Genomic DNA, 72,089 nt, shown 5'->3' with positions numbered 1-72,089 from the left:
TCGGCATTATGCATTTTGTATTAAATTCGGATGCAATTTCTGTGTTTCATCGTCAATAAGAAGGTCCAAGGGATACAGTAAACCTGAAGTGAAGCATCGGAATCCAAAACTAGACTCACAGGAGAGGTTCAACTCATAGAAAGTTAGAGTGTCAGTCCTCTTGTACTTAAGTCGGCATTGTGCCTTTTGTATTAAAGACAAAAAGAAGGTCCATGGTATAGAGTAAACCTAAAGTGAAACATCGGAATCTAAAACTGGACTCACTGGAGAGTTTCAAATCATAGAAAATTAGTGTGTCAGTCCTCTTGTACTTAAGTCGGCATTGTGCCTTTTGTATTAAATTCGGATACAATTTCTGTGTTTCATCGTCAATAAGAAGGTATAAGAGATACAGTAAACCTGAAGTGAACGATCGGAATCTAAAAGTGGACTCACAGGAGAGGTTCAACTCATACAAAGTTAGAGAGTCAGTCCCCTTGTACTTAAGTCAGCATTGTGCCTTTTGTATTAAAGACAATAAGAAGGTCCAAGGTATACAGTAAACCTGAAGTGAAGCATCGGAACCGAAAACTGGACTCACAGGAGAGGTTCAACTCATAGAAAGTTAGAGTGTCACTCCTCTTGTACTTATGTCGGCATTGTGCCTTTTCTATTAAATTTGGATGCAATTTCTGTGTTTCATCGTCAATAAGAAGGTCCAAGGGATACAGTAAACCTGAAGTGAAGCATCGAAATCTAAAACTAGACCCACAGGAGAGATTCAACTCATTGAATGTTAGAGTGTCAGTCCTCTTGTACTTAGGTCGGCATTGTGCCTTTTGTATTCAATTCGGATGCAATTTCTCTGTTTCATCGTTAGTAAGAAGGTCCAAGGTATACAGGAAACCTGAAGAAAAGCATCGAAATCTAAAACTGGACTCACAGGAGAGGTTCAAATCATAGAAAGATAGACTCTCAGTCCTCTTGTACTTAAGTCGGCATTGTCCCTTTTGTATTGAATTCGGATCCAATTTCTGTGTTTCATCGTCAGTAAGAAGGTCCAAGGTATACAGTAAACCTGAAGTGAAGCATCGGAATCTAAAACTGGACTCACAAGAGCGGTTCAAATCATAGAAAGGTACAGTGTCAGTCCTCTTGTACTTATGTTGGCATTGTGCCTTTTGTATTAAATTTGGATGCAATTTCTGTGTTTCATCGTCAATAGGAAGGTCCAAGGTATACAGTAAACCTGAAGTATAGCATTGGAATCTAGAACTGGACTCACAGGAGGATTTAAAATCATGGAAAGTTAGGGTGACAGTTCTCTTGTACTTAAGTCGGCATTGTGCCTTTTGTATTAAGTTCGGAATCAATTTCTGTGTTTCATCGTCAATACGAAGGTCCAAGGTATACAGTAAACGTGAAGTGAAGCATCGGAATCTAAAACTGGACTCACAGGAGAGGTTCAACTCATAGAAAGTTAGAGTGTCAGTCCTCTTGTACTTAAGTCGGCATTGTGCCTTTTGTATTAAAGACAAAAAGAAGGTCCATGGTATAGAGTAAACCTAAAGTGAAGCATCGGAATCTAAAACTGGACTGACTGGAGAGTTTCAAATCATAGAAAATTAGTGTTTCAGTCCTCTTGTGCTTAAGTCGGCATTGTGCCTTTTGTATTAAATTCGGATGCAATTTCTGTGTTTCATCGTCAATAAGAAGGTATAAGAGATACAGTAAACCTGAAGTGAAGGATCGGAGTCTAAAACTGGAATCACAGGAGAGGTTCAACTCATACAAAGTTAGAGTGTCAGTCCCCTTGTACTTAAGTCAGCATTGTGCCTTTTGTATTAAAGACAAAAAGAAGGTCCAAGGTATACAGTAAACCTGAAGTGAAGCATCGGAACCGAAAACTGGACTCACAGGAGAGGTTCGACTCATTGAAAGTTAGAGTGTCAGTCCTCTTGCACTTAAGTCGGCATTGTGCCTTTTCTATTAATTTTGGATGCAATTTCTGTGTTTCATCGTCAGTAAGATGGTCCAAGGGATACAGTAAACCTGAAGTGAAGCATCGGAATCTAAAACTGGACTCACTGGAGAGGTTCATATCATAGAAAGTTAAAGTGTCTGTCCTCTTGTACTTAAGTCGGCATTTTACCTTTCGTATTAAATTCGGATGCAATTTCTGTGTTTAATCGTCAATAAGAAGGTCCAAGGAATACAGTAAACCTGAAGTAAAGCATCGGAATCTAAAACTCAACTCACGTGAGAGGTTCAAATCATAGAAAGTGAAAGTGTCAGTCCTCTTGTACCTAAGTCGGCATTGTGCCTTTTGTATTAAATTCGGATGCAATTACTGTGTCTCATCGTCAATAAGAAGGTATAAGAGATACAGTAAACCTGATGTGAAGGATCGGAATCTAAAACTGGACTCACAAGAGAGGTTCAAATCATAGAATGTTAGAGTGTCAGTCCTCTTGTACTTAAGTCGGCATTGTGACATTTGTATTAATTTGGGATGCAATTTCTGTGTTTCTTTGTCAATAAGATGGTCCAAGGGATACAGTAAACCTGACGTGAAGCATCGGAATCTGAAACTGGACTCACTGGTGAGGTTCAAATCATAGAAATTTAGAGTGTCAGTCCTCTTGTACTTAAGTCGGCATTATGCCTTTTTTATTAAATTCGGATGCAATTTCTGTGTTTCATCGTCAGTAAGAAGGTCCAAGGGATACAGTAAACCTGAAGTGAAGCATCGAAATCTAAAACTAGACTCACAGGAGAGGTTCAACTCATAGAAAGTTAGAGTGTCAGTCCTCCTGTACTTAATTCGGCATTGTGTCTTTTGTATTCAATTCGGGTGCTATTTCTGTGTTTCATCGTCAATAAGAAGGTCCAAGGGATACAGTAAACCTGACGTAAAGCATCGGAATCTAAAACTGGACTCAAAGGAGAGGTTCAAATCATAGAAAGTTAGAGTGTCAGTCCTCTTGTACTTAAGTCGGCATTGTGCATTTTGTATTAAATTCGGATGAATTTTCTGTGTTTCATCGTGAATAAGAAGGTCCAAGGTACACAGTAAACCTAAGGTGAACGATCGGAATATAAACTGGACTCACAGGAGAGGTTCAACTCATTGAATGTTAGAGTGTCAGTCCTCTTGTACTTAAGTCGGCATTGTGCCTTTTGTATTAAATTCGGATGCAAATTCTCTGTTTCATCGTCAGTAAGAAGGTCCAAGGTATACAGTAAACCTGAAGTAATGCATCGGAATCTAAAACTGGACTCACTGGAGAAGTTCAAATCTTAGAAAGATAGAGTCTCAGTCCTCTTGTACTTAAGTCGGCATTGTGACTTTTGTATTGATTCGGATGCAATTTCTGTGTTTCATCGTCAGTAAGAAGGTCCAAGGTATACAGTAAACCTGAAGTGAAGCATCGGAATCTAAAACTGGACTCACCGTAGCGGTTGAAATCATAGAATGTTACAGTGTCAGTCCTCTTGTACTTATGTCGGCTTTGTGCCTTTTGTATTAAATTCGGATGCAATTTCTGTGTTTCATCGTCAATAAGAAGGTCCAAGGGATCCAGTAAACCAAGGTTGAAGCATCACAATATAGAATTGGACTCACAGGAGTGGTTCTAATCATAGAAAATTTGAGTGTCAGTCCGCTTGTACTTAAGTCGGCATTGTGCCTCTTGTATTAAATACGGACGCAATTTCTGTGTTTCATCGGCAATAAGAAGGTCCAAGGTATACAGTAAACCTGAAGTGAAGCATCGGAACCGAAAACTGGACTCACAGGAGAGGTTCGACTCATTGAAAGTTAGAGTGTCAGTCCTCTTGCACTTAAGTCGGCATTGTGCCTTTTCTATTAATTTTGGATGCAATTTCTGTGTTTCATCGTCAGTAAGATGGTCCAAGGGATACAGTAAACCTGAAGTGAAGCATCGGAATCTAAAACTGGACTCACTGGAGAGGTTCATATCATAGAAAGTTAAAGTGTCTGTCCTCTTGTACTTAAGTCGGCATTTTACCTTTCGTATTAAATTCGGATGCAATTTCTGTGTTTAATCGTCAATAAGAAGGTCCAAGGAATACAGTAAACCTGAAGTAAAGCATCGGAATCTAAAACTCAACTCACGTGAGAGGTTCAAATCATAGAAAGTGAAAGTGTCAGTCCTCTTGTACCTAAGTCGGCATTGTGCCTTTTGTATTAAATTCGGATGCAATTACTGTGTCTCATCGTCAATAAGAAGGTATAAGAGATACAGTAAACCTGATGTGAAGGATCGGAATCTAAAACTGGACTCACAAGAGTGGTTCAAATCATAGAAAGTTAGAGTGTCAGTCCTCTTGTACTTAAGTCGGCATTGTGACATTTGTATTAATTTGGGATGCAATTTCTGTGTTTCATTGTCAATAAGATGGTCCAAGGGATACAGTAAACCTGACGTGAAGCATCGGAATCTAAAACTGGACTCACTGGTGAGGTTCAAATCATAGAAATTTAGAGTGTCAGTCCTCTTGTACTTAAGTCGGCATTATGCCTTTTGTATTAAATTCGGATGCAATTTCTGTGTTTCATCGTCAGTAAGAAGCTCCAAGGGATACAGTAAACCTGAAGTGAAGCATCGAAATCTAAAACTAGACTCACAGGAGAGGTTCAACTCATAGAAAGTTAGAGTGTCAGTCCTCCTGTACTTAATTCGGCATTGTGTCTTTTGTATTCAATTCGGATGCTATTTCTGTGTTTCATCGTCAATAAGAAGGTCCAAGGGATACAGTAAACCTGACGTAAAGCATCGGAATCTAAAACTGGACTCAAAGGAGAGGTTCAAATCATAGAAAGTTAGAGTGTGAGTCCTCTTGTACTTAAGTCGGCATTGTGCCTTTTGTATTAAATTCGGATGAATTTTCTGTGTTTCATCGTGAATAAGAAGGTCCAAGGTACACAGTAAACCTAAGGTGAACGATCGGAATATAAACTGGACTCACAGGAGAGGTTCAACTCATTGAATGTTAGAGTGTCAGTCCTCTTGTACTTAAGTCGGCATTGTGCCTTTTGTATTAAATTCGGATGCAAATTCTCTGTTTCATCGTCAGTAAGAAGGTCCAAGGTATACAGTAAACCTGAAGTAATGCATCGGAATCTAAAACTGGACTCACTGGAGAGGTTCAAATCTTAGAAAGATAGAGTCTCAGTCCTCTTGTACTTAAGTCGGCATTGTGACTTTTGTATTGATTCGGATGCAATTTCTGTGTTTCATCGTCAGTAAGAAGGTCCAAGGTATACAGTAAACCTGAAGTGAAGCATCGGAATCTAAAACTGGACTCACCGGAGCGGTTGAAATCATAGAATGTTACAGTGTCAGTCCTCTTGTACTTATGTCGGCTTTGTGCCTTTTGTATTAAATTCGGATGCAATTTCTGTGTTTCATCGTCAATAAGAAGGTCCAAGGGATCCAGTAAACCAAGGTTGAAGCATCACAATATAGAATTGGACTCACAGGAGTGGTTCTAATCATAGAAAGTTTGAGTGTCAGTCCGCTTGTACTTAAGTCGGCATTGTGCCTTTTGTATTAAATACGGACGCAATTTCTGTGTTTCATCGGCAATAAGAAGGACCAAGGTATAAGGTAAATCTGAAGTGAAGCATCGGAATCTAAAACTGGACTCACAGGAGATGTTCAACTCATAGAAAGTTAGAGTGTCAGTCCTCTTGTACTTAAGTCGGCATTAAGCCTTTTGTATTAAATTCGAATGCCATTTCTGTGTTTCATCGTCAATAAGAAGGTCCAAGGGATACAGTAAACCTGAAGTGAAGCATCGGAATCTAAAACTGGACTCACAGGAGAGATTCAACTCATAGAAGGTTAGAGTGTCAGTCCTCTTGTACTTAAGTCGGCATTGTGCCTTTTGTATTAAATTCGGATGCATTTTCTGTGTTTCATCGTCAATAAGAAGGTCCAAGGCATACAGTAAACCTGAAGTAAAGCATCGGAATCTAAAACTGGGCTCAAAGGTGAGGTTCAAATCATAGAAAGTAAGAGTGTCAGTCCTCTTGTACTTAAGTCGACATTGTGCCTTTTGTATTAAATTCGGATGCAAATTCTCTGTTTCATCGTCAGTAAGAAGGTCCAAGGTATACAGTAAACCTGAAGTAAAGCATCGGATTCTAAAACTGGACTCACAGGAGAGTTTCAAATCTTAGAAAGATAGAGTCTCAGTCCTTTTGTACTTAAGTCGGCATTGTGACTTTTGTATTGAATTCGGATGCAATTTCTGTGTTTCATCGTCAGTAAGAAGGTGCAAGGTATATAGTAAACCTGAAGTGAAGCATCGGAATGTAAAACTGGACTCGCAGGAGCGGTTCAAATCATAGAAAGTTACAGTGTCAGTAATCTAGTACTTATGTCGGCTTTGTGCCTTTTGTATTAAATTCGGATGCAATATCTGTGTTTCATCGTCAATAAGAAGGTCCAAGGGATCCAGTAAACCAAGGTTGAAGCATCAGAATATAATATTGGACTCACAGGAGTGGGTCTAATCATAGAAAGTTTGAGTGTCAGTCCGCTTGTACTTAAGTCGGCATTGTGCCTTTTGTATTAAATACGGATGCAATTTCTGTGTTTCATCGTCAATAAGAAGGACCAAGGTATACAGTAAACCTAAAGTGAAGCATCGGAATCTAAAACTGGACTCACAGGAGATGTTCAACTCATAGAAAGTTAGAGTGTCAGTCCTCTTGTACTTAAGTCGGCATTAAGCCTTTTGTATTAAATTCGAATGCAATTTCTGTGTTCCATCGTCAGTAAGAAGGTCCAAGGGATACAGTAAACCTGAAGTGAAGCATCGGAATCTAAAACTGGACTCACAAGAGAGATTCAACTCATAGAAGGTTAGGGTGTCAGTCCTCTTGTACTTAAGTCGGCATTGTGCCTTTTCTATTAAATTCGGATGCAATTTCTGTGTTTCATCGTCAATAAGAAGGTCCAAGGGATACAGTAAACCTGAAGTAAAGCATCGGAATCTAAAACTGGACTCAAAGGAGAGGTTCAAATCATAGAAAGTTAGAGTGTCAGTCCTCTTGTACTTAAGTCGGCATTGTGCCTTTTGTATTGAATTCGGATGCATTTTCTGTGTTTCATCGTCAATAAGAAGGTCAAAGGTTCACAGTAAACCTTAGGTGAAAGATCGGAATCTAAAACTGGACTCACAGGAGAGATTCAACTCATTGAATGTTAGAGTGTCAGTCCTCTTGTACTTAAGTCGGCATTGTGCCTTTTGTATTAAATTCGAATGCAATTTCTCTGTTTCATCGTCAGTAAGAAGGTCCAAGGTATACAGTAAACCTGAAGTAAAGCATCGGAATCTAAAACTGAACTCACAGGAGAGGTTCAAATCATAGAAAGCTAGAGTCTCAGTCCTCTTGTAATTTAAGTCGGCATTGTGCCTTTTGTATTGAATTCGGATGCAATTTCTGTGTTTCATCGTCAGTAAGAAGGTCCAAGGTATACAGTAAACCTGAAGTATAGCATTGGAATGCAAAACTGGACACACAGGAGAGTTTAAAATCATAGAAAGTTAGGGTGTCAGTTCTCTTGTACTTAAGTCGGCATTGTGCCTTTTGTATTATATTCGGAATCAATTTCTGTGTTTTATCGTCAATAAGAAGGTCCAAGGTATACAGTAAACGTGAAGTGAAGCATCGGAATCTAAAACTGGACTCACAGGAGAGGTTCAACTCATAGAATGTTAGAGTGTCAGTCCTCTTGTACTTAAGTCGGCATTGTGCCTCTTGTATTAAAGACAAAAAGAAGGTCCAAGGTATTGAGTAAACCTGAAGTGAAGCATCGGAATCTAAAACTGGACTCACTGGAGAGTTTCAAATCATAGAAAATTAGTGTGTCAGTCCTCTTGTACTTAGGTCGGCATTGTACCTTTTGTATTAAATTCGGATGCAATTTCTGTGTTTCATCGCCAATAAGAAGGTATAAGAGATACAGTAAACCTGAAGTGAAGGATCGGAATCTAAAACTGGACTCACAGGAAGGGTTCAGCTCATACAAAGTTAGAGTGTCAGTCCCCTTGTACTTAAGTCAGCATTGTGCCTTTTGTAATAAAGACAATAAGAAGGTCTAAGGTATACAGTAAACCTGAAGTGAAGCATTGGAATCTAAAACTGGACTCGCTGGAGAGGTTCAAATCATAGAAAGTTAGAGTGTCAGTCCTCTTGTACTTAAGTCGGCATTGTGCCTATTGTATTAAATTCGGATGCATTTTCTGTGTTTCATCGTCAATAAGAAGGTCCAAGGTACACAGTAAACCTAAGGTGAAAGATCAGAATCTAAAACTGGACTCACAGGAGAGATTCAACTCATTGAATGTTAGAGAGTCAGTCCTCTTGTACTTAAGTCGGCATCGTGCCTTTTGTATTAAATTCGGATGCAATTTCTCTGTTTCATCGTCAGTAAGAAGGTCCAAGGTATACAGTAAACCTGAAGTAAAGCATCGGAATCTAAAACTGTACTCACAGGAGAGTTTCAAATCATAGAAAATTAGTGTGTCAGTCCTCTTGTACTTAAGTCGGCATTGTGCCATTTGTATTAAATTCGGATGCAATTTCTGTCTTTCATCATCAATAAGAAGGTATAAGAGATACAGTAAACCTGAAGTGAAGGATCGGAATCTAAAACTGGACTCACAGGAGAGGTTCAACTCATACATAGTTAGAGTGTCAGTCCCCTTGTACTTAAGTCAGCATTGTGCCTTTTGTATTAAAGGCAATAAGAAGGTCCAAGGTATACAGTAAACCTGAAGTGAAACATCGGAACCTAAAACTGGACTCACAGGAGAGGTTCAAGTCATAGAAAGTGAGAGTGTCAGTCCTCTTTTACCTAAGTCTGCATTGTGCCTTTTGTATTAAATTCGAATGAAATTACTGTGTTTCATCGTCAATAAGAAGGTGTAAGAGATACAGTAAACCTGAAGTGAAGGTTCGGAGTCTAAAACTGGACTCACAAGAGAGGTTCAAATCATAGAAAGTTAGAGTGTCAGTCCTCTTGTACTGAAGTCGGCATTGTGCCTTTTGTATTAAATTTGGATGCAATTTCTGTGTTTCATTGTCAATAAGAAGGTCCAAGGGATACAGTAAACCTGAAGTGAAGCATCGGAATCTAAAACTGGACTCACTGGTGAGGTTCAAATCATAGAAAGTTAGAGTGCCAGTCCTCTTGTACTTAAGTCGGCATTATGCCTTTCGTATTAAATTTGGATGCAATTTCTGTGTTTCATTGTCAATAAGAAGGTCCAAGGGATACAGTTAACCTGAAGTGAAGCATCGGAATCTAAAACTGGTCTCACTGGTGAGGTTCATATCATAGAAAGTTAGAGTGTCAGTCCTCTTGTACTTATGTCGGCATTATGCCTTTTGTATTAAATTCGGATGCAATTTCTGTGTTTCATCGTTAATAAGGAGGTCCAAGGGATACAGTAAACAAGAAGTGAGGCATCGGAATCTTAAACTGGACTCACAGGAGAGGTTCAACTCATAGAAAGTTAGAGTGTCAGTCCTCTTGTACTTAAGTCAGCATTGTGCCTTTTGTATTAAATTTGGATGCAATTTCTGTGTTTCATTGTCAATAAGAAGGTCCAAGGGATACAGTAAACCTGAAGTGAAGCATCGGAATCTAAAACTGGACTCACTGGTGAGGTTCAAATAATAGAAAGTTAGAGTGCCAGTCCTCCTGTACTTAAGTCGGCATTATGCCTTTCATATTAAATTTGGATACAATTTCTGTGTTTCATTGTCAATAAGAAGGTCCAAGGGATACAGTTAACCTAAAGTGAAGCATCGGAATCTAAAACTGGTCTCACTGGTGAGGTTCATATCATAGAAAGTTAAGAGTGTCAGTCCTCTTGTACTTATGTCGGCATTATACCTTTTGTATTAAATTCGGATGCAATTTCTGTGTTTCATCGTTAATAAGAAGGTCCAAGGGATACAGTAAACATGAAGTGAGGCATCGGAATCTTAAACTGGACTCACAGGAGAGGTTCAACTCATAGAAAGTTAGAGTGTCAGTCCTCTTGTACTTAAGTCGGCATTGTGCCTTTTGTATTGAATTCGGATGCAATTTCTGGGTTTCATCGTCAGTAAGAAGGTCCAAGGTATACAGTAAACCTGAAGTATAGCATTGGAATGCAAAACTGGACTCACAGGAGAGTTTAAAATCATAGAAAGTTAGGGTGTCAGTTCTCTTGTACTTAAGTCGGCATTGTGCCTTTTGTATTAAATTCGGAATCAATTTCTGTGTTTCATCGTCAATAAGAAGGTCCAAGGTATACAGTAAACGTGAAGTGAAGGATCGGAATCTAAAACTGGACTCACAGGAGAGGTTCAGCTCATACAAAGTTAGAGTGTCAGTCCCCTTGTACTTAAGTCAGCATTGTGCCTTTTGTAATAAAGACAATAAGAAGGTCTAAAATATACAGTAAACCTGAAGTGAAGCATTGGAATCTAAAACTGGACTCGCTGGAGAGGTTCAAATCATAGAAAGTTAGAGTGTCAGTCCTCTTGTACTTAGGTCGGCATTGTGCCTCTTGTATTAAAGACAAAAAGAAGGTCCAAGGTATTGAGTAAACCTGAAGTGAAGCATCGGAATCTAAAACTGGACTCACTGGAGAGTTTCAAATCATAGAAAATTAGTGTGTCAGTCCTCTTGTACTTAGGTCGGCATTGTACCTTTTGTATTAAATTCGGATGCAATTTCTGTGTTTCATCGTCAATAAGAAGGTATAAGAGATACAGTAAACCTGAAGTGAAGGATCGGAATCTAAAACTGGACTCACAGGAGAGGTTCAGCTCATACAAAGTTAGAGTGTCAGTCCCCTTGTACTTAAGTCAGCATTGTGCCTTTTGTAATAAAGACAACAAGAAGGTCTAAGGTATACAGTAAACCTGAAGAGAAGCATTTGAATCTAAAACTGGACTCGCTGGAGAGGTTCAAATCATAGAAAGTCAGAGTGTCAGACCTCTTGTACTTAAGTCGTCATTGTGCCTATTGTATTAAATTCGGATGCAATTTCTGTGTTTAGTCGTCAATAAGAAGGTCCAAGGTATACAGTAAACCTCAGGTAAACATCGGAAACTAAAACTCAACTCACGTGAGCGGTTCAAATAATAGATAGTGAGAGCGTCAGTCCTCTTGTACCTAAGTCGGCATTGTGCCTTTTGTATTAAATTCGGATGCAGTTACTGTGTTTCATCGTCAATAATAAGGTATAAGAGATACAGTAAACCTGAAGTGAAGGATCGGAATCTAAAACTGGACTCACAAGAGAGGTTCAAATCATAGAAAGTTATTGAGTGTCAGTCCTCTTGTACTTATTCGGCAGTATGCCTTTTGTATTAAATTCGGATGCAATTTCTGTGTTTCATCGTCAATAAGAAGGTCCAAGGGATACAGTAAACCTGAAGTGAAGCATCGGAATCTAAAACTGGACTCACACGAGAGGTTCAACTCATAGAAAGTTAGAGTGTCAGTCCCCTTGTACTTAAGTCGGCATTGTGCCTTTTGTATTAACTTCGGATGCAATTTCTGTGTTTCATCGTCAATAGGAAGGTCCAAGGGATACAGTAAACCTGAAGTAAAGCATCGGAATCTAAAACTGGACTCAAAGGAGAGGTTCAAATCATAGAAAGTTAGAGTGTCAGTCCTCTTGTACTTAAGTCGGCATTGTGCCTTTTGTATTAAATTCGGATGCATTTTCTGTGTTTCATCGTCAATAAGAAGGTCCAAGGTACACAGTAAACCTAAGGTGAAAGATCAGAAACTAAAACTGGACTCACAGGAGAGATTCAACTCATTGAATGTTAGAGTGTCAGTCCTCTTGTACTTAAGTCGGCATCGTGCCTTTTGTATTACATTCGGATGCAATTTCTCTGTTTCATCGTCAGTAAGAAGGTCCAAGGTATACAGTAAACCTGAAGTAAAGCATCGGAATCTAAAACTGTACTCACAGGAGAGTTTCAAATCATAGAAAACTAGTGTGTCAGTCCTCTTGTACTTAAGTCGGCATTGTGCCTTTTGTATTAAATTCGGATGCAATTTCTGTCTTTCATCGTCAATAAGAAGGTATAAGAGATACAGTAAACCTGAAGTGAAGGATCGGAACCTAAAACTGGACTCACAGGAGAGGTTCAACTCATACAAAGTTAGAGTGTCAGTCCCCTTGTACTTAAGTCAGCATTGTGCCTTTTGTATTAAAGGCAATAAGAAGGTCAAAGGTATACAGTAAACCTGAAGTGAAGCATCGGAACCTAAAACTGGACTCACAGGAGAGGTTCAACTCATAGAAAGTTAGAGTGTCAGTCCTCTTGTACTTAAGTCGGCATTGTGCCTTTTCTATTAAATTTGGATGCATTTTCTGTGTTTCATCGTCATTAAGAAGGTCCAAGGGATACAGTTAACCTGAAGTGAAGCATCGGAATCTAAAACTGGACTCACTGGAGAGGTTCAAATCATACAAAGTTAGAGTGTCAGTCCTTATGTACTTAAGTCGGCATTGTGCCTTTTGTATTAAATTCAGATGCAATTTCTGTGTTTAATCGTCAATAAGAAGGTCCAAGGTATACAGTAAACCAAGGTTGAAGCATCACAATATAAAATTGGACTCACAGGAGTGGTTCCAATCATAGAAAGTTTGAGTGTCAGTCCGCTTGTACTTAAGTCGGCATTGTGCCTTTTGTATTAAATACGGACGCAATTTCTGTGTTTCATCGTCAGTAAGAAGGTCCAAGGGATACAGTAAACCTGAAGTGAAGCATCGAAATCTAAAACTAGACTCACAGGAGAGGTTCAACTCATAGAAAGTTAGAGTGTCAGTCCTCCTGTACTTAATTCGGCATTGTGTCTTTTGTATTCAATTCGGATGCTATTTCTGTGTTTCATCGTCAATAAGAAGGTCCAAGGGATACAGTAAACCTGACGTAAAGCATCGGAATCTAAAACTGGACTCAAAGGGGAGGTTCAAATCATAGAAAGTTAGAGTGTCAGTCCTCTTGTACTTAAGTCGGCATTGTGCCTTTTGTATTATATTCGGATGAATTTTCTGTGTTTCATCGTGAATAAGAAGGTCCAAGGTACACAGTAAACCTAAGGTGAAAGATCGGAATATAAACTGGACTCACAGGAGAGGTTCAACTCTTTGAATGTTAGAGTGTCAGTCCTCTTGTACTTAAGTCGGCATCGTGCCTTTTGTATTGAATTCGGATGCAATTTCTGTGTTTCATCGTCAGTAAGAAGGTGCAAGGTATATAGTAAACCTGAAGTGAAGCATCGGAATCTAAAACTGGACTCGCAGGAGCGGTTCAAATCATAGAAAGTTACAGTGTCAGTAATCTTGTACTTATGTCGGCTTTGTGCCTTTTGTATTAAATTCGGATGCAATATCTGTGTTTCATCGTCAATAAGAAGGTCCAAGGGATCCAGTAAACCAAGGTTGAAGCATCAAAATATAATATTGGACTCACAGGAGTGGGTCTAATCATAGAAAGTTTGAGTGTCAGCCCGCTTGTACTTAAGTCGGCATTGTGCCTTTTGTATTAAATACGGATGCAATTAATGTGTTTCATCGTCAATAAGAAGGACCAAGGTATACAGTAAACCTAAAGTGAAGCATTGGAATCTAAAACTGGACTCACAGGAGATGTTCAACTCATAGAAAGTTAGAGTGTCAGTCCTCTTGTACTTAAGTCGGCATTAAGCCTTTTGTATTAAATTCGAATGCAATTTTTGTGTTTCATCGTCAGTAAGAAGGTCCAAGGGATACAGTAAACCTGAAGTGAAGCATCGGAATCTAAAACTGGACTCACAAGAGAGATTCAACTCATAGAAGGTTAGAGTGTCAGTCCTCTTGTACTTAAGTCGGCATTGTGCCTTTTCTATTAAATTCGGATGCAATTTCTGTGTTTCATCGTCAATAAGAAGGTCCAAGGGATACAGTAAACCTGAAGTAAAGCATCGGAATCTAAAACTGGACTCAAAGGAGAGGTTCAAATCATAGAAAGTTAGAGTGTCAGTCCTCTTGTACTTAAGTCGGCATTGTGCCTTTTGTATTGAATTCGGATGCATTTTCTGTGTTTCATCGTCAATAAGAAGGTCCAAGGTTCACAGTAAACCTTAGGTGAAAGATCGGAATCTACAACTGGACTCACAGGAGAGATTCAACTCATTGAATGTTAGAGTGTCAGTCCTCTTGTACTTAAGTCGGCATTGTGCCTTTTGTATTAAATTCGAATGCAATTTCTCTGTTTCATCGTCAGTAAGAAGGTCCAAGGTATACAGTAAACCTGAAGTAAAGCATCGGAATCTAAAACTGAACTCACAGGAGAGGTTCAAATCATAGAAAGCTAGAGTCTCAGTCCTCTTGTAATTTAAGCCGGCATTGTGCCTTTTGTATTGAATTCGGATGCAATTTCTGGGTTTCATCGTCAGTAAGAGGGTCCAAGGTATACAGTAAACCTGAAGTATAGCATTGGAATGCAAAACTTTACTCACAGGAGAGTTTAAAATCATAGAAAGTTAGGGTGTCAGTTCTCTTGTACTTAAGTCGGCATTGTGCCTTTTGTATTAAATTCGGAATGAATTTCTGTGTTTTATCGTCAATAAGAAGGTCCAAGGTATACAGTAAACGTGAAGTGAAGCATCGGAATCTAAAACTAAACTCACAGGAGAGGTTCAACTCATAGAATGTTAGAGTGTCAGTCCTCTTGTACATAAGTCAGCATTGTGCCTCTTGTATTAAAGACAAAAAGAAGGTCCAAGGTATTGAGTAAACCTGAAGTGAAGCATCGGAATCTAAAACTGGACTCACTGGAGAGTTTCAAATCATAGAAAATTAGTGTGTCAGTCCTCTTGTACTTAGGACGGCATTGTACCTTTTGTATTAAATTCGGATGCAATTTCTGTGTTTCATCGTCAATAAGAAGGTATAAGAGATACAGTAAACCTGAAGTGAAGGTTCGGAATCTAAAACTGGACTCACAGGAGAGGTTAAGCTCATACAAAGTTAGAGTGTCAGTCCCCTTGTACTTAAGTCAGCATTGTGCCTTTTGTAATAAAGACAATAAGAAGGTCTAAGGTATACAGTAAACCTGAAGTGAAGCATTGGAATCTAAAACTGGACTCGCTGGAGAGGTTCAAATCATAGAAAGTTAGAGTGTCAGTCCTCTTGTACTTAAGTCGGCATTGTGCCTATTGTATTACATTCGGATGCAATTTCTGTGTTTAGTCGTCAATAATAAGGTCCAAGGTATACAGTAAACCTGAGGTAAAGCATCGGCATCTAAAACTCAACTCACGTGAGCGGTTCAAATAATAGAAAGTGAGAGCGTCAGTCCTCTTGTACCTAAGTCGGCATTGTGCCTTTTGTATTAAATTGGGATGCAATTTCTGTGTTTCATCGTCAATAGGAAGGTCCAAGGGATACAGTAAACCTGAAGTAAAGCATCGGAATCTAAAACTGGACTCAAAGGAGAGGTTCAAATCATAGAAAATTAGAGTGTCAATCCTCTTGTACTTAAGTTGGCATTGTGCCTTTTGTATTAAATTCGGATGCATTTTCTGTGTTTCGTCGTCAATAAGAAGGTCCAAGGTACACAGTAAACCTAAGGTGAAAGATCAGAATCTAAAACTGGACTCACAGGAGAGATTCAACTCATTGAATGTTAGAGTGTCAGTCCTCTTGTACTTAAGTCGGCATCGTGCCTTTTGTATTAAATTCGGATGCAATTTCTCTGTTTCATCGTCAGTAAGAAGGTCCAAGGTATACAGTAGACCTGAAGTAAAGCATCGGAATCTAAAACTGTACTCACAGGAGAGTTTCAAATCATAGAAAATTAGTGTGTCAGTCCACTTGTACTTAAGTCGGCATTGTGCCTTTTGTATTAAATTCGGATGCAATTTCTGTCTTTCATCGTCAATAAGAAGGTATAAGAGATACAGTAAACCTGAAGTGAAGGATCGGAATCTAAAACTCTACTCACAGGAGAGGTTCAACTCATACAAAGTTAGAGTGTCAGTCCCCTTGTACTTAAGTCAGCATTGTGCCTTTTGTATTAAAGGCAATAAGAAGGTCCAAGGTATACAGTAAACCTGAAGTGAAACATCGGGACCTAAAACTGGACTCACAGGAGAGGTTCAACTCATAGAAAGTTAGAGTGTCAGTCCTCTTGTACTTAAGTCGGCATTGTGCCTTTTCTATTAAATTTGGATGCATTTTCTGTGTTTCATCGTCATTGAGAAGGTCCAAGGGATACAGTAAACCTGAAGTGAAGCATCGGAATCTAAAACTGGACTCACTGGAGAGGTTCAAATCATACAAAGTTAGAGTGTCAGTCCTTATGTACTTAAGTCGGCATTGTGCCTTTTGTATTAAATTCAGATGCTATTTCTGTGTTTAATCGTCAATAAGAAGGTCCAAGGTATACAGTAAACCTGAAGTAAAGCATCGGAATCTAAAACTCAACTCACGTGAGAGGTTCAAATCATAGAAAGTGAGAGTGTCAGTCCTCTTTTACCTAAGTCTGCATTGTGCCTTTTGTATTAAATTCGGATGAAATTACTGTGTTTCATCGTCAATAAGAAGGTATAAGAGATACAGTAAACCTGAAGTGAAGGTTCGGAGTCTAAAACTGGACTCACAAGAGAGGTTCAAATCATAGAAAGTTAGCGTGTCAGTCCTCTTGTACTGAAGTCGGCATTGTGCCTTTTGTATTAAATTTGGATGCAATTTCTGTGTTTCATTGTCAAAAAGAAGGTCCAAGGGATACAGTAAACCTGAAGTGAAGCATCGGAATCTAAAACTGGACTCACTGGTGAGGTTCAAATAATAGAAAGTTAGAGTGCCAGTCCTCTTGTACTTATGCCGGCATTATGCCTTTCGTATTAAATTTGGATGCAATTTCTGTGTTTCATTGTCAATAAGAAGGTCCAAGGGATACAGTTAACCTGAAGTGAAGCATCGGAATCTAAAACTGGTCTCACTGGTGAGGTTCATATCATAGAAAGTTAGAGTGTCAGTCCTCTTGTACTTATGTCGGCATTATGCCTTTTGTATTAAATTCGGATGCAATTTCGGTGTTTCATCGTTAATAAGAAGGTCCAAGGGATACAGTAAACCTGACGTGAGGCATCGGAATCTTAAACTGGACTCACAGGAGAGGTTCAACTCATAGAAAGTTAGAGTGTCAGTCCTCTTGTACTTAAGTCGGCATTGTGCCTTTTGTATTGAATTCGGATGCAATTTCTGGGTTTCATCGTCAGTAAGAAGGTCCAAGGTATACAGTAAACCTGAAGTATAGCATTGGAATGCAAAACTGGACTCACAGGAGAGTTTAAAATCATAGAAAGTTAGGGTGTCAGTTCTCTTGTACTTAAGTCGGCATTGTGCCTTTTGTATTAAATTCGGAATCAATTTCTGTGTTTCATCGTCAATAAGAAGGTCCAAGGTATACAGTAAACGTGAAGTGAAGCATCGGAATCTAAAACTAGACTCACAGGAGAGGTTCAACTCATAGAATGTTAGAGTGTCAGTCCTCTTGTACTTAAGTCGGCATTGTGCCTCTTGTATTAAAGGCAAAAAGAAGGTCCAAGGTATTGAGTAAACCTGAAGTGAAGCATCGGAATCTAAAACTGGACTCACTGGAGAGTTTCAAATCATAGAAAATTAGTGTGTCAGTCCTCTTGTACTTAGGTCGGCATTGTACCTTTTGTATTAAATTCGGATGCAATTTCTGTGTTTCATCATCAATAAGAAGGTATAAGAGATACAGTAAACCTGAAGTGAAGGATCAGAATCTAAAACTGGACTCACAGGAGAGGTTCAGCTCATACAAAGTTAGAGTGTCAGTCCCCTTGTACTGAAGTCAGCATTGTGCCTTTTGTAATAAAGACAATAAGAAGGTCTAAGGTATACAGTAAACCTGAAGTGAAGCATTGGAATCTAAAACTGGACTCGCTGGAGAGGTTCAAATCATAGAAAGTTAGAGTGTCAGTCCTCTTGTACTTAAGTCGGCATTGTGCCTATTGTATTAAATTCGGATGCAATTTCTGTGTTTAGTCGTTAATAAGCAGGTCCAAGGTATACAGTAAACCTGAGGTAAAGCATCGGAATCTAAAACTCAACTCACGTGAGCGGTTCAAATAATAGAAAGTGAGAGCGTCAGTCCTCTTGTACCTAAGTCGGCATTGTGCCTTTTGTATTAAATTCGGATGCAATTACTGTGTTTCATCGTCAATAATAAGGTATAAGAGATACAGTAAACCTGAAGTGAAGGATCGGAATCTAAAACTGGACTCACAAGAGAGGTTCAAATCATAGAAAGTTGTTGAGTGTCAGTCCTCTTGTACTTATTCGGCAGTATGCCTTTTGTATTAAATTCGGATGCAATTTCTGTGTTTCATCGTCAATAAGAAGGTCCAAGGGATACAGTAAACCTGAAGTGAAGCATCGGAATCTAAAACTGGACTCACACGAGAGGTTCAACTCATAGAAAGTTAGAGTGTCAGTCCCCTTGTACTTAAGTCGGCATTGTGCCTTTTGTATTAAATTCGGATGCAATTTCTGTGTTTCATCGTCAATAGGAAGGTCCAAGGGATACAGTAAACCTGAAGTAAAGCATCGGAATCTAAAACTGGACTCAAAGGAGAGGTTCAAATCATAGAAAGTTAGAGTGTCAGTCCTCTTGTACTTAAGTCGGCATTGTGCATTTGGAATTAAATTCGGATGCATTTTCTGTGTTTCATCGTCAATAAGAAGGTCCAAGGTACGCAGTAAACCTAAGGTGAAAGATCAGAAACTAAAAGTGGACTCACAGGAGAGATTTAACTCATTGAATGTTAGAGTGTCAGTCCTCTTGTACTTAAGTCGGCATCGTGCCTTTTGTATTACATTCGGATGCAATTTCTCTGTTTCATCGTCAGTAAGAAGGTCCAAGGTATACAGTAAACCTGAAGTAAAGCATCGGAATCTAAAACTGTACTCACAGGAGAGTTTCAAATCATAGAAAATTAGTGTGTCAGTCCTGTTGTACTTAAGTCGGCATTGTGCCTTTTGTATTAAATTCGGATGCAATTTCTGTCTTTCATCGTCAATAAGAAGGTATAAGAGATACAGTGAACCTGAAGTGAAGGATCGGAATCTAAAACTGGACTCACAGGAGAGGTTCAACTCATACAAAGTTAGAGTGTCAGTCCCCTTGTACTTAAGTCAGCATTGTGCCTTTTGTATTAAAGGCAATAAGAAGGTCCAAGGTATACAGTAAACCTGAAGTGAAGCATCGGAACCTAAAACTGGACTCACAGGAGAGGTTCAACTCATAGAAAGTTAGAGTGTCAGCCCTCTTGTACTTAAGTCGGCATTGTGCCTTTTCTATTAAATTTGGATGCATTTTCTGTGTTTCATAGTCATTAAGAAGGTCCAAGGGATACAGTTAACCTGAAGTGAAGCATCGGAATCTAAAACTGGACTCACTGGAGAGGTTCAAATCATACAAAGTTAGAGTGTCAGTCCTTATGTACTTAAGTCGGCATTGTGCCTTTTGTATTAAATTCAGATGCAATATCTGTGTTTAATCGTCAATAAGAAGGTCCAAGGTATACAGTAAACCTGAAGTAAAGCTTCGGAATCTAAAACTCAACTCACGTGAGAGGTTCAAATCATAGAAAGTGAGAGTGTCAGTCCTCTTGTACCTAAGTCTGCATTGTGCCTTTTGTATTAAATTCGGATGAAATTACTGTGTTTCATCGTCAATAAGAAGGTATAAGAGATACAGTAAACCTGAAGTGAAGGTTCGGAGTCTAAAACTGGACTCACAAGAGAGGTTCAAATCATAGAAAGTTAGAGTGTCAGTCCTCTTGTACTGAAGTCGGCATTGTGCCTTTTGTATAAAATTTGGATGCAATTTCTGTGTTTCATTGTCAATAAGAAGGTCCAAGGGATACAGTAAACCTGAAGTGAAGCATCGGAATGTAAAACTGGACTCACTGGTGAGGTTCAAATCATAGAAAGTTAGAGTGCCTGTCCTCTTGTACTTAAGTCGGCATTATGCCTTTCGTATTAAATTTGGATGCAATTTCTGTGTTTCATTGTCAATAAGAAGGTCCAAGGGATACAGTTAACCTGAAGTGAAGCATCGGAATCAAAAACTGGTCTCACTGGTGAGGTTCATATCATAGAAAGTTAGAGTGTCAGTCCTCTTGTACTTATGTCGGCATTATGCCTTCTGTATTAAATTCGGATGCAATTTCTGTGTTTCATCGTTAATAAGAAGGTCCAAGGGATACAGTAAACCTGAAGTGAGGCATCGGAATCTTAAACTGGACTCACAGAAGAGGTTCAACTCATAGAAAGTTAGAGTGTCAGTCCTCTTGTACTTAAGTCGGCATTGTGCCTTTTGTATTAAATTCGGATGCAATTTCTGTGTTTCATCGTCAATAAGAAGGTCCAAGATACACAGTAAACCTACGGAGAAAGATCGGAATCTAAAACTGGACTAACAGGAGAGGTTCAACTCATAGAAAGTTAGAGTGTCAGTCCTCTTGTACTTAAGTCGGCATTGTGCCTTTTGTATTAAATTCGGATGCAATTTCTGTGTTTCATCGTCAAAAAGAAGGTCCAAGGGATACAGTAAACCTGAAGTAAAGCATCGGAATCTAAAACTGGACTCACAGGAGAGGTTCAACTCATTGAAAGTTAGAGTGTCAGTCCTCTTGTACTTAAGTCGGCATTGTGCCTCTTGAATTAAAGACAAAATGAAGGTCCAAGGTATAGAGAACACCTGAAGTGAAGCATCGGAATCTAAAACTGGACTCACTGGAGAGTTTCAAATCATAGAAAATTAGTGTGTCAGTCCTCTTGTACTTAAGTCGGCATTGTGCCTTTTGTATTAAATTCGGATGCAATTTCTGTGTTTCATCGTCAATAAGAAGGCATAAGAGATACAGTAAACCTGAAGTGAAGGATTGGAATCTAAAACTGGACTCACAGGAGAGGTTCTACTCATACCAAGTTAGAGTGTCAGTCCCCTTGTACTTATGTCGGCATTGCGCCTTTTCTATTAAATTTGTATGCAATTTCTGTTTTTCATCGTCAGTAAGAAGGTCCAAAGGGATACAGTAAACCTGAAGTGAAGCATCGGAATCTAAAACTGGACTCACAGGAGGGGTTCAAATCATAGAAAATTAGAGTGTCAGTCCTCTTGTACTTATGTCGGCATTGTGCCTTTTGTATTAAATTCGGATGCAATTTCTGTGTTTAATCGACAATAAGAAGGTCCAAGGTATACAGTAAACCTGAAGTAAAGCATCGGAATCTAAAACTCAACTCACGTGAGAGGTTCAAATCATAGAAAGTGAGAGTGTCAGTCCTGTTGTACCTAAGTCGGCATTGTGCCTTTTGTATTAAGTTCGGATGCAATTACTGTGTTTCATCGTCAATAAGAAGGTATAAGAGATACAGTAAACCTGAAGTGAAGGATCGGAATCTAAAACTGGACTCACAAGAGAGGTTCAAAACATAGAAAGTTAGAGTGTCAGTCCTCTTGTACTTAAGTCGGCATTGTGCCTTTTGTATTAATTTTGGATGCAATGTCTGTGTTTCATTGTCAATAAGAAGGTACAAGGGATACAGTAAATCTGACGTGAAGCATCGAAATCTAAAACTGGACTCACTGGTGAGGTTCAAATCATTGAAAGTTAGAGTGTCAGTCCTCTTGTACTTAAGTCGGCATTATGCCTTTTGTATTAAATTCGGATGCAATTTCTGTGATTCATCGTCAGTAAGAAGGTCCCAGGTATACAGTAAACCTGAAGTAAAGCATCGAAATCTAAAACTGGACTCACAGGAGAGGTTCAAATCATAGAAAGATAGAGTCTCAGTCCTCTTGTACTGAAGTCGGCATTGTCCCTTTTGTATTGAATTCGGATCCAATTTCTGTGTTTCATCGTCAGTAAGAAGGTCCAAGGTATACAGTAAACCTGAAGTGAAGCATCGGAATCTAAAACTGGACTCACAAGAGCGGTTCAAATCATAGAAAGGTACAGTGTCAGTCCTCTTGTACTTATGTTGGCATTGTGCCTTTTGTATTTAATTTGGATGCAATTTCTGTGTTTCATCGTCAATAGGAAGGTCCAAGGTATACAGTAAACCTGAAGTATAGCATTGGAATCTAAAACTGGACTCACAGGAGAGTTTAAAATCATGGAAAGTTAGGGTGTCAGTTCTCTTGTACTTAAGTCGGCATTGTGCCTTTTGTATTAAATTCGGAATCAATTTCTGTGTTTCATCGTCAATAAGAGGGTCCAAGGTATACAGTAAACGTGAAGTGAAGTATCGGAATCTAAAACTGGACTCACAGGAGAGGTTCAACTCATAGAAAGTTAGAGTGTCATTCCCCTTGTACTTAAGTCAGCATTGTGCCTTTTGTAATAAAGACAATAAGAAGGTCTAAGGTATACAGTAAACCTGAAGTGAAGCATTGGAATCTAAAACTGGACTCGCTGGAGAGGTTCAAATCATAGAAAGTTAGAGTGTCAGTCCTCTTGTACTTAAGTCGGCATTGTGCCTATTGTACTAAATTCGGATGCAATTTCTGTGTTTAGTCGTCAATAAGAAGGTCCAAGGTATACAGTAAACCTGAGGTAAAGCATCAGAATCTAAAACTCAACTCACGTGAGCGGTTCAAATAATAGAAAGTGAGAGCGTCAGTCCTCTTTTACCTAAGTCGGCATTGTGCCTTTTGTATTAAATTCGGATGCAATTACTGTGTTTCATCGTCAATAAGAAGGTATAAGAGATACAGTAAACCTGAACAGAAGGATCGGAATCTAAAACTGGCCTCACAAGAGAGGTTCAAATCATAGAAAGTTATTGAGTGTCAGTCCTCTTGTATTTATTCGGCAGTATGCCTTTTGTATTAAATTCGGATGCAATTTCTGTGTTTCATCGTCAATAAGAACGTCCAAGGGATACAGTAAACCTGAAGTGAACCACCGGAATCTAAAACTGGACTCACACAAGAGGTTCAACTCATGGAAAGTTAGAGTGTCAGTCCTCTTGTACTTAAGTCGGCATTGTGAGGTTTGTATTAAATTCGGATGCTATTTCTGTGTTTCATCGTCAATAGGAAGGTCCAAGGGATACAGTACACCTGAAGTAAAGCATCGGAATCTAAAACTGGACTCACAGGAGAGTTTAAAATCATGGAAAGTTAGATTGTCAGTTCTCTTGTACTTATGTCGGGATTGTGCCTTTTGTATTAAATTCGGAATCAATTTCTGTGTTTCATCGTCAATAAGAAGGTCCAAGGTATACAGTAAACGTGAAGTGAAGTATCGGAATCTAAAACTGGACTCACAGGAGAGGTTCAACTCATAGAAAGTTAGAGTGTCATTCCCCTTGCACTTAAGTCAGCATTGTGCCTTTTGTATTAAATTCGGATGCAATTTCTGTGTTTCATCGTCAATAAAAAGGTATAAGAGATACAGAAAACGTGAAGTGAAGGATCGGAATCTAAAACTGGACTCACAGGAGAGATTCAGCTCATACAAAGTTAGAGTGTCAGTCCCCTTGTACTTAAGTCAGCATTGTGCCTTTTGTAATAAAGACAATAAGAAGGTCTAAGGTATACAGTAAACCTGAAGTGAAGCATTGAAATCTAAAACTGGACTCGCTGGAGAGGTTCAAATCATAGAAAGTTAGAGTGTCAGTCCTCTTGTACTTAAGTCGGCTTTGTGCCTATTGTACTAAATTCGGATGCAATTTCTGTGTTTAGTCGTCAATAAGAAGGTCCAAGGTATACAGTAAACATGAGGTAAAGCATCAGAATCTAAAACTCAACTCACGTGAGCGGTTCAAATAATAGAAAGTGAGAGCGTCAGTCCTCTTGTACCTAAGTCGGCATTGTGCCTTTTGTATTAAATTCGGATGCAATTACTGTGTTTCATCGTCAATAAGAAGGTATAAGAGATACAGTAAACCTGAACAGAAGGATCGGAATCTAAAACTGGACTCACAAGAGAGGTTCAAATCATAGAAAGTTATTGAGTGTCAGTCCTCTTGTACTTATTCGGCAGTATGCCTTTTGTATTAAATTCGGATGCAATTTCTGTGTTTCATCGTCAATAAGAACGTCCAAGGGGTACAGTAAACCTGAAGTGAACCATCGGAATCTAAAACTGGACTCACACGAGAGGTTCAACTCATGGAAAGTTAGAGTGTCAGTCCTCTTGTACTTAAGTCGGCATTGTGAGGTTTGTATTAAATTCGGATGCTATTTCTGTGTTTCATCGTCAATAGGAAGGTCCAAGGGATACAGTAAACCTGAAGTAAAGCATCGGAATCTAAAACTGGACTCAAAGGAGAGGTTCAAATCATAGAAAGTTAGAGTGTCAGTCCTCTTGTACTTAAGTCGGCACTGTGCCTTTTGTATTAAATTCGGATGCATTTTCTGTGTTTCATCGTCAATAAGAAGGTCCAAGGTACACAGTAAACCTAAGGTGAAAGATCAGAATCTACAACTGGACTCACAGGAGAGATTCAACTCATTGAATGTTAGAGTGTCAGTCCTCTTGTACTTAAGTCGGCATCGTGCCTTTTGTATTAAATTCGGATGCAATTTCTCTGTTTCATCGTCAGTAAGAAGGTCCTAGGTATACAGTAAACCAGAAGTAAAGCATCGGAATCTAAAACTGTACTCACAGGAGAGTTTCAAATCATAGAAAATTAGTGTGTCAGTCCTCTTGTACTTAAGTCTTCATTGTGCCTTTTGTATTAAATTCGGATGCAATTTCTGTCTTTCATCGTCAATAAGAAGGTATAAGAGATACAGTAAACCTGAAGTGAAGGATCGGAATCTAAAACTGGACTCACAGGATAAGTTCAACTCATACAAAGTTAGAGTGTCAGTCACCTTGTACTTAAGTCAGCATTGTGCCCTTTGTATTAAAGGCAATAAGAAGGTCCAAGGTATACAGTAAACCTGAAGTGAAGCATCGGAACCTAAAACTGGACTCACAGGAGAGGTTCAACTCATAGAAAGTTAGAGTGTCAGTCCTCTTGTACTTAAGTCGGCATTGTGCCTTTTCTATTAAATTTGGATGCATTTTCTGTGTTTCATCGTCATTAAGAAGGTCCAAGGGATACAGTAAACCTGAAGTGAAGCATCGGAATCTAAAACTGGACTCACTGGAGAGTTTCAAATCGTACAAAGTTAGAGTGTCAGTCCATATGTACTTAAGTCGGCATTGTGCCTTTTGTATTAAATTCAGATGCAATTTCTGTGTTTAATCGTCAATAAGAAGGTCCAAGGTATACAGTAAACCTGAAGTAAAGCATCTGAATCTAAAACTCAACTCACGTGAGAGGTTCAAATCATAGGAAGTGAGAGTGTCAGTCCTCTTGTACCTAAGTCTGCATTGTGCCTTTTGTATCAAATTTGGATGAAATTACTGTGTTTCATCGTCAATACGAAGGTATAAGAGATACAGTAAACCTGAAGTGAAGGTTCGGAGTCTAAAACTGGACTCACAAGAGAGGTTCAAATCATAGAAAGTTAGAGTGTCAGTTCCCTTGTACTGAAGTCGGCATTGTGCCTTTTGTATTAAATTCTGATGCAATTTCTGTGTTTCATTGTCAATAAGACGGTCCAAGGGATACAGTAAACCTGAAGTGAAGCATCGGAATCTAAAACTGGACTCACTGGTGAGGTTCAAATCATAGAAATTTAGAGTGCCAGTCCTCTTGTACTTAAGTCGGCATTATGCCTTTCGTATTAAATTTGGATGCAATTTCTGTGTTTCATTGTCAATAAGAAGGTCCAAGGGATACAGTTAACATGAAGTGAAGCATCGGAATCTAAAACTGGTCTCACTGGTGAGGTTCATATCATAGAAAGTTAGAGTGTCAGTCCTCTTGTACTTATGTCGGCATTATGCCTTTTGTATTAAATTCGGATGCAATTTCTGTGTTTCATCGTTAATAAGAAGGTCCAAGGGATACAGTAAACCTGAAGTGAGGCATCGGAATCTAAAACTGGACTCACAGGAGAGGTTCAACTCATAGAAAGAGAGAGTGTCAGTCCTCTTGTACTTAAGTCGGCATTGTGCCTTTTGTATTAAATTCGGATGCAATTTCTGTGTTTCATCGTCAATAAGAAGGTCCAAGGTACACAGTAAACCTACGGTGAAAGATCGGAATCTAAAACTGGACTAACAAGAGAGGTTCAACTCATAGAAAGTTAGAGTGTCAGTCCTCTTGTACTTAAGTCTGCATTGTGCCTTTTGTATTAAATTCGGATGCAATTTCTGTGTTTCATCGTCAATAAGAAGGTCCAAGGGATACAGTAAACCTGAAGTAAAGCATCGGAATCTAAAACTGGACTCACAGGAGAGGTTCAACTCATTGAAAGTTAGAGTGTCAGTCCTCTTGTACTTAAGTCGGCAGTGTGCCTCTTGTATTAAAGACAAAAAGAAGGTCCAAGGTATAGAGAACACCTGAAGTGAAGCATCGGAATCTAAAACTGGACTCACTGGAGAGTTTCAAATCATAGAAAATTAGTGTGTCAGTCCTCTTGTACTTAAGTCGGCATTGTGCCTTTTGTATTAAATTCGGATGCAATTTCTGTGTTTCATCGTCAATAAGAAGGTATAAGAGATACAGTAAACCTGAAGTGAATGATTGGAATCTAAAACTGGACTCACAGGAAAGGTTCAACTCATACCAAGTTAGAGTGACAGTCCCCTTGTACTTAAGTCAGCACTGTGAATTTTGTATTTAAGACAATAAGAAGGTCCAAGGTATACAGTAAACCTGAAGCGAAGCATCGGAACCTAAAACTGGACACACAGGAGAGGTTCAACTCATAGATAGTTAGAGTGTCAGTCCTCTTGTACTTATGTCGGCATTGTGCCTTTTCTATTAAATTTGGATGCAATTTCTGTGTTTCATCGTCAATAAGAAGGTCCAAGGGATACAGTAAACCTGAAGTGAGGCATCGGGATCTAAAACTGGACTCACTGGAGAGGTTCAAATCATAGAAAGTTAGAGTGTCAGTCCTCTTGTACTTAAGTCGGCATTGTGCCTTTTGTATTAAATTCGGATGCAATTTCTGTGTTTAATCGTCAATAAGAAGGTCCAAGGTATACAGTAAACCTGAAGTAAAGCATCGGAATCTAAAACTCAACTCACGTGAGAGGTTCAAATCATACAAAGTGAGAGTGTCAGTCCTCTTGTACCTAAGACGGCATTCTGCCTTTTGTATTAAGTTCGGATGCAATTACTGTGTTTCATCATCAATAAGAAGGTATAAGAGATACAGTAAACCTGAAGTGAAGGATCGGAATCTAAAACTGGACTCACAAGAGAGGTTCAAAACATAGAAAGTTAGAGTGTCAGTCCTCTTGTACTTAAGTCGTTATTGTGCCTTTTGTATTAATTTTGGATGCAATGTCTGTGTTTCATTGTCAATAGGAAGGTCCAAGGGATACAGTAAATCTGACGTGAAGCATCGGAATCTAAAACTGGACTCACTGGTGAGGTTCAAATCGTAGAAAGTTGGAGTGTCAGTCCTCTTGTACTTAAGTCGGCATTATGCCTTTTGTATTAAATTCGGATGCAATTTCTGTGTTTCATCGTCAATAAGAAGGTCCAAGGGATACAGTAAACCTGAAGTGAAGCATCGGAATCTAAAACTAGACTCACAGGAGAGGTTCAACTCATAGAAAGTTAGAGTGTCAGTCCTCTTGTACTTAAGTCGGCATTGTGCCTTTTGTATTAAAGACAAAAAGAAGGTCCAAGGTATAGAGAACACCTGAAGTGAAGCATCGGAATCTAAAACTGGACTCACTGGAGAGTTTCAAATCATAGAAAATTACTGTGTCAGTCCTCTTGTACTTAAGTCGGCATTGTGCCTTTTGTATTAAATTCGGATGCAATTTCTGTGTTTCATCGTCAATAAGAAGGTATAAGAGATACAGTAAACCTGAAGTGAAGGAACGGAATCTAAAACTGGACTCACAGGAGAGGTTCAACTCATACAAAGTTAGAGTGTCAGTCCCCTTGTACTTAAGTCGGCATTGTCCCTTTTGTATTGAATTCGGATCCAATTTCTGTGTTTCATCGTCAGTAAGAAGGTCCAAGGTATACAGTAAACCTGAAGTGAAGCATCGGATTCTAAAACTGGACTCACAAGAGCGGTTCAAATCATAGAAAGGTACAGTGTCAGTCCTCTTGTACTTATGTTGGCATTGTGACTTTTGTATTAAGTTTGGATGCAATTTCTGTGTTTCATCGTCAATAGGAAGGTCCAAGGTATACAGTAAACCTGAAGTATAGCATTGGAATCTAAAACTGGACTCACTGGAGAGTTTAAAATCATGGAAAGTTAGGGTGTCAGTACTCTTGTACTTAAGTCGTCATGGTGCCTTTTGTATTAAATTCGGAATCAATTTCTGTGTTTCATCGTCAATAAGAAGGTCCAAGGTATACAGTAAACGTGAAGTGAAGCATAGGAATCTAAAACTGGACTCACAGGAGAGGTTGAACTCATAGAAAGTTAGAGTGTCAGTCCTCTTGTACTTAAGTCGGCATTGTGACTTTTGTATTAATTTGGGATGCAATTTCTGTGTTTCATTGTCAATAAGATGGTCCAAGGGATAGAGTAAACCTGACGTGAAGCATCGGAATCTAAAACTGGACTTACTTTTGAGGTTCAAATCATAGAAAGTTAGAGTGTCAGTCCTCTTGTACTTAAGTCGGCATTATGCCTTTTGTATTAAATTCGGATGCAATTTCTGTGTTTCATCGTCAATAAGAAGGTCCAAGGGATACAGTAAACCTGAAGTAAAGCATTGAAATCTAAAACTAGACTGCCAGGAGAGGTTCAACTCATAGAAAGGTTAGAGTGTCAGTCCTCCTGTACTTTAGTCGGCATTGTGCCTTTTGTATTCAATTCGGATGCTATTTCTGTGTTTCATCGTCAATAAGAAGGTCCAAGGGATACAGTAAACCTGAAGTAAAGCATCGGAATCTAAAACTGGACTCAAAGGAGAGGTTCAAATCGTAGAAAGTTAGAGTGTCAGTCCTCTTGTACTTAAGTCGGCATTGTGCCTTTTGTATTAAATACGGATGAATATTCTGTGTTTATTTGTCAATAAGAAGGTCCAAGGTACACAGTGAACCTAAGGTGAAAGATCGGAATATAAACTGGACTGACAGGAGAGGTTCAACTCATTGAATGTTAGAGTGTCAGTCCTCTTGTACTTAAGTCGGCATTGTGCCCTTTGTATTAAATTCGGATGCAAATTCTCTGTTTCATCGTCAGTAAGAAGGTCCAAGGTATACAGTATACCTGAAGTAAAGCATCGGAATCTAAAACTGGACTCACAGGAGAGGTTCAAATCTTAGAAAGATAGAGTCTCAGTCCTCTTGTACTTAAGTCGGCATTGTGACTTTTGTATTGATTCGGATGCAATTTCTGTGTTTCATCGTCAGTAAGAAGGTCCAAGGTATACAGTAAACCTGAAGTGAAGCATCGGAATCTAAAACTGGACTCACCGGAGCGGTTCAAATCATAGAATGTTACAGTGTCAGTCCTCTTGTACTTATGTCGGCTTTGTGCCTTTTGTATTAAATTCGGATGCAATTTCTGTGTTTCATCGTCAATAAAAAGGTCCAAGGGATCCAGTAAACCAAGGTTAAAGCATCACAATATAAAATTGGACTCACAGGAGTGGTTCTAATCATAGAAAGTTTGAGTGTCAGTCCGCCTGTACTTAAGTCGGCATTGTGCCTTTTGTATTAAATACGGATGCAATTTCTGTGTTTCATCGGCAATAAGAAGGACCAAGGTAGAAAGTAAATCTGAAGTGAAGCATCGGAATCTAAAACTGGACTCACAGGAGATGTTCAACTCATAGAAAGTTAGAGTGTCAGTCCTCTTGTACTTAAGCCGGCATTAAGCCTTTTGTATTAAATTCGAATGCAATTTCTGTGTTTCATCGTCAATAAGAAGGTCCAAGGGATACAGTAAACCTGAAGTGAAGCATCGGAATCTAAAACTGGACTCACAGGAGAGGTTCAACTCATAGAAGGTTAGAGTGTCAGTCCTCTTGTACTTAAGTCGGCATTGTGCCTTTTGTATTAAATTCGGATGCATTTTCTGTGTTTCATCGTCAATAAGAAGGTCCAAGGGATACAGTAAACCTGAAGTAAAGCATCGGAATCTAAAACTGGACTCAAAGGAGAGGTTCAAATCATAGAAAGTTAGAGTGTCAGTCCTCTTGTACTTAAGTCGGCATTGTGCCTTTTGTATTAAATACGGATGAATATTCTGTGTTTATTTGTCAATAAGAAGGTCCAAGGTACACAGTGAACCTAAGGTGAAAGATCGGAATATAAACTGGACTGACAGGAGAGGTTCAACTCATTGAATGTTAGAGTGTCAGTCCTCTTGTACTTAAGTCGGCATTGTGCCCTTTGTATTAAATTCGGATGCAAATTCTCTGTTTCATCGTCAGTAAGAAGGTCCAAGGTATACAGTATACCTGAAGTAAAGCATCGGAATCTAAAACTGGAATCACAGGAGAGGTTCAAATCTTAGAAAGATAGAGTCTCAGTCCTCTTGTACTTAAGTCGGCATTGTGACTTTTGTATTGATTCGGATGCAATTTCTGTGTTTCATCGTCAGTAAGAAGGTCCAAGGTATACAGTAAACCTGAAGTGAAGCATCGGAATCTAAAACTGGACTCACCGGAGCGGTTCAAATCATAGAATGTTACAGTGTCAGTCCTCTTGTACTTATGTCGGCTTTGTGCCTTTTGTATTAAATTCGGATGCAATTTCTGTGTTTCATCGTCAATAAAAAGGTCCAAGGGATCCAGTAAACCAAGGTTAAAGCATCACAATATAAAATTGGACTCACAGGAGTGGTTCTAATCATAGAAAGTTTGAGTGTCAGTCCGCTTGTACTTAACTCGGCATTGTGCCTTTTGTATTAAATACGGATGCAATTTCTGTGTTTCATCGGCAATAAGAATGACCAAGGTAGAAAGTAAATCTGAAGTGAAGCATCGGAATCTAAAACTGGACTCACAGGAGATGTTCAACTCATAGAAAGTTAGAGTGTCAGTCCTCTTGTACTTAAGCCGGCATTAAGCCTTTTGTATTAAATTCGAATGCAATTTCTGTGTTTCATCGTCAATAAGAAGGTCCAAGGGATACAGTAAACCTGAAGTGAAGCATCGGAATCTAAAACTGGACTCACAGGAGAGGTTCAACTCATAGAAGGTTAGAGTGTCAGTCCTCTTGTACTTAAGTCGGCATTGTGCCTTTTGTATTAAATTCGGATGCATTTGCTGTGTTTCATCGTCAATAAGAAGGTCCAAGGGATACAGTAAACCTGAAGTAAAGCATCGGAATCTAAAACTGGACTCAAAGGAGAGGTTCAAATCATAGAAAGTTAGAGTGTCAGTCCTCTTGTACTTAAGTCGGCATTGTGCCTTTTGTATTAAATTCGGATGAATTTTCTGTGTTTCATCGTCAACAAGAAGGTCCAAGGTACACAGTAAACCTAAGGTGAAAGATCGGAATATAAACTGGACTCACAGGAGAGGTTCAACTCATTGAATGTTAGAGTGTCAGTCCTCTTGTACTTAAGTCGGCATTGTGCCTTCTGTATTAAATTCGGATGCATTTTCTGTGTTTCATCGTCAATAAGAAGGTCCAAGGGATACAGTAAACCTGAAGTAAAGCATCGGAATCTAAAACTGGACTCAAAGGAGAGGTTCAAATCATAGAAAGTTAGAGTGTCAGTCCTCCTGTACTTAAGTCGGCATTGTGCCTTTTGTATTCAATTCGGATGCTATTTTTGTGTTTCATCGCCAATAAGAAGGTCCAAGGGATACAGTAAACCTGAAGTAAAGCATCGGAATCTAAAACTGGACTCAAAGGAGAGGTCAAATCATAGAAAGTTAGAGTGTCAGTCCTCTTGTACTTAAGTCGGCATTGTGCCTTTTGTATTAAATTCGGATGAATTTTCTGTGTTTCATCGTCAATAAGAAGGTCCAAGGTACACAGTGAACCTAAGGTGAAAGATCGGAATACAAACTGGACTAACAGGAGAGGTTCAACTCATTGAATGTTAGAGTGTCAGTCCTCTTGTACTTAAGTCGGCATTGTGCCCTTTGTATTAAATCCGGATGCAAATTCTCTGTTTCATCGTCAGTAAGAATGTCCAAGGTATACAGTAAACCTGAAGTAAAGCATCGGAATCTAAAACTTCACTCGCAGGAGCGGTTCAAATCATAGAAAGTTACAGTGTCAGTCCTCTTGTACTTATGTCGGCTTTGTGCCTTTTGTATTAAATTCGGATGCAATATCTTTGTTTCATCGTCAATAAGAAGGTCCAAGGGATCCAGTAAACCAAGGTTGAAGCATCAGAATATAATATTGGACTCACAGGAGTGGGTCTAATCATAGAAAGTTTGAGTGTCAGTCCTCTTGTACTTAAGTCGGCATTAAGCCTTTTGTATTAAATTCGAATGCAATTTCTGTGTTTCATCGTCAATAAGAAGGTCCAAGGGATACAGTAAACCTGAAGTGAAGCATCGGAATCTAAAACTGGACTCACAGGAGAGGTTCAACTCATAGAAGGTTAGAGTGTCAGTCCTCTTGTACTTAAGTCGGCATTGTGCCTTTTGTATTAAATTCGGATGCATTTTCTGTGTTTCATCGTCAATAAGAAGGTCCAAGGGATACAGTAAACCTGAAGTAAAGCATCGGAATCTAAAACTGGACTCAAAGGAGAGGTTCAAATCATAGAAAGTTAGAGTGTCAGTCCTCTTGTACTTAAGTCGGCATTGTGCCTTTTGTATTAAATACGGATGAATATTCTGTGTTTATTTGTCAATAAGAAGGTCCAAGGTACACAGTGAACCTAAGGTGAAGGATCGGAATATAAACTGGACTGACAGGAGAGGTTCAACTCATTGAATGTTAGAGTGTCAGTCCTCTTGTACTTAAGTCGGCATTGTGCCCTTTGTATTAAATTCGGATGCAAATTCTCTGTTTCATCGTCAGTAAGAAGGTCCAAGGTATACAGTATACCTGAAGTAAAGCATCGGAATCTAAAACTGGACTCACCGGAGCGGTTCAAATCATAGAATGTTACAGTGTCAGTCCTCTTGTACTTATGTCGGCTTTGTGCCTTTTGTATTAAATTCGGATGCAATTTCTGTGTTTCATCGTCAATAAAAAGGTCCAAGGGATCCAGTAAACCAAGGTTAAAGCATCACAATATAAAATTGGACTCACAGGAGTGGTTCTAATCATAGAAAGTTTGAGTGTCAGTCCGCTTGTACTTAAGTCGGCATTGTGCCTTTTGTATTATATACGGATGCAATTTCTGTGTTTCATCGGCAATAAGAAGGACCAAGGTAGAAAGTAAATCTGAAGTGAAGCATCGGAATCTAAAACTGGACTCACAGGAGATGTTCAACTCATAGAAAGTTAGAGTGTCAGTCCTCTTGTACTTAAGCCGGCATTAAGCCTTTTGTATTAAATTCGAATGCAATTTCTGTGTTTCATCGTCAATAAGAAGGTCCAAGGGATACAGTAAACCTGAAGTGAAGCATCGGAATCTAAAACTGGACTCACAGGAGAGGTTCAACTCATAGAAGGTTAGAGTGTCAGTCCTCTTGTACTTAAGTCGGCATTGTGCCTTTTGTATTAAATTCGGATGCATTTTCTGTGTTTCATCGTCAATAAGAAGGTCCAAGGGATACAGTAAACCTGAAGTAAAGCATCGGAATCTAAAACTGGACTCAAAGGAGAGGTTCAAATCATAGAAAGTTAGAGTGTCAGTCCTCTTGTACTTAAGTCGGCATTGTGCCTTTTGTATTAAATTCGGATGAATTTTCTGTGTTTCATCGTCAACAAGAAGGTCCAAGGTACACAGTAAACCTAAGGTGAAAGATCGGAATATAAACTGGACTCACAGGAGAGGTTCAACTCATTGAATGTTAGAGTGTCAGTCCTCTTGTACTTAAGTCGGCATTGTGCCTTTTGTATTAAATTCGGATGCATTTTCTGTGTTTCATCGTCAATAAGAAGGTCCAAGGGATACAGTAAACCTGAAGTAAAGCATCGGAATCTAAAACTGGACTCAAAGGAGAGGTTCAAATCATAGAAAGTTAGAGTGTCAGTCCTCCTGTACTTAAGTCGGCATTGTGCCTTTTGTATTCAATTCGGATGCTATTTTTGTGTTTCATCGCCAATAAGAAGGTCCAAGGGATACAGTAAACCTGAAGTAAAGCATCGGAATCTAAAACTGGACTCAAAGGAGAGGTCAAATCATAGAAAGTTAGAGTGTCAGTCCTCTTGTACTTAAGTCAGCATTGTGCCTTTTGTATTAAATTCGGATGAATTTTCTGTGTTTCATCGTCAATAAGAAGGTCCAAGGTACACAGTGAACCTAAGGTGAAAGATCGGAATACAAACTGGACTAACAGGAGAGGTTCAACTCATTGAATGTTAGAGTGTCAGTCCTCTTGTACTTAAGTCGGCATTGTGCCCTTTGTATTAAATCCGGATGCAAATTCTCTGTTTCATCGTCAGTAAGAATGTCCAAGGTAGACAGTAAACCTGAAGTAAAGCATCGGAATCTAAAACTTCACTCGCAGGAGCGGTTCAAATCATAGAAAGTTACAGTGTCAGTCCTCTTGTACTTATGTCGGCTTTGTGCCTCTTGTATTAAATTCGGATGCAATATCTTTGTTTCATCGTCCATAAGAAGGTCCAAGGGATCCAGTAAACCAAGGTTGAAGCATCAGAATATAATATTGGACTCACAGGAGTGGGTCTAATCATAGAAAGTTTGAGTGTCAGTCCTCTTGTACTTAAGTCGGCATTAAGCCTTTTGTATTAAATTCGAATGCAATTTCTGTGTTTCATCGTCAATAAGAAGGTCCAAGGGATACAGTAAACCTGAAGTGAAGCATCGGAATCTAAAACTGGACTCACAGGAGAGATTCAACTCATAGAAGGTTAGTGTGTCAGTCCTCTTGTACTTAAGTCGGCATTGTGCCTTTTCTATTAAATTCGGATGCAATTTCTGTGTTTCATCGTCAATAAGATGGTCCAAGGGATACAGTAAACCTGAAGTAAAGCATCGGAATCTAAAACTGGACTCAAAGGAGAGGTTCAAATCATAGAAAGTTAGAGTGTCAGTCCTCTTGTACTTAAGTCGGCATTGTGCCTTTTGTATTGAATTCGGATGCATTTTCTAAGTTTCATCGTCAATAAGAAGGTCCAAGGTACACAGTAAACCTAAGGTGAAAGATCGGAATCTAAAACTGGACTCACAGGAGAGATTCAACTCATTGAATGTTAGAGTGTCAGTAATCTTGTATTTAAGTCGGCATTGTGCCTTTTGTATTAAATTCGTATGCAATTTCTCTGTTTCATCGTCAGTAAGAAGGTCCAAGGTATACAGTAAACCTGAAGTAAAGCATCGGAATCTAAAACTGAACTCACAGGAGAGATTCAAATCATAGAAAGATAGAGTCTCAGTCCTCTTGTACTTAAGTCGGCATTGTGCCTTTTGTATTGAATTCGGATGCAATTTCTGGGTTTCATCGTCAGTAAGATGGTCCAAGGTATACAGTAAACCTGAAGTATAGCATTGGAATGCAAAAGTGGACTCACAGGAGAGTTTAAAATCATAGAAAGTTAGGGTGTCAGTTCTGTTGTACTTAAGTCGGCATTGTGCCTTTTGTATTAAGTTCGGAATCAATTTCTGTGTTTCATCGTCAATAAGAAGGTCCAAGGTATACAGTAAACGTGAAGTGAAGCATCGGAATCTAAAACTGGACTCACAGGAGAGGTTCAACTCATAGAATGTTAGAGTGTCAGTCCCCTTGTACTTAAGTCGGCATTGTGCCTCTTGTATTAAAGACAAAAAGAAGGTCCAAGGTATTGAGTAAACCTGAAGTGAAGCATCGGAATGTAAAACTGGACTCACTGGAGAGTTTTAAATCATAGAAAATTAGTGTGTCAGTCCTCTTGTACTTAATTCGACATTGTACCTTTTGTATTAAATTCGGAAGCAATTTCTGTGTTTCATCGTCAATAAGAAGGTATAAGAGATACAGTAAACCTGAAGTGAAGGATCGGAATCTAAAACTGGACTCACAGGAGAGGTTCAACTCATACAAAGTTAGAGTGTCAGTCCCCTTGTACTTAAGTCAGCATTGTGCCTTTTGTATTAAAGACAATAAGAAGGTCTAAGGTATACAGTAAACCTGAAGTGAAGCATCGGAACCTAAAACTGGACTCACTGGAGAGGTTCAACTCATAGAAAGTTAGAGTGTCAATCCTCTTGTACTTAAGTCGGCATTGTGCCTTTTCTATTAAATTTGGATGCAATATCTGTGTTTCATCGTCAATAAGAAGGTCCAAGGGATACAGTAAACCTGAAGTGAAGCATTGGAATCTAAAACTGGACTCGCTGGAGAGGTTCAAATCATAGAAAGTTAGAGTGTCAGTCCTCTTGTACTTAAGTCGGCATTGTGCCTATTGTATTAAATTCGGATGCAATTTCTGTGTTTAGTCGTCAATAAGAAGGTCCAAGGTATACAGTAAACCTGAGGTAAAGCATCGGAATCTAAAACTCAACTCACGTGAGCGGTTCAAATTATAGAAAGTGAGAGCGTCAGTCCTCTTGTACCTAAGTCGGCATTGTGCCTTTTGTATTAAATTCGAATGCAATTTCTCAGTTTCATCGTCAGTAAGAAGGTCCAAGGTATACAGTAAACCTGAAGTAAAGCATCGGAATCTAAAACTGAACTCACAGGAGAGATTCAAATCATAGGAAGATAGAGTCTTAGTCCTCTTGTACTTAAGTCGGCATTGTGCCTTTTGTATTGAATTCGGATGCAATTTCTGGGTTTCATCGTCAGTAAGAAGGTCCAAGGTATACAGTAAACCTGAAGTATAGCATTGGAATGCAAACTGGACTCACAGGAGAGTTTAAAATCATAGAAAGTTAGGGTGTCAGTTCTCTTGTACTTAAGTCGGCATTGTGCCTTTTGTATTAAATTCGGAATCAATTTCTGTGTTTCATCGTCAATAAGAAGGTCCAAGGTATACAGTAAACGTGAAGTGAAGCATCGGAATCTAAAACTGGACTCACAGGAGAGGTTCAACTCATAGAATGTTAGAGTGTCAGTCCTCTTGTACTTAAGTCGGCATTGTGCCTCTTGTATTAAAGACAAATAGAAGGCCCAAGGTATTGAGTAAACCTGAAGTGAAGCATCGGAATCTAAAACTGGACTCTCTGGAGAGTTTCAAATCATAGAAAATTAGTGTGACAGTCCTCTTGTACTTAAGTCGGCATTGTACCTTTTGTATTAAATTCGGATGCAATTTCTGTGTTTCATCGACAATAAGAAGGTATAAGAGATACAGTAAACCTGAAGTGAAGGATCGGAATCTAAAACTGGACTCACAGGAGAGGTTCAACTCATACAAAGTTAGAGCGTCAGTCCCCTTGTACTTAAGTCAGCATAGTGCCTTTTGTATTAAAGACAATAAGAAGGTCTAAGGTATACAGTAAACCTGAAGTGAAGCATCGGAACCTAAAACTGGACTCACTGGAGAGGTTCAACTCATAGAAAGTTAGAGTGTCAATCCTCTTGTACTTAAGTCGGCATTGTGCCTTTTCTATTAAATTTGGATGCAATATCTGTGTTTCATCGTCAATAAGAAGGTCCAAGGGATACAGTAAACCTGAAGTGAAGCATTGGAATCTAAAACTGGACTCGCTGGAGAGGTTCAAATCATAGAAAGTTAGAGTGTCAGTCCTCTTGTACTTAAGTCGGCATTGTGCCAATTGTATTAAATTCGGATGCAATTTCTGTGTTTAGTCGTCAATAAGAAGGTCCAAGGTATACAGTAAACCTGAGGTAAAGCATCGGAATCTAAAACTCAACTCACGTGAGCGGTTCAAATTATAGAAAGTGAGAGCGTCAGTCCTCTTGTACCTAAGTCGGCATTGTGCCTTTTGTATAAAATTCGGATGCAATTACTGTGTTTCATCGTCAATAAGAAGGTATAAGAGTTACAGTAAACCTGAAGTGAAGGATCGGAATCTAAAACTGGACTCACAAGAGAGGTTCAAATCATAGAAAGTTAGAGTGTCAGTCCTCTTGTACTTATTCGGCAGTATGATTTTTGTATTAAATTCGGATGCAATTTCTGTGATTCATCGTCAATAAGAAGGTCCAAGGGATACAGTAAACCTGATGTGAAGCATCGGAATCTAAAACTGGACTCACACGAGAGGTTCAACTCATAGAAAATTAGAGTGTCAGTCCTCTTGTACTTAAGTCGGCATTGTGCCTTTTGTATTAAATTCGGATGCAATTTCTGTGTTTCATCGTCAATAGGAAGGTCCAAGGGATACAGTAAACCTGAAGTAAAGCATCGGAATCTAAAACTGGACTCAAAGGAGAGGTTCAAATCATAGAAAGTTAGAGTGTCAGTCCTCTTGTACTTGAGTCGGCATTGTGCCTTTTGTATTAAATTCGGATGCATTTTCTGTGTTTCATCGTCAATAAGAAGGTCCAAGGTACACAGTAAACCTAAGGTGAAAGATCAGAATCTAAAACTGGACTCACAGGAGAGATTCAACTCATTGAATGTTAGAGTGTCAGTCCTCTTGTACTTAAGTCGGCATCGTGCCTTTTGTATTAAATTCGGATGCAATTTCTCTGTTTCATCGTCAGTAAGAAGGTCCAATGTATACAGTAAACCTGAAGTAAAGCATCGGAATCTAAAACTGTACTCACAGGAGAGATTCAAATCATAGAAAGATAGAGTCTCAGTCCTCTTGTACTTAAGTCGGCATTGTGCCTTTTGTATTGAATTCGGATGCAATTTCTGGGTTTCATCGACAGTAAGAAGGTCCAAGGTATACAGTAAACCTGAAGTATAGCATTGGAATGCAAAACTGGACTCACAGGAGAGTTTAAAATCATAGAAAGTTAGGGTTTCAGTTCTCTTGTACTTAAGTCGGCATTGTGCCTTTTGTATTAAATTCGGAATCAATTTCTGTGTTTCATCGTCAATAAGAAGGTCCAAGGTATACAGTAAACGTGAAGTGAAGCATCGGAATCTAAAACTGGACTCACAGGAGAGGTTCAACTCATAGAATGTTAGAGTGTCAGTCCTCTTGTACTTAAGTCGGCATTGTGCCTCTTGTATTAAAGACAAAAAGAAGGTCCAAGGTATTGAGTAAACCTGTAGTGAAGCATCGGAATCTAAAACTGGATTCTCTGGAGAGTTTCAAATCATAGAAAATTAGTGTGTCAGTCCTCTTGTACTTAAGTCGGCATTGTACCTTTTGTATTAAATTCGGATGCAATTTCTGTGTTTCATCGTCAATAAGAAGGTATAAGAGATACAGTAAACCTGAAGTGAAGGATCGGAATCTAATACTGGACTCACAGGAGAGGTTCAACTCATACAAAGTTAGAGTGTCAGTCCCCTTGTACTTAAGTCAGCATTGTGCCTTTTGTATTAAAGACAATAAGAAGGTCTAAGGTATACAGTAAACCTGAAGTGAAGCATCGGAACCTAAAACTGGACTCACTGGAGAGGTTCAACTCATAGAAAGTTAGAGTGTCAATCCTCTTGTACTTAAGTCGGCATTGTGCCTTTTCTATTAAATTTGGATGCAATATCTGTGTTTCATCGTCAATAAGAAGGTCCAAGGGATACAGTAAACCTGAAGTGAAGCATTGGAATCTAAAACTGGACTCGCTGGAGAGGTTCAAATCATAGAAAGTTAGAGTGTCAGTCCTCTTGTACTTAAGTCGGCATTGTGCCAATTGTATTTAATTCGGATGCAATTTCTGTGTTTAGTCGTCAATAAGAAGGTCCAAGGTATAAAGTAAACCTGAGGTAAAGCATCGGAATCTAAAACTCAACTCACGTGAGCGGTTCAAATTATAGAAAGTGAGAGCGTCAGTCCTCTTGTACCTAAGTCGGCATTGTGCCTCTTGTATTAAATTCGGATGCAATTACTGTGTTTCATCGTCAATTAGAAGGTATAAGAGATACAGTAAACCTGAAGTGAAGGATCGGAATCTAAAACTGGACTCACAAGAGAGGTTCAAATCATAGAAAGTTAGAGTGTCAGTCCTCTTGTACTTATTCGGCAGTATGCCTTTTGTATTAAATTCGGATGCAATTTCTGTGTTTCATCGTCAATACGAAGGTCCAAGGGATACAGTAAACCTGAAGTGAAGCATTGGAATCTAAAACTGGACTCACACGAGAGGTTCAACTCATAGAAAGTTAGAGTGTCAGTCCTCTTGTGCTTAAGTCGGCATTGTGCCTTTTGTATTAAATTCGGATGCAATTTCTGTGTTTCATCGTCAATAGGAAGGTCCAAGGGATACAGTAAACCTGAAGTAAAGCATCGGAATCTAAAACTGGACTCAAAGGAGAGGTTCAAATCATAGAAAGTTTGAGTGTCAGTCCTCTTGTGCTTAAGTCGGCATTGTGCCTTTTGTATTAAATTCGGATGCATTTTCTGTGTTTCATCGTCAATAAGAAGGTCCAAGGTACACAGTAAACCTAAGGTGAAAGATTAGAATCTAAAACTGGACTCACAGGAGAGATTCAACTCATTGAATGTTAGAGTGTCAGTCCTCTTGTACTTAAGTCGGCATCGTGCCTTTTGTATTAAATTCGGATGCAATTTCTCTGTTTCATCGTCAGTAAGAAGGTCCAAGGTATACAGTAAACCTGAAGTAAAGCATCAGAATCTAAAACTGTACTCACAGGAGAGTTTCAAATCATAGAAAATTAGTGTGTCAGTCCTCTTGTACTTAAGTCGGCATTGTGAGTTTTGTATTAAATTCGGATGCAATTTCTGTCTTTCATCGTCAATAAGAAGGTATAAGAGATACAGTAAACCTGAAGTGAAGGATCGGAATCTAAAACTGGACTCACAGGAGAGGTTCAACTCATACAAAGTTAGAGTGTCAGTCCCCTTGTACTTAAGTCAGCATTGTGCCTTTTGTATTAAAGACAATAAGAAGGTCCAAGGTATACAGTAAACTTGAAGTGAAGCATCGGAACCTAAAACTGGACTCACAGGTGAGGTTCAACTCATAGAAAGTTAGAGTGTCAGTCCTCTTGTACTTAAGTCGGCATTGTGCCTTTTCTATTAAATTTGGATGCATTTTCTGTGTTTCATCGTCATTAAGAAGGTCCAAGGGATACAGTAAACCTGAAGTGAAGCATCGGAATCGAAAACTGGACTCACTGGAGAGGTTCAAATCATACAAAGTTAGAGTGTCAGTCCTTATGTACTTAAGTCGGCATTGTGCCTTTTGTATTAAAATCAGATCCAATTTCTGTGTTTAATCGTCAATAAGAAGGTCCAAGGTATACAGTAAACCTGAAGTAAAGCATCGGAATCTAAAACTCAACTCACGTGAGAGGTTCAAATCATAGAAAGTGAGAGTGTCAGTCCTCTTGTACCTAAGTCTGCATTGTGCCTTTTGTTTTAAATTCGGATGAAATTATTGTGTTTCTTCGTCAATAAGAAGGTATAAGAGATACAGTAAACCTGAAGTGAAGGATCGGAGTCAGAAACTGGACTCACAGGAGAGGTTCAAATCATAGAAAGTTAGAGTGTCAGTCCTCTTGTACCGAAGTCGGCATTGTGCCTTTTGTATTAAATTTGGATGCAATTTTTGTGTTTCATTGTCAATAAGAAGGTCCAAGGGATACAGTAAACCTGAAGTGAAGCATTGGAATCTAAAACTGGACTCACTGGTGAGGTTCAAATCATAGAAAGTTAGAGTGCCAGTCCTCTTGTACTTAAGTCGGCATTATGCCTTTCGTATTAAATTTGGATGCAATTTCTGTGTTTCATTGTCAATAAGAAGGTCCAAGGGATACAGTTAACCTGAAGTGAAGCATCGGAATCTAGAACTGGACTCACAGGAGAGGTTCAACTCATAGAAAGTTAGAGAGTCAGTCCTCTTGTACTTAAGTCGGCATTGTGCCTTTTGTATTAAATTCGGATGCAATTTCTGTGTTTCATCGTCAATAAGAAGGTCCAAGGTACACAGTAAACCTACGGTGAAAGATCGGAATCTAAAACTGGACTAACAGGAGAGGTTCAACTCATAGAAAGTTAGAGTGTCAGTCCTCTTGTACTTAAGTCGGCATTGTGCCTTTTGTATTAAATTCGGATGCAATTTCTGTGTTTCATCGTCAATAAGAAGGTCCAAGGGATACAATAAACCTGAAGTAAAGCATCGGAATCTAAAACTGGACTTACAGGAGAGGTTCAACTCATTGAAAGTTAGAGTGTCAGTCGTCTTGTACTTAAGTCGGCATTGTGAGTCTTGTATTAAAGACAAAAAGAAGGTCCAAGGTATAGAGAACACCTGAAGTGAAGCATCGGAATCTAAAACTGGACTCACTGGAGAGTTTCAAATCATAGAAAATAAGTGTGTCAGTCCTCTTGTACTTAAGTCGGCATTGTGCCTTTTGTATTAAATTCGGATGCAATTTCTGTGTTTCATCGCCAATCAGAAGGTATAAGAGATACAGTAAACCTGAAGTGAAGGATTCGAATCTAAAACTGGACTCACAGGAGAGGTTCAACTCATACCAAGTTAGAGTGTCAGTCCCCTTGTACTTAAGTCAGCACTGTGAATTTTGTATTAAAGACAATAAGAAGGTCCAAGGTATACAGTAAACCTGAAGCGAAGCATCGGAACCTAAAACTGGACACACAGGAGAGGTTCAACTCATAGAAAGTTAGAGTGTAAGTCCTCTTGTACTTAAGTCGGCATTGTGCCTTTTCTATTAAATTTGGATGCAATATCTGTGTTTCATCGTCAATAAGAAGGTCCAAGGGATACAGTAAACCTGAAGTGAAGCATTGGAATCTAAAACTGGACTCGCTGGAGAGGTTCAAATCATAGAAAGTTAGAGTGTCAGTCCTCTTGTACTTAAGTCGGCATTGTGCCAATTGTATTTAATTCGGATGCAATTTCTGTGTTTAGTCGTCAATAAGAAGGTCCAAGGTATAAAGTAAACCTGAGGTAAAGCATCGGAATCTAAAACTTAACTCACGTGAGCGGTTCAAATTATAGAAAGTGAGAGCGTCAGTCCTCTTGTACCTAAGTCGGCATTGTGCCTCTTGTATTAAATTCGGATGCAATTACTGTGTTTCATCGTCAATTAGAAGGTATAAGAGATACAGTAAACCTGAAGTGAAGGATCGGAATCTAAAACTGGACTCACAAGAGAGGTTCAAATCATAGAAAGTTAGAGTGTCAGTCCTCTTGTACTTATTCGGCAGTATGCCTTTTGTATTAAATTCGGATGCAATTTCTGTGTTTCATCGTCAATACGAAGGTCCAAGGGATACAGTAAACCTGAGGTGAAGCATTGGAATCTAAAACTGGACTCACACGAGAGGTTCAACTCATAGAAAGTTAGAGTGTCAGTCCTCTTGTACTTAAGTCGGCATTGTGCCTTTTGTATTAAATTCGGATGCAATTTCTGTGTTTCATCGTCAATAGGAAGGTCCAAGGGATACAGTAAACCTGAAGTAAAGCATCGGAATCTAAAACTGGACTCAAAGGAGAGGTTCAAATCATAGAAAGTTTGAGTGTCAGTCCTCTTGTGCTTAAGTCGGCATTGTGCCTTTTGTATTAAATTCGGATGCATTTTCTGTGTTTCATCGTCAATAAGAAGGTCCAAGGTACACAGTAAACCTAAGGTGAAAGATTAGAATCTAAAACTGGACTCACAGGAGAGATTCAACTCATTGAATGTTAGAGTGTCAGTCCTCTTGTACTTAAGTCGGCATCGTGCCTTTTGTATTAAATTCGGATGCAATTTCTCTGTTTCATCGTCAGTAAGAAGGTCCAAGGTATACAGTAAACCTGAAGTAAAGCATCAGAATCTAAAACTGTACTCACAGGAGAGTTTCAAATCATAGAAAATTAGTGTGTCAGTCCTCTTGTACTTAAGTCGGCATTGTGAGTTTTGTATTAAATTCGGATGCAATTTCTGTCTTTCATCGTCAATAAGAAGGTATAAGAGATACAGTAAACCTGAAGTGAAGGATCGGAATCTAAAACTGGACTCACAGGAGAGGTTCAACTCATACAAAGTTAGAGTGTCAGTCCCCTTGTACTTAAGTCAGCATTGTGCCTTTTGTATTAAAGACAATAAGAAGGTCCAAGGTATACAGTAAACCTGAAGTGAAGCATCGGAACCTAAAACTGGACTCACAGGTGAGGTTCAACTCATAGAAAGTTAGAGTGTCAGTCCTCTTGTACTTAAGTCGGCATTGTGCCTTTTCTATTAAATTTGGATGCATTTTCTGTGTTTCATCGTCATTAAGAAGGTCCAAGGGATACAGTAAACCTGAAGTGAAGCATCGGAATCGAAAACTGGACTCACTGGAGAGGTTCAAATCATACAAAGTTAGAGTGTCAGTCCTTATGTACTTAAGTCGGCATTGTGCCTTTTGTATTAAAATCAGATCCAATTTCTGTGTTTAATCGTCAATAAGAAGGTCCAAGGTATACAGTAAACCTGAAGTAAAGCATCGGAATCTAAAACTCAACTCACGTGAGAGGTTCAAATCATAGAAAGTGAGAGTGTCAGTCCTCTTGTACCTAAGTCTGCATTGTGCCTTTTGTTTTAAATTCGGATGAAATTATTGTGTTTCTTCGTCAATAAGAAGGTATAAGAGATACAGTAAACCTGAAGTGAAGGATCGGAGTCAGAAACTGGACTCACAGGAGAGGTTCAAATCATAGAAAGTTAGAGTGTCAGTCCTCTTGTACCGAAGTCGGCATTGTGCCTTTTGTATTAAATTTGGATGCAATTTTTGTGTTTCATTGTCAATAAGAAGGTCCAAGGGATACAGTAAACCTGAAGTGAAGCATCGGAATCTAAAACTGGACTCACTGGTGAGGTTCAAATCATAGAAAGTTAGAGTGCCAGTCCTCTTGTACTTAAGTCGGCATTATGCCTTTCGTATTAAATTTGGATGCAATTTCTGTGTTTCATTGTCAATAAGAAGGTCCAAGGGATACAGTTAACCTGAAGTGAAGCATCGGAATCTAGAACTGGACTCACAGGAGAGGTTCAACTCATAGAAAGTTAGAGTGTCAGTCCTCTTGTACTTAAGTCGGCATTGTGCCTTTTGTATTAAATTCGGATGCAATTTCTGTGTTTCATCGTCAATAAGAAGGTCCAAGGTACACAGTAAACCTACGGTGAAAGATCGGAATCTAAAACTGGACTAACAGGAGAGGTTCAACTCATAGAAAGTTAGAGTGTCAGTCCTCTTGTACTTAAGTCGGCATTGTGCCTTTTGTATTAAATTCGGATGCAATTTCTGTGTTTCATCGTCAATAAGAAGGTCCAAGGGATACAATAAACCTGAAGTAAAGCATCGGAATCTAAAACTGGACTTACAGGAGAGGTTCAACTCATTGAAAGTTAGAGTGTCAGTCCTCTTGTACTTAAGTCGGCATTGTGCCTCTTGTATTAAAGACAAAAAGAAGGTCCAAGGTATAGAGAACACCTGAAGTGAAGCATCGGAATCTAAAACTGGACTCACTGGAGAGTTTCAAATCATAGAAAATAAGTGTGTCAGTCCTCTTGTACTTAAGTCGGCATTGTGCCTTTTGTATTAAATTCGGATGCAATTTCTGTGTTTCATCGCCAATCAGAAGGTATAAGAGATACAGTAAACCTGAAGTGAAGGATTCGAATCTAAAACTGGACTCACAGGAGAGGTTCAACTCATACCAAGTTAGAGTGTCAGTCCCCTTGTACTTAAGTCAGCACTGTGAATTTTGTATTAAAGACAATAAGAAGGTCCAAGGTATACAGTAAACCTGAAGCGAAGCATCGGAACCTAAAACTGGACACACAGGAGAGGTTCAACTCATAGAAAGTTAGAGTGTAAGTCCTCTTGTACTTAAGTCGGCATTGTGCCTTTTCTATTAAATTTGGATGCAATTTCTGTGTTTCATCGTCAATAAGAAGGTCCAAGGGATACAGTAAACCTGAAGTGAAGCATCGGAATCTAAAACTGGACTCGCTGGAGAGGTTCAAATCATAGAAAGTTAGAGTGTCAGTCCTTATGTACTTAAGTCGGCATTGTGCCTTTTGTATTAAATTCAGATAGAAATATCTGTGTTTAATCCTCAATAAGAAGGTCCAAGGTATACAGTAAATCTGAAGTAAAGCATCGGAATCTAAAACTCAACTCACGTGAGAGCTTCAAATCATAGAAAGTGAGAGTGTCAGTCCTCTTGTACCTAAGACGGCATTGTGCCTTTTGTATTAAATTCGGATGCAATTACTGTGTTTCATCGTCAATATGAAGGTATAAGAGATACAGTAACCTGAAGTGAAGCATCGGAATCTAAAACTGGACTCACTGGTGAGGTTCAAATCATAGAAAGTTAGAGAGTCAGTCCTCTTGTACTTAAGTCGGCATTATGCTTTTGTATTAATTTTGGATGCAATTTCCGTGTTTCATTGTCAATAAGAAGGTCCAAAGGATACAGTAAACCTGAAGTGTAGCATCGGAATCTAAAACTGGACTCACTGGTGAGGTTCAAGTCATAGAAAGTTAGAGTGTCAGTCCTCTTGTACTTAAGTCGGCAGTATGCCTTTTGTATTACATTCGGATGCAATTTCTGTGCTACATCGTCAATAAGAAGGTCCAAGGGATACAGTAAACCTGTAGTGAAGCATCGGAATCTAAAACTGGACTCACGGGAGAGGTTCAACTCATAGAAAGTTAGAGTGTCAGTCCTCTTGTACTTAAGTCGGCATTGTGCCTTTTGTATTAAATTCGGATGCAATTTCTGTGTTTCATCGTCAATAAGAAGGTCCCAGGGATACAGTAAACCTGAAGTAAAGCATCGGAATCTAAAACTGGACTCAAAGGAGAGGTTCAAATCATAGAAAGTTAGAGTGTCAGTCCTCTTGTACTTAAGTCAGCACTGTGCCTTTTGTATTAAATTCGGATGCATTTTCTGTGTTTCTTCGTCAATAAGTAGGTCCACGGTACACAGTAAACATAAGGTGAAAGATCGGAATCTAAAACTGGACTCACAGGAGAGATTCAACTCATTGAATGTTAGTGTGTCAATCCTCTTGTACTTAAGTCGGCATTGTGCCTCTTGTATTAAAGACAAAAAGGAGGTCCAAGGTATAGAGTACACCTGAAGTGAAGCATCGGAATCTAAAACTGCACTCACTGGAGAGTTTCAAATCATAGAAAATTAGTGTGTCAGTCCTCTTGTACATAAGTCGGCATTGTGCCTTTTGTATTAAATTCGGATGCAATTACTGTGTTTCATCGTCAATATGAAGGTATAAGAGATACAGTAACCTGAAGTGAAGCATCGGAATCTAAAACTGGACTCACTGGTGAGGTTCAAATCATAGAAAGTTAGAGAGTCAGTCCTCTTGTACTTAAGTCGGCATTATGCTTTTGTATTAAATTCGGATGCAATTTCTGTGTTTCATCGTCAATAAGAAGGTATAAGTGATACAGTAAACCTGAAGTGAAGGATCGGAATCTAAAACTGGACTCACAGGAGAGGTTCAACTCATACAAAGTTAGAGTGTCAGTCCCCTTGTACTTAAGTCAGCATTGTGCCTTTTGTTTTAAAGACAATAAGAAGGTCCAAGGTATACAGTAAACCTGAAGTGAAGCATCGGAACCTAAATCTGGACTCACAGGAGAGGTTCAACTCATAGAGAGTTAGAGTGTCAGTCCTCTTGTACTTATGTCGGCATTGTGCCTTTTCTATTAAATTTGGATGCAATTTCTGTGTTTCATAGTCAATAAGAAGGTCCAAGGGATACAGTAAACCTGAAGTGAACCATCGGAATCTAAAACTGGACTCACTGGAGAGGTTCAAATCATAGAAAGTTAGAGTGTCAGTCCTTATGTACTTATGTCGGCATTGAGCCCTTTGTATTAAATTCGGATGCCATTACTGTGTTTCATCGTCAATATGAAGGTATAAGAGATACAGTAAATCTGAAGTGAACGATCGGAGTCTAAAACTGGACTCACAAGAGAGGTTCAAATCATAGAATGTAAGAGTGGCAGTCCTCTTGTACTTAAGTCGGCATTATGCCTTTTGTATTAAATTCGGATGCAATTTCTGTGTTTCATCGTCAATAAGAAGGTCCAAGGGATACAGTAAACCTGAAGTGAAGGATCGGAATCTAAAACTGGACTCACAGGAGAGGTTCAACTCATAGAAAGTTAGAGTGTCAGTCCTCTTGTACTTAAGTCGGCATTGTGAATTTTGTATTAAATTCGGATGCAATTTCTGTGTTTCATCGTCAATAAGAAGGTCCAAGGGATACAGTAAACCTGAAGTAAAGCATCGGAATCTAAAACTGGACTCAAAGGAGAGGTTCAGATCATAGAAAGTTAGAGTGTCAGTCCTCTTGCACTTAAGTCGGCATTGTGCCTTTTGTTTTAAATTCGGATGCATTTTCTGTGTTTCATCGTCAAAAAGAAGTTCCAAGGTACACTGTAAACCTAAGGTGAAAGATCGGAATCTAAAACTGGACTCACAGGACAGGCTCGACCCATTGAATGTTAGTGTGTCAGTCCTCTTGTACTTAAGTCGGCATTGTTCCCTTTGTATTACATTCGGATTCAAATTGTCTGTTTCAACGTCAGTAAGAAGGTCCAAGGTATACAGTAAACCTGAAGTAAAGCATCGGAATCTAAAACTGGCGTCACAGGAGAGTTTCAAATCATAGAAAGTCAGAGTGTCAGTCCTCTTGTACTTAAGTCGGCATTGTGCATTTTGTATTAAATACGGATGCAATTTCTGTGTTTCATCGTCAATAAGAAGGTCCAAGGAATACAGTAAACCTTAAAAGAAGCATCGGAATAAAAAACTGGACTCACAGGAGAGGTTAAGCACATGGATAGTTAGAGTGTCAGTCCCCTCGTACTTAAGTAAGCATTGTGCCTTTTGTATTAAATTCGGATGCAATTTCTGTGTTTCATCGTCATTAAGAAGGTCCAAGGTATACAGTAAACCTGAAGTAAAGCATCGGAATCTAAAACTCAACTCACAGGAGAGGTTCAAATCATAGAAAGTGAGAGTGTCAGTCCTCTTGTACTTAAGTCAGCATTGTGCCTTTTGCATTGAAGACAATAAGAAGGTCCAAGGTATACAGTAAACCTGAAGTGAAGCATCGGAATCTAAAACTGGACTCACTGGAGAGGTTCAAATCATAGATAGTTAGAGTGTCAGTCCACTTGTACTTAAGTCGGCATTGTGCCTTTTGTATTAAATTCGGATGCTATTTCTGTGTTTCATCTTCAATAAGAAGGTCCAAGGTATACAGTAAACCTGAAGTGGAGCATCGGAATCTAAAACTGGACTCACAGCAGATGTTCAACTCATAGAAAGTTAGAGCGTCAGTCCTCTTCTACTTAAGTCGGCATTCTGCCTTTTGTATTAAATTCGGAAGCAATTACTGTGTTTCATCGTCAATAAGAAGGTCCAAGATAAACAATAAACCTGAAGTAAAGCATCGGAATCTAAAACTGGACTCACAGGAGAGGGTCAAATCATAAAAAGATAGAGTCTCAGTCCTCTTGTACTTAAGTCGGCATTGTGCCTTCTGTATTGAATTCGGATGCAATTTCTGTGTATCATCGTCAATAAGAATGTCCAAGGGATACAGTAAACCTGAAGTAAAGCATCGGAATCTAAATATGGACTCACAGGAGCGGTTCAAATCATAGAAAGTTTGAGTGTTAGTCCTCTTGTACTAAAGTCGGCACTGTGCCTTTTGTATTAAATTCGGATGCAATTTCTGTGTTTCATCGTCAATAAGAAGGTCCAAGGAATACAGTAAACCGGAAAAGAAGCATCGGAATCTAAAACTGGACTCACTGGAGAGGTTCAAATCATAGAAAGTTTGAGTGTCAGTCCGCTTGTACTTAAGTCGGCACTGTGCCTTTTGTATTACATTCGGACGCTATTTCTGTGTTTCATCGTCAATAAGAAGGTCCACGGTATACAGTAAACTTGAAGTAAAGCATCGGAATCTAAAACTCAACTCACTGGAGAGGTTCAAATCATAGCAAGTTAGAGTGTCAGTCCGCTAGTACTTAAGTCGGCATTGTGCCTTTTGTATTAAATTTGGATGCAATTTCTGTGTTTCATTGTCAATAAGAAGGTCCAAGGGATACAGTAAATCTGAAGTGAAGCATCGGAATCTAAAACTGGACTCACTGGAGAGGTTCATATCATAGAAGGTTAGAGTGTCAGTTCTCTTGTACTTAATTCGGCATTGTGCCTTTTGTATTGAATTCGGATGCAATTTCTGTGTTTCATCGTCAATAAGAAGGTCCAAGGGATACAGTAAACCTGAAGTGAAGCATCGGAATCTAAAACTGGACTCACTGGAGAGATTCAATTCATGGAAAGTTAGAGTGTCAGTCCTCTTCTACTTAAGTCGGCATTATGAATTTTGTATTAAATTCGGATTCAATTTCTGTGTTTCATCGTCAATAAGAAGGTCCAAGGGATACAGTAAACCTGAAGTAAAGCATCAAGATCTAAAACTGGACTCACAGGAGAGGTTCAAATCATAGAAACTTAGAGTGTCAGTCCTCCTGTACTTAAGTCGGCATTGGGCCTTTTGTATCAAATTCGGATGCAATTTCTGTGTTTCACCGTCAATAAGAGGGTCCAAGGTACACAGTATACCCAAGGTGAAGGATCGGAATCTAAAACTGGACTAACAGGAGAGGTTCAACTCATAGAATGTTAGAGTGTCAATCCTCTTGTACTTAAGTCGGCATTGTGCATTTTGTATGAATTTCGGATGCAATTTCTGTGTTTCATCGTCAGTAAGAAGGTCCAAGGGATACAGTAAACCTGAATTGAAGCATCGGAATCTAAAACTGGACTCACAGGAGTGGGTCAAATAATAGAAAGTTTGAGTGTCAGTCCGCTTTTACTTAAGTCGGCATTGTACCTTATGTATTAAATACGGATGCACCTTCTGTGTTTCATCGTCAATAATAAGGACCAAGGTATACAGTAAACCTGAAGTGAAGCATCGGAATCTAAAACTGGACTCAAAGGAACGGTTCAACTCATAGAAATTTAGAGTGTCAGTCCCCTCGTACTTAAGTCGGCATTGTGCCTTTTGTATTAAAGACAATAAGTAGGTCCAAGGTATACAGTAAACCAGAAGTGAAGCATCGGAATCTAAAACTGTACTCAAAGGAGAGGTTCAACTCATGGAAAGTTAGAGTGTCAGTCCTCTTGTACTTAAGTCGGCATTGTGCCTTTTGTATTAAATTCGAATGCTATTTCTGTGTCTCATCGTCAATAAAAAGGTCCCAGGTATACAGTAAACCTGAAGTGAAGCATCTGAATCTAAAACTCAACTCACAGGAGAGGTTCAAATCATAGAAAGTGAGAGTGTCAGTCCTCTTGTACTTAAGTCGGAATTGTGCCTTTTGTATTAAATTCGGATGCAATTTCTGTGTTTCATCGTCAATAAGTAGGTATAAGAGATACAGTAAACCTGAAGTGAAGGATCGGAATCTAAAACTGGACTCACAGGAGAGGTTCAAATCATAGAAATTTAGAGTGTCAGTCCTCTTGTACTTAAGTCGGCATTGTGCCTTTTGTATTAAATTTGGATGCGATTTCTGTGTTTCATCGTCAATAAGAAGGTCCAAGGGATACAGTAACTATGAAGTGAAGCATCGGAATCTAAAACTGGACTCACTGGAGACGTTCAAATCATAGAAAGTTATAGTGTCAGTCCTCTTCTACTTATGTCGGCAATGTGCCTTTTGTATTAAATTCGGATGAAATTTCTGTGTTTCATTGTCAATAAGAAGGTACAAGGTATACAGTAAAACTGAAGTGAAGCATTGGAATCTAAAACTTAACTCACAGGAGAGGTTCAAATCATAGGAAGTGAGAGTGTCAGTCCTCTTGTACTTAAGTCGGAATTGTGCCTTTTGTATTAAATTTGGATGCAATTTCTGTGTTTCATCGTCAATAAGAAGGTATAAGAGATACAGTAAACATGAAGTGAAGGGTCTGAATCTAAAACTGGACCCACAGGAGATGTTCAACCCATAGGAAGTTAGAGCGTCAGTCCTTCTTATACTTAAGTCGGCACTGTGCCTTTTGTATTAAATTCGGATGCAATTTCTGTGTTTCATCGTCAATAAGAAGGTCCAAGGAATACAGAAAACCTGAAAAGAAGCATCGGAATATAAAACCGGACTCAGAGGAGAGGTTAAACACATGGATAGTTAGAGTGTCAGTCCCCTCGTACTTAAGTCAGCATTGTGCCTTTTGTATTAAATTCAAATGCAATTTCTGTGTTTCATCGTCATTAAGAAGGTCCAAGGTATACAGTAAACCTGAAGTAAAGCATCGGAATCTAAAATTCAACTCACAGGAGAGGTTCAAATTATAGAAAGTTAGAGTGTCAGGCCTCTTGTACTTAAGTCGGCACTGTGATTTTTGTATTAAATTCGGATGTTATTTCTGTGTTTCGACGTCAATAAGAAGGTCCAAGGTATACAGTAAACCTGAAGTGAAGCATCGGAATCTAAAACTCAACTCACAGGATAGGTTCAAATCATAGAAAGTGAGAGTGTCAGTCCTCTTGTACTTAAGTCGGAATTGTGCCTTTTGTATTAAATTCGGATGCAATTTCTGTGGTTCATCGTCAATAAGAAGGTATAAGAGATACAGTAAACCTGAAGTGAAGGATCGGAATCTAAAACTGGACTCACAGGAGACGTTCAAATCATAGAAAGTTAGAGTGTCAGTCCTCTTCTACTTATGTCGGCATTGTGCCTTTTGTATTAAATTCGGAAGCAATTTCTGTGTTTCATCGTCAATAAGAAGCTCCAAGGTATACAGTAAACCTGAAGTGAAGCATCGGAATCTAATACTGGACTCACTGGAGAGGTTCAAATCATAGATAGTTAGAGTGACAGTCCTCTTGTACTTAAGTCGGAGTTGTGCCTTTTGTATTAAATTCGCATGCAATTTCTGTGTTTCATCGTCAATAAGAAGGTGTAAGAGGTAAAGTAAACCTGAAGTGATGGATCGGAATCTAAAACTGGACTCACAGGAGCGGTTCAACTCATAGAAAGTTATTGTGTCAGTCCTATTGTACTTAAGTCGGCATTGTGCCGTTTGTATTAAATTCGGATGCAATTTCGGTGTTTCATCGTCAACAAGAAGGTCCAAGGTAAACAGTAAACATGAAGTGAAGCATCGGAATCTAAAACTCAACTCACACAAGAGGTTCAAATCATAGAAAGTGAGAGTGTCAGTCCTCTTGTACTTAAGTCGGAATTGTGATTTTTGCATTAAATTCGGATGCAATTTCTGTGTTTCATCGTCAATAAGAAGGTCCAAGGTATACAGTAAACCTGAAGTGAAGGATCGTATTCTAAAACTGGACTCACAGGAGAGGTTCAAATCATAGAATGTTAGAGTTTCAGTCCTCTCGTACTTAAGTCGGCATTGTGCCTTTTGTAATAAATTCGGATGCAATTTCTGTGTTTCATCGTCAATGAGAAGGTCCAAGGGATACAGTAAACCTGAAGTGAAGCATCGGAATCTAAAACTGGACTCACTGGAGAGGTTCAAATCATAGAAAATTAGAGTGTCAGTCCTCTTGTACTTAAGTCGTCATTGTGCCTTTTGTATTAAAATCGGATGCAATTTCTGTGTTTCATCGTCAATAAGAAGGTCCAAGGGATACAGTAAACCTGAAGTGAAGCATCGTAATCTAAAACTGGACTCACAGGAGAGGTTTAAATCATAGAAAGTTATAGTGTCAGTCCTCTTGTACTTTAATCGGCATTGTGCCTTTTGTATTAAATTCTGATGCAATTTCTGTGTTTCATCTTCAATAAGAAGGTCCAAGGGATATAGTAAACCTGAAGTGAAGCATCGGAATCTAAAGCTGGACTCACAGGAGAGGTTCAACTCATAGAAAGTTAGAGTGTCAGTCCTCTTGAACTTAAGTCGGCATTGTGACTTTTGTATTAAATTCGGATGCAATTTCTGTGTTTCATCGTCATTAAGAAGGACCAAGGTATACAGTAAACCTGAAGGGAAGCATTGGAATCTAAAACTGGACTCACAGGAGAGGTTCAAGTCACAGAAAGTTAGAGTGTCACTCCCCTTGTACTTGAGTCGGCATTGTGCCTTTTGTATTAAAGACTATAAGAAGGGCCAAGGTATACAGTAAACCTGAAGTGAAGCATCGGAATCTAAAACTAGACTCACAGGAGATGTTCAACTCGTAGAATGTTAGAGCGTCAGTCCTCTTCTACTTAAGTCGGCATTCTGCCTTTTGTATTAAATTCGGAAGCGATTTCTGTGTTTCATCGTCATTAAGAAGCTCCAAGGTATACAGTAAACCTGAAGTAAAGCATTGGAATCTAAAACTGGACTCACAGGAGAGTTTCAAATCATAGAAAGTTAGAGTGTCAGTCCTCTTGTACTTAAGTCGGCATTGTGATTGTTGTATTAAATTCGGATGCAATTTCTGTGTTTCATCATCAATAAGAAGATCCAAAGGATACAGTAAACCTGAAGTAAAGCATTGGAATCTAAAACTGAACTCACATGAGAGGTTCAAATCATAGAAAGTTAGAGTGTCAGTCCTCTTGTACTTGAGTCGGCATTTTGCCTTTTGTATTAAATTTGGATGCAATTTCTGTGTTCATCGTCAATAAGAAGGTCCAAGGGATACAGTAAACCTGAAGTGAAGCATCGGAATCTAAAACTCAACTCACAGGGGAGGTTCAAATCATTGAAAGTGAGAGTGTCAGTCCTCTTGTACTTAAGTCGGAATTGTGCCTTTTGTATTAAATTCGGATGCAATTTCTGTGTTTCATCGTCAATAAGAAGGTCCAAGGGATACAGTAAACCTGAAGTGAAGCATCGGAATCTAAAACTGGACTCACTGGAGAGATTCAATTCATGGAAAGTTAGAGTGTCAGTCATCTTCTACTTAAGTCGGCATTATGAATTTTGTATTAAATTCGGATGCAATTTCTGTGTTTCATCGTCAATAAGAAGGTCCAAGGGATACAGTAAACCTGAAGTAAAGCATCAAGATCTAAAACTGGACTCACAGGAGAGGTTCAAATCATAGAAACTTAGAGTGTCAGTCCTCTTGTACTTAAGTCGGCATTGGGCCTTTTGTATCAAATTCGGATGCAATTTCTGTGTTTCACCGTCAATAAGAGGGTCCAAGGTACACAGTATACCCAAGGTGAAGGATCGGAATCTAAAACTGGACTAACAGGAGAGGTTCAACTCATAGAATGTTAGAGTGTCAATCCTCTTGTACTTAAGACGGCATTGTGCATTTTGTATTAATTTCGGATGAAATTTCTGTGTTTCATCGCCAGTAAGAAGGTCCAAGGGATACAGTAAACCTGAATTGAAGCATCGGAATCTAAAACTGGACACACAGGAGTGGGTCAAATAATAGAAAGTTTGAGTGTCAGTCCGCTTTTACTTAAGTCGGCATTGTACCTTTTGTATTAAATACGGATGCACCTTCTGTGTTTCATCGTCAATAATAAGGACCAAGGTATACAGTAAACCTGAAGTGAAGCATCGGAATCTAAAACTGGACTCACAGGAACGGTTCAACTCATAGAAATTTAGAGTGTCAGTCCCCTTGTACTTAAGTCGGCATTGTGCCTTTTGTATTAAAGACAATAAGTAGGTCCAAGGTATACAGTAAACCAGAAGTGAAGCATCGGAATCTAAAACTGTACTCAAAGGAGAGGTTCAACTCATGGAAAGTTAGAGTGTCAGTCCTCTTGTACTTAAGTCGGCATTGTGCCTTTTGTATTAAATTCGGATGCTATTTCTGTGTCTCATCGTCAATAAAAAGGTCCAAGGTATACAGTAAACCTGAAGTGAAGCATCTGAATCTAAAACTCAACTCACAGGAGAGGTTCAAATCATAGAAAGTGAGAGTGTCAGTCCTCTTCTACTTAAGTCGGCACTGTGCCTTTTGTATTAAATTCGGATGCAATTTCTGTGTTTCATCGTCAATAAGAAGGTCCAAGGAATACAGAAAACCTGAAAAGAAGCATCGGAATATAAAACCGGACTCACAGGAGAGGTTAAACACATGGATAGTTAGAGTGTCAGTCCCCTCGTACTTAAGTCAGCATTGTGCCTTTTGTATTAAATTCAAATGCAATTTCTGTGTTTCATCGTCATTAAGAAGGTCCAAGGTATACAGTAAACCTGAAGTAAAGCAACGGAATCTAAAACTCAACTCACAGGAGAGGTTCAAATTATAGAAAGTTAGAGTGTCAGGCCTCTTGTACTTAAGTCGGCACTGTGATTTTTGTATTAAATTCGGATGTTATTTCTGTGTTTCGACGTCAATAAGAAGGTCCAAGGTATACAGTAAACCTGAAGTGAAGCATCAGAATCTAAAACTCAACTCACAGGATAGGTTCAAATCATAGAAAGTGAGAGTGTCAGTCCTCTTGTACTTAAGTCGGAATTGTGCCTTTTGTATTAAATTCGGATGCAATTTCTGTGTTTCATCGTCAATAAGAAGGTATAAGAGATACAGTAAACCTGAAGTGAAGGATCGGAATCTAAAACTGGACTCACAGGAGAGGTTCAAATCATAGAAGGTTAGAGTGTCAGTCCTCTTGTACTTTAGTCGGCATTGTGCCTTTTGTATTAAATTTGGATGCAATTTCTGTGTTTCATCGTCAATAAGAAGGTCCAAGGGATACAGTAAACTTGAAGTGAAGCATCGGAATCTAAAACTGGACTCACTGGAGACTTTCAAATCATAGAAAGTTAGAGTGTCAGTCCTCTTCTACTTATGTCGGCATTGTGCCTTTTGTATTAAATTCGGAAGCAATTTCTGTGTTTCATCGTCAATAAGAAGCTCCAAGGTATACAGTAAACCTGAAGTGAAGCATCGGAATCTAATACTGGACTCACTCTAGAGGTTCAAATCATAGATAGTTAGAGTGTCAGTCCACTTGTACTTAAGTCGGCATTGTGCCTTTTGTATTAAATTCGGATGCTATTTCTGTGTTTCATCTCCAATAAGAAGGTCTAAGGTATACAGTAAACCTGAAGTGAAGCATCGGAATCTAAAACTGGACTCACAGGAGATGTTCAACTCGTAGAAAGTTAGACCGTCAGTCCTCTTCTACTTAAGTCGGCATTCTGCCTTGTGTATTAAATACGGAAGCAATTTCTGTGTTTCATCGTCATTAAGAAGCTCCAAGGTATACAGTAAACCTGAAGTAAAGCATTGGAATCTAAAACTGGACTCACAGGAGAGTTTCAAATCATAGAAAGTTAGAGTGTCAGTACTCTTGTACTTAAGTCGGCATTGTGATTGTTGTATTAAATTCGGATGCAATTTCTGTGATTCATCGTCAATAAGAAGATCCAAGGGATACAGTAAACCTGAAGTAAAGCATTGGAATCTAAAACTGAACTCACATGAGAGGTTCAAATCATAGAAAGTTAGAGTGTCAGTCCTCTTGTACTTGAGTCGGCATTGTGCCTTTTGTATTAAATTTGGATGCAATTTCTGTGTTTCATCGTCAATAAGAAGGTCCAAGGGATACAGTAAACCTGAAGTGAAGCATCGGAATCTAAAACTCAACTCACAGGAGAGGTTCAAATCATTGAAAGTGAGAGTGTCAGTCCTCTTGTACTTAAGTCGGAATTGTGCCTTTTGTATTAAATTCGGATGCAATTTCTGTGTTTCATCGTCAATAAGAAGGTATAAGAGATACAGTAAACATGAAGTGAAGGATCTGAATCTAAAACTGTACTCGCAGGAGATGTTCAACCCATAGAAAGTTAGAGCGTCAGTCCTCTTGTACTTAAGTCAGCATTGTGCCTTTTGTATTAAAGACAATAAGAAGGTCCAAGGTATACAGGAAACCTGAAGTGAAGCATCGGAATCTAAAACTGGACTCACAGGAGAGGTTCAATTCATAGAAAACTAGAGAGCCAGTCCTCTCGTACTTAAGTCGGCATTGTGCCTTTTGTATTAAATTTGGAAGCAATTTCTGCGTTTCATCGTAATTAAGAAGGTCCGAGGGATACAGTAAACCTGAAGTGAAGCATCGGAATCTAAAACTGGACTCACTGGAGAGGTTCAAATCATGGAAAGTTAGAGAGTCAGTCCTCTTGTACTTAAGTCGGCATTGTGCCTTTTGTATTAAATTCGGATGCTATTTCTGTGTTTCATTGTCAATAAGAAGGTCCAAGGTATACAGTAAACCTGAAGTAAGGCATCGGAATTTAAAACTGGACTCACAGGAGAGGTTCAAATCATAGAAAGTTAGAGTGTCAGTCATCTTGTACTTAAGTCGGCACTGTGCTTTTGTATTAAATTTGGATGCAATTTCTGCGTTTCATCGTCAATAAGAAGGTCCAAGGGATACAGTAAACCTGAAGTGAAGCATCGGAATCTAAAACTCAACTCACAGGAGAGGTTCAAATCATAGAAAGTGAGAGTGTCAGTCCTCTTGTACTTAAGTCGGAGTTGTGCCTTTTGTATTAAATTCGCATGCAATTTCTGTGTTTCATCGTCAATAAGAAGGTGTAAGAGATAAAGTAAACCTGAAGTGATGGATCGGAATCTAAAACTGGACTCACAGGAGCGGTTCAACTCATAGAAAGTTAGTGTGTCAGTCCTATTGTACTTAAGTCGGCATTGTGCCTTTTGTATTAAATTCGGATGCAATTTCGGTGTTTCATCGTCAACAAGAAGGTCCAAGGTAAACAGTAAACATGAAGTGAAGCATCGGAATCTAAAACTCAACTCTCAGAAGAGGTTCAAATCATAGAAAGTGAGAGTGTCAGTCCTCTTGTACTTAAGTCGGAATTGTGATTTTTGCATTAAATTCGGATGCAATTTCTGTGTTTCATCGTCAATAAGAAAGTCCAAGGTATACAGTAAACCTGAAGTGAAGGGTCGTATTCTAAAACTGGACTCACAGGAGAGGTTCAAATCATAGAATGTTAGAGTTTCAGTCCTCTCGTACTTAAGTCGGCATTGTGCCTTTTGTAATAAATTCGGATGCAATTTCTGTGTTTCATCGTCAATGAGAAGGTCCAAGGGATACAGTAAACCTGAAGTGAAGCATCGGAATCTAAAACTGGACTCACTGGAGAGGTTCAAATCATAGAAAATTAGAGTGTCAGTCCTCTTGTACTTAAGTCGTCATTGTGCCTTTTGTATTAAAATCGGATGCAATTTCTGTGTTTCATCGTCAATAAGAAGGTCCAAGGGATACAGTAAACCTGAAGTGAAGCATCGTAATCTAAAACTGGACTCACAGGAGAGGTTTAAATCATAGAAAGTTAGAGTGTCAGTCCTCTTGTACTTTAATCGGCATTGTGCCTTTTGTATTAAATTCTGATGCAATTTCTGTGTTTCATCTTCAATAAGAAGGTCCAAGGGATACAGTAAACCTGAAGTGAAGCATCGGAATCTAAAACTGGACTCACAGGAGAGGTTCAACTCATAGAAAGTTAGAGTGTCAGTCCTCTTGAACTTAAGTCGGCATTGTGACTTTTGTATTAAATTCGGATGCAATTTCTGTGTTTCATCGTCTTTAAGAAGGACCAAGGTATACAGTAAACCTGAAGGGAAGCATTGGAATCTAAAACTGGACTCACAGGAAAGGTTCAAGTCACAGAAAGTTAGAGTGTCACTCCCCTTGTACTTGAGTCGGCATTGTGCCTTTTGTATTAAAGACTATAAGAAGGTCCAAGGTATACAGTAAACCTGAAGTGAAGCATCGGAATCTAAAACTGGACTCACAGGAGATGTTCAACTCGTAGAAAGTTAGAGCGTCAGTCCACTTCTACTTAAGTCGGCATTCTGCCTTTTGTATTAAATTCGGATGCAATTTCTGTGTTTCATTGTCAATAAGAAGGTACAAGGTATACAGTAAAACTGAAGTGAAGCATCGGAATCTAAAACTTAACTCACAGGAGAGGTTCAAATCATAGGAAGTGAGAGTGTCAGTCCTCTTGTACTTAAGTCGGAATTGTGCCTTTTGTATTAAATTCTTATGCAATTTCTGTGTTTCATCGTCAATAAGAAGGTATAAGAGATACAGTAAACCTGAAGTGAAGGATCGGAATCTAAAACTGGACTCACAGGAGAGGTTCAAATCATAGAAGGTTAGAGTGTCAGTCCTCTTGTACTTTAGTCGGCATTGTGCCTTTTGTATTAAATTTGGATGCAATTTCTGTGTTTCATCGTCAATAAGAAGGTCCAAGGGATACAGTAAACTTGAAGTGAAGCATCGGAATCTAAAACTGGACTCACTGGAGACTTTCAAATCATAGAAACTTAGAGTGTCAGTCCTCTTCTACTTATGTCGGCATTGTGCCTATTGTATTAAATTCGGAAGCAATTTCTGTGTTTCATCGTCAATAAGAAGCTCCAAGGTATACAGTAAACCTGAAGTGAAGCATCGGAATCTAATACAGGACTCACTGGAGAGGTTCAAATCATAGATAGTTAGAGTGTCAGTCCACTTGTACTTAAGTCGGCATTGTGCCTTTTGTATTAAATTCGGATGCTATTTCTGTGTTTCATCTCCAATAAGATGGTCTAAGGTATACAGTAAACCTGAAGTGAAGCATCGGAATCTAAAACTGGACTCACAGGAGATGTTCAACTCGTAGAAAGTTAGACCGTCAGTCCTCTTCTACTTAAGTCGGCAATCTGCCTTGTGTATTAAATACGGAAGCAATTTCTGTGTTTCATCGTCATTAAGAAGCTCCAAGGTATACAGTAAAACTGAAGTAAAGCATTGGAATCTAAAACTGGACTCACAGGAGAGTTTCAAATCATAGAAAGTTAGAGTGTCAGTACTCTTGTACTTAAGTCGGCATTGTGATTGTTGTATTAAATTCGGATGCAATTTCTGTGATTCATCGTCAATAAGAAGATCCAAGGGATACAGTAAACCTGAAGTAAAGCATTGGAATCTAAAACTGAACTCACATGAGAGGTTCAAATCATAGAAAGTTAGAGTGTCAGTCCTCTTGTACTTGAGTCGGCATTGTGCCTTTTGTATTAAATTTGGATGCAATTTCTGTGTTTCATCGTCAATAAGAAGGTCCAAGGGATACAGTAAACCTGAAGTGAAGCATCGGAATCTAAAACTCAACTCACAGGAGAGGTTCAAATCATTGAAAGTGAGAGTGTCAGTCCTCTTGTACTTAAGTCGGAATTGTGCCTTTTGTATTAAATTCGGATGCAATTTCTGTGTTTCATCGTCAATAAGAAGGTATAAGAGATACAGTAAACATGAAGTGAAGGATCTGAATCTAAAACTGTACTCGCAGGAGATGTTCAACCCATAGAAAGTTAGAGCGTCAGTCCTCTTGTACTTAAGTCAGCATTGTGCCTTTTGTGTTAAAGACAATAAGAAGGTCCAAGGTATACAGGAAACCTGAAGTGAAGCATCGGAATCTAAAACTGGACTCACAGGAGAGGTTCAATTCATAGAAAACTAGAGAGTCAGTCCTCTCGTACTTAAGTCGGCATTGTGCCTTTTGTATTAAATTTGGAAGCAATTTCTGCGTTTCATCGTAATTAAGAAGGTCCGAGGGATACAGTAAACCTGAAGTGAAGCATCGGAATCTAAAACTGGACTCACTGGAGAGGTTCAAATCATGGAAAGTTAGAGAGTCAGTCCTCTTGTACTTAAGTCGGCATTGTGCCTTTTGTATTAAATTCGGATGCTATTTCTGTGTTTCATTGTCAATAAGAAGGTCCAAGGTATACAGTAAACCTGAAGTAAGGCATCGGAATTTAAAACTGGACTCACAGGAGAGGTTCAAATCATAGAAAGTTAGAGTGTCAGTCATCTTGTACTTAAGTCGGCACTGTGCTTTTGTATTAAATTTGGATGCAATTTCTGCGTTTCATCGTCAATAAGAAGGTCCAAGGGATACAGTAAACCTGAAGTGAAGCATCGGAATCTAAAACTCAACTCACAGAAGAGGTTCAAATCATAGAAAGTGAGAGTGTCAGTCCTCTTGTACTTAAGTCGGAATTGTGATTTTTGCATTAAATTCGGATGCAATTTCTGTGTTTCATCGTCAATAAGAAAGTCCAAGGTATACAGTAAACCTGAAGTGAAGGATCGTATTCTAAAACTGGACTCACAGGAGAGGTTCAAATCATAGAATGTTAGAGTTTCAGTCCTCTCGTACTTAAGTCGGCATTGTGCCTTTTGTAATAAATTCGGATGCAATTTCTGTGTTTCATCGTCAATGAGAAGGTCCAAGGGATACAGTAAACCTGAAGTGAAGCATCGGAATCTAAAACTGGACTCACTGGAGAGGTTCAAATCATAGAAAATTAGAGTGTCAGTCCTCTTGTACTTAAGTCGTCATTGTGCCTTTTGTATTAAAATCGGATGCAATTTCTGTGTTTCATCGTCAATAAGAAGGTCCAAGGGATACAGTAAACCTGAAGTGAAGCATCGTAATCTAAAACTGGACTCACAGGAGAGGTTTAAATCATAGAAAGTTAGAGTGTCAGTCCTCTTGTACTTTAATCGGCATTGTGCCTTTTGTATTAAATTCTGATGCAATTTCTGTGTTTCATCTTCAATAAGAAGGTCCAAGGGATACAGTAAACCTGAAGTGAAGCATCGGAATCTAAAACTGGACTCACAGGAGAGGTTCAACTCATAGAAAGTTAGAGTGTCAGTCCTCTTGAACTTAAGTCGGCATTGTGACTTTTGTATTAAATTCGGATGCAATTTCTGTGTTTCATCGTCTTTAAGAAGGACCAAGGTATACAGTAAACCTGAAGGGAAGCATTGGAATCTAAAACTGGACTCACAGGAAAGGTTCAAGTCACAGAAAGTTAGAGTTTCACTCCCCTTGTACTTGAGTCGGCATTGTGCCTTTTGTATTAAAGACTATAAGAAGGTCCAAGGTATACAGTAAACCTGAAGTGAAGCATCGGAATCTAAAACTGGACTCACAGGAGATGTTCAACTCGTAGAAAGTTAGAGCGTCAGTCCTCTTCTACTTAAGTCGGCATTCTGCCTTTTGTATTAAATTCGGAAGCAATTTCTGTGTTTCATCGTCATTAAGAAGCTCCAAGGTATACAGTAAACCTGAAGTAAAGCATTGGAATCTAAAACTGGACTCACAGGAGAGTTTCAAATCATAGAAAGTTAGAGTGTCAGTCCTCTTGTACTTAAGTCGGCATTGTGATTGTTGTATTAAATTCGGATGCAATTTCTGTGTTTCATCATCAATAAGAAGATCCAAGGGATACAGTAAACCTGAAGTAAAGCATTGGAATCTAAAACTGAACTCACATGAGAGGTTCAAATCTTAGAAAGTTAGAGTGTCAGTCCTCTTGTACTTGAGTCGGCATTGTGCCTTTTGTATTAAATTTGGATGCAATTTCTGTGTTTCATCGTCAATAAGAAGGTCCAAGGGATACAGTAAACCTGAAGTGAAGCATCGGAATCTAAAACTCAACTCACAGGAGAGGTTCAAATCATTGAAAGTGAGAGTGTCATTCCTCTTGTACTTAAGTCGGAATTGTGCCTTTTGTATTAAATTCGGATGCAATTTCTGTGTTTCATCGTCAATAAGAAGGTATAAGAGATACAGTAAACATGAAGTGAAGGATTTGAATCTAAAACTGTACTCGCAGGAGATGTTCAACCCATAGAAAATTAGAGCGTCAGTTCTCTTCTACTTAAGTCGGCACTGTGCCTTTTGTATTAAATTCGGATGCAATTTCTGAATTTCATCGTCAATAAGAACGTCCAAGGAATACAGTAAACCTGAAAAGAAGCATCGGAATATGAAACTGGACTCACAGGAGAGGTTAAACACATGGATAGTTAGAGTGTCAGTCCTCTCGTACTTAAGTCGGCATTGTGCCTTTTGTATTAAATTTGGATGCAATTTCTGCGTTTCATCGTAATTAAGAAGGTCCAAGGAATACAGTAAACCTGAAGTGAAGCATCGGAATCTAAAACTGGACTCACTGGAGAGGTTCAAATCATAGAAAGTGAGAGTGTCAGTCCTCTTGTACTTAAGTCGGAATTGTGCCTTTTGTATTAAATTCGCATGCAATTTCTGTGTTTCTTCGTCAATAAGAAGGTATAAGAGATAAAGTAAACCTGAAGTGATGGATCGGAATCTAAAACTGGACTCAGAGGAGCGGTTCAACTCATAGAAAGTTAGTGTGTCAGTCCTATTGTACTTAAGTCGGCATTGTGCCTTTTGTATTAAATTCGGATGCAATTTCGGTGTTTCATCCTCAACAAGAAGGTCCAAGGTAAACAGTAAACATGAAGTGAAGCATCGGAATCTAAAACTCAACTCACAGAAGAGGTTCAAATCATAGAAAGTGAGAGTGTCTGTCCTCTTGTACTTAAGTCGGAATTGTGCCTTTTGCATTAAATTCGGATGCAATTTCTGTGTTTCATCGTCATTAAGAAGGTCCAAGGTATACAGTAAACCTGAAGTAAAGGATCGTATTCTAAAACTGGACTCACAGGAGAGGTTCAAATCATAGAATGTTAGAGTTTCAGTCCTCTCGTACTTAAGTCGGCATTGTGCCTTTTGTAATAAATTCGGATGCAATTTCTGTGTTTCATCGTCAATGAGAAGGTCCAAGGGATACAGTAAACCTGAAGTGAAGCATCGAAATCTAAACCTGGACTCACTGGAGAGGTTCAAATCATAGAAAATTAGAGTGTCAGTCCTCTTGTACCTAAGTCGTCATTGTGCCTATTGTATTAAAATCGGATGCAATTTCTGTGTTTCATCGTCAATAAGAAGGTCCAAGGGATACAGTAAACCTGAAGTGAAGCATCTTAATCTAAAACTGGACTCACAGGAGAGGTTTAAATCATAGAAAGTTAGAGTGTCAGTCCTCTTGTACTTTAATCGGCATTGTGCCTTTTGTATTAAATTCTGATGCAATTTCTGTGTTTCATCTTCAATAAGAAGGTCCAAGGGATACAGTAAACCTGAAGTGAAGCATCGGAATCTAAAACTGGACTCACAGGAGAAGTTCAACTCATAGAAAGTTAGAGTGTCAGTCCTCTTGTACTTAAGTCGGCATTGTGACTTTTGTATGAAATTCGGATGCAATTTCTGTGTTTCATCGTCAATAAGAAGGACCAAGGTATCCAGTAAACCTGAAGGGAAGTATTGGAATCTAAAACTGGACTCACAGGAGAGGTTCAAGTCACAGAATGTTAGAGTGTCACTCCCCTTGTACTTAAGTCGGCATTGTGCCTTTTGTATTAAAGTCTATAAGAAGGTCCAAGGTATACAGTAAACCTGAAGTGAAGAATCGGAATTTAAAACTGGACTCACAGGAGATGTTCAACTCGTAGAAAGTTAGAGCGTCAGTCCTCTTCTACTTAAGTCGGCATTCTGCCTTTTGTATTAAATTCGGAAGCAATTTCTGTGTTTCATCGTCATTAAGAAGCTCCAAGGTATACAGTAAACCTGAAGTAAAGCATTGGAATCTAAAACTGGACTCACAGGAGAGTTTCAAATCATAGAAAGTTAGAGTGTCAGTCCTCTTGTACTTAAGTCGGCATTGTGATTGTTGTATTAAATTCGGATGCAATTTCTTCGTTTCATCGTCAATAAGAAGATCCTAGCGATACAGTAAACCTGAAGTAAAGCATTGGAATCTAAAACTGAACTCACATGAGAGGTTCAAATCATAGAAAGTTAGAGTGTCAGTCCTCTTGTACGTGAGTCGGCATTGTGCCTTTTTTATTAAATTCGGATGCTATTTCTGTGTTTCATTGTCAATAAGCAGGTCCAAGGGATACAGTAAACCTGAAGTGAAGCATCGTAATCTAAAACTGGACTCACAGGAGAGGTTTAAATCATAGAAAGTTAGAGTGTCAGTCCTCTTGTACTTTAATCGGCATTGTGCCTTTTGTATTACATTCTGATGCAATTTCTGTGTTTCATCTTCAATAAGAAGGTCCAAGGGATACAGTAAACCTGAAGTGAAGCATCGGAATCTAAAACTGGACTCACAGGAGAGGTTCAACTCATAGAAAGTTAGAGTGTCAGTCCTCTTGTACTTAAGTCGGCATTGTGACTTTTGTATGATATTCGGATGCAATTTCTGTGTTTCATCGTCAATAAGTAGGACCAAGGTATACTGTAAACCTGAAGGGAAGCATTGGAATCTAAAACTGGACTCACAGGAGAGGTTCAAGTCACAGAAAGTTAGAGTATCACTCCCCTTGTACTTAAGTCGGCATTGTGCCTTTTGTATTAAAGACTATAAGAAGGTCCAAGGTATACAGTAAACCTGAAGTGAAGCATCGGAATCTAAAACTCGACTCACAGGAGAGGTTCAACTCATAGAAAGTTAGAGTGTCAGTCATCTTGTACTTAAGTCGGCATTGTGCCTTTTGTATTAAATTCGGATGCAATTTCTGTGTTTCATCGTCAATAAGAAGGTCCAAGGTATACAGTAAACCTGAAGTGAAGCATCGGAATCTAAAACTGATCTCATAGGAGAGGATCAACTCATAGAAAGTTAGAGTGTCAGTGCCCTTGTACTTAAGCCGGCATTGTGCCTTTTGAATTAAAGACAATGAGAAGGTCCAAGGTATACAGTAAACCTGAAGTGAAGCATTAGAATCTAAAACTGGACTCACAGGAGACGTTCAACTCATAGAAAGTGAGGGTGTCAGTCATCTTGTACTTAAGTCGGCATTGTGCCTTTTGTATTAAATTCGGATGCAATTTCTGTGTTTCATCGTCAATGAGACGGTTCAAGGGATACAGTAAACCTGAAGTGAAGCATCGGAATCCAAAACTGGACTCACTGGAGAGGTTCATATCATAGAAAATTAGAGTGTCAGTCCTCTTGTACTTAAGTCGTCTTTGTGCCTTTTGTATTAAATTCGGATGCAATTTCTGTGTTTCATCGTAAATAAGAAGGTCCAAGGGATACTGTAAACCTGAAGTGAAGCATCTGAATCTAAAACTTTACTCACAGGAGAGGTTCAACTCATAGAAAGTTAGAGTGTCAGTCCTCTTGTACTTAAGTCGGCATTGTGCCTTTTGTATTAAATTCGGATGCAATTTCTGTGTTTCATCGTCAATAAGAAGTTCCAAGGGATACAATAAACCTGAAGTGATTCATCGGAATCTAAAACTGGACTCACAGGAGAGGTTCAAATCATAGAAAGTTAGAGTGTAAATCCTCTTGTACTTAAGACGGCACTGTGCCTTTCGTATTAAATTCGGATGCAATTTCTGTGTTTCATCGTCAATAAGAAGGTCCAAGGGTTACACTAAATATGAAGTGAAGCATCGGAATCTAAAACTGGACTCACAGGAGTGGGTCAAATCATAGAATGTTTGAGTGTCATTCCTGTTGTACTTAAGTCGGCATTGTGCATTTTGTATTAAATTCGGATGCAATTTCTGTGCTTCATCGTCAATAAGAAGGTCCAAGGTATACAGTAAACATGAAGTGAAGCATCGTAATCTAAAACTGGACTCACAGGGAGGTTCAACTCATAGAAAGTTAGAGTGTCAGTCCCTTGCACTTAAGTCGGCATAGTGCCATTTGTATTAAAGACAATAAGAAGGTCCAAGGTATACAGTAAACCTGAAGTGAAGCATCGGAACCTAAAGCTGGACTCACAGGAGTGGTACAAGTCATAGAAAGTTAGAGTCTCGGTCCTCTTGTACTTAAGTCGGCATTGTGCCTTTTTTATTGAATTTGAATGCAATTTCTGTGTTTCATCGTCAATATAAAGGTCCAAGGGATACAGTAAACCTGAAGTGAAGCATCGGAATCTATAACTGGACTCACAGGAGCGGTTCAAATTATAGAAAGAATGTCAGTCCTCCTGTACTAATGTCGGCATTGTGCCTTTTGTATTAAATTCGGATGCAATTTCTGTGTTTCATCGTCAATAAGAAGGTCCAAGGGATACAGTAAACCTGAAGTGAAGCATCGGAATCTAAAACTGGACTCACAGGAGTGGGTCAAATCATAGAAATATTGAGTTTCAGTCCTCCTGCACTTAAGTCGGTATTGTGCCTTTTGTATTAAATTCGGATGCAATTTCTGTGTTTTCATCGTCAATAAGAAGGACCAAGGTATACAGTAAACCTGAAGTGAAGCATCGGAATCTAAAACTGGACTCATAGGAGAGGATCAACTCATAGAAAGTTAGAGTGTCAGTGCCCTTGTACTTAAGTCGGCATTGTGCCTTTTGAATTAAAGACAATAAGAAGGTCCAAGGTATACAGTAAACCTGAAGTGAAGCATAGGAATCTAAAACTGGACTCACAGGAGAGTTTCAACTCTTAGAAAGTGAGAGGGTCAGTGATCTTGGACTTAAGTCGGCACTGTGCATTTTCTATTAAATTCAATTGCAATTTCTGTGTTTCATCGTCAATAACAATGTCCAAGGTATACAGTAAACCTGAAGTGAAGCATTAGAATCTAAAACTGGACTCACAGGAGATGTTCAACTAATAGAAAGTAAGAGTGTCAGTCCTCTTGTACTTAAGTCGGAATTGTGCCTTTTGTATTAAATTCGGATGCAATTTCTGTGTTTCATCGTCAATAAGATGGTCCAAGGGATACAGTAAACCTGAAGTGAAACATCGCAAAATTAAACTGGACTCACTGGAGAGGTTCAAATCATTGAGTGTCAGTCCTCTTGTACTTAAGTCGGCATTGTGCCTTTTGTATAAAATTCGGATGCAATTTCTGTGTTTCATCGTCAATAAGAAGGTCCAAGGTATACAGTAAACCTGAAGTGAAGGATCGGAATCTAAAACTGGACTCACAGGAGAGGTTCAAATCATAGAAAGTTAGAGTGTCAGTCCTCTCGTACTTAAGTCGGCATTGTGCCTTTTGTATTAAATTCGGGTGCAATTTCTGTGTTTCATCGTCAATGAGAAGGTCCAAGGGATACGGTAAACCTGAAGTGAAGCGTCGGAATCTAAAACTGGACTCACTGGAGAGGTTCAAATCATAGAAAATTAGAGTGTCAGTCCTCTTGTACTTAAGTCGGCATTGTGCCTTTCGTATTAAATTCGGATGCAATTTCTGTGTTTCATCGTCAATATGAAGGTCCAACGGATACAATAAACCTGAAAAGAAGCATCGGAATCTAAAACTGGACTCACAGGAGTGGGTCAAATCATAGAATGTTTGAGTGTCAGTCCTGTTGTACTTAAGTCGGCATTGTGCCTTTTGTATTAAATTCGGATGCAATTTCTGTGTTTCATCGTCAATAAGAAGGTCCAAGGTATACAGTAAACGTGAACTGAAGCATCAGAATCTAAAACTGGACTCACAGGAGACGTTCAACTCATAGAAAGTGAGAGTGTCAGTCCTCTTGTACTTAAGTCGGCATTGTGCCTTTTTTTATTAAATTCGGATGGAATTTCTATGTTTCATCGACGATAACAAGCTCCAAGAGATACAGTAAACCTGAAGTGAAGGATCGGAATCTAAAACTGGACTCACTGGAGAGGTTCAAATCATAGAAAGTTAGAGTGTCAGTCCTCTTGTACTTAAGTCGGCATTGTGCCCTTTATATTAAATTCGGATGCAATTTCTGTGTTTCATCGTCAATATGAAGGACCAAGGTAAACAGTAAACCTGAAGTGAAGCATCGGAATCTAAGACTGGACTCACAGGAGTGGTTCAACTCATAGAAAGTTAAAGTGTCAGTCCCCTTGTACTTAAGTCGGCATTTTGCCTTTTGTATTAAACACAATACGTAGGTTCAAGGTATACAGTAAACCTGAAGTGAAGCATCGGAATCTGAAACTGGACTCACAGGAGAGGTTCAACTCACAGAAAGTTAGAGTGTCAGTCCTCTTGTACTTAAGTCGGCATTGTGCCTTTTGTATTAAATTCGGATGCAATTTATGAGTTTCATCGTCAATAAGAAGGTCCAAGGTATACAGTAAACCTGAACTGAAGCATCGGAATTTAAAACTGGACTCACAGGAGAGGTTCAACTCATAGAAAGTTAGAGTGTCAGTCCTCTTGTACTTAATTCGGCATTGTGCCTTTTGTATTAAATTTGGATGCAATTTCTGTGGTCATCGTCAATAAGAACGTCCAAGGTAAACAGTAAACCTGAAGTGAAGCATCGGAATCTAAAACTCAACTCACAGAAGAGGTTCAAATCATAGAAAGTGAGAGTGTCAGTCCTCTTGTACTTAAGTCTGAATTGTGCCTTTTGTATTAAATTCGGATGCAATTTCTGTGTTTCATCGTCAATGAGACGGTCCAAGGGATACAGTAAACCTGAAGTGAAGCATCCGAATCCAAAACTGGACTAACTGGAGAGGTTCATATCATAGAAAATTAGAGTGTCAGTCCTCTTGTACTTTAGTCGGCATTGTGCCTTTTGTATTAAGTTCAGATGCAATTTCTGTGTTTCATCTTCAATAAGAAGGTCCAAGGGATACAGTAAACCTGAAGTGAAGCATCTGAATCTAAAACTGGACTCACAGGAGAGGTTTAACTCATAGAAAATTAGAGTGTCAGTCCTCTTGTACTTAAGTCGGCATTGTGCCTTTTGTATTAAATTCGGATGCAATTTCTGTGTTTCATCGTCAATAAGAAGGTCCAGGGGATACACTAAACCTGAAGTGAAGCATCGGAACCTAAAACTGGACTCACAGGAGAGGTTCAAATCATAGAAAGTTAGAGTCTCTGTCCTCTTGTACTTAAGTCGGCATCGTGCCTTTTTTATTGAATTCGAATGCATTTTCTGTGTTTCATCGTCAATATGAAGGTACAAGGGATACAGTAAACCTGAAGTGAAGCATCGGAATCTATAACTGGACCGACAGGAGCGGTTCAAATTATAGAAAGAGTGTCAGTCCTCCTGCACTTAAGTCGGCATTGTGCCTTTTGTATTAAATTCGGATGCAATTTCTGTGTTTTCATCGTCAATAAGAAGGACCAAGGTATACAGTAAACCTGAAGTGAAGCATTAGAATCTAAAACTGGACTCACAGGAGATGTTCAACTAATAGAAAATGAGAGTGTAAGTCCTCTTGTACTTAAGTCATCATTGTGCCTTTTATATCAGATTCGGATGCAAATTCTATGTTTCATCGTCAATAAGAATGTCCAAGAAATACAGTATACCTGAAGTGAAGGATAGGACTCCAAAACTGGACTCACTGGAGAGGTTCAAATCATAGAAAGTTAGAGTGTCAGTCCTCTTGTACATAAGTCGGCATTGTGCATTTTGTATTAAATTCGGATGCAATTTCTGTCTTTCATCGTCAATAAGAAGGTCCAAGGGATACAGTAAACCTGAAGTGAAGCATAGGAATTTAAAACTGGACTCACTGGAGAGGCTGAAATCATAGAAATCTAGAGTGTCAGTCCTCTTGTACTTAAGTCGGCATCGTGCCTTTTGTATTAAATTCGGATGCAATTTCTGTGTTTCATCATTAATAAGAAGGTCCAAGGGATACAGTAAACCTGAAGTGAAGCATCGGAATCGAAAACTTTACTAGCAGGAGAGGTTTAAATCATAGAAAGGTAACATGTCAGTCCTCTTCTACTTAAGTCGGCATTGTGCCTTTTGTATTAAATTCTGATGCAATTTCTGTGTTTCATCGTCAATAAGAAGGTCCAAGGGATACAGTAAACCTGAAGTGAAGCATCAGAATCTAAAACTGGAGTCACAGGAGAGGTTCAACTCGTAGAAAGTTAGTGTCAGTCCTCTTGTACTTAAGTCGGCATTGTGCCTTTTGTATTAAATTCGTATGCAATTTCTGTGCTTCATCTTCAATAAGAAGGTCCAAGAGATACTGTAAACCTGCATCGAAGATCGGAATCTAAAACTGGACTCA

Source organism: Schistocerca serialis, chromosome 2 (genome assembly GCF_023864345.2).
Source record: "Schistocerca serialis cubense isolate TAMUIC-IGC-003099 chromosome 2, iqSchSeri2.2, whole genome shotgun sequence".
NCBI lineage: Eukaryota > Metazoa > Arthropoda > Insecta > Orthoptera > Acrididae > Schistocerca > Schistocerca serialis.
Note: the sequence above shows the minus strand (reverse complement) of the source record.